The sequence below is a fragment of the Parus major genome, chromosome 1 (genome assembly GCF_001522545.3).
Source record: "Parus major isolate Abel chromosome 1, Parus_major1.1, whole genome shotgun sequence".
Classification (NCBI taxonomy): domain Eukaryota; kingdom Metazoa; phylum Chordata; class Aves; order Passeriformes; family Paridae; genus Parus; species Parus major.
This window is the reverse complement of record NC_031768.1, coordinates 4,880,174-4,941,121: the sequence shown is the minus strand read 5'-3', so window position 1 is coordinate 4,941,121 and position 60,948 is coordinate 4,880,174. Positions and strand designations below refer to the sequence as shown.

Below are 60,948 nucleotides of genomic sequence, written 5' to 3'. Positions count from 1 at the left end.
CAATTCTGCTTCTGGGTTTGTAGGTTCATAGAGCAGCTCTGCAGTCCATTTCTTGACTAAACCCTGCTCTCCCTGCTCTCTGTTTAAAATAACAGAAAAGGCAGCAATGAAATCCACTCTTCACTGAGAGGTGACTCTTGCTCTGCTCACTCCTCATTTCAGGGATTTACAGTTCAGCTGCCTCCAGGGTTTGCTTCCCTCAGTTCTACTTTCTGACAACTATCACCAAACCCAGTCAAAATTGTGCTTTTGTTTTGCACTGCCTTCTCCAGTTCTCTTCTAAAAATGGTCATGCTTTTGCTTTTCCAGTCACACAGGAATCGAAAAGCTGTTTCAAACCCAGCGTGTTTGTCTCAGTACAACATCCCACGTATAAAACGTGTGCCTACTTTGCTTGTCAATCTTCATTATTTTCTTTACAGATACAGGGAAACAATCATGAGACACTTAACAGATTTTTTTTCCCCTTGGTGGTTTTTCAGGATGCTGGCATTCCTTTGGCTGCCAAGGAAGATATTCCCTGACTCCACAGTCTCCACTGGCAGGAAGCAGCTGAGCTCCCAGTTTGTGGAGTAGACTGCATTTGCACAGTGAGATTCAATCCTATCTACATTTAGGGACATTCTTTCTTTTTAAAAACTTGGGAACAAAGTTTTACATTATCAAAGGTTTGGTGGTTTGTGTTTTGGTTTTTTTTCCTAATTAGTGTAACACAAGCTGCATGTAGCCAGAATCTATAAATTCCAGCTGCTTCCCTGGTCAGTGCAGTGGTAGGATGCTACCGAGCCAGTTAAACATGGATAAATTGAAGCTTTCATTTTCCTGTCATACCTAGAGCCAGCCTTGCCCCTTTCTCATCCTCCCATTCAGTTTTGTATCACCACCTCCACTGCTGACAGTCCTTTTTTCAATGGGAATATCACAGCTGCAGCCACTGCCAGAATCTCTTGGCAAAGGAGCTGCTCTCTGAGTCAGAGCCTAATGCCATTACAAGGTCTGCAACAGCTGCAGCAGTCAGACATCTGCAAGTCATTTGAACATTTTATGATGAATAAAAACTATCCATTACATAGACCTATACATTATATATTAACCCTAATACTTATTCAGTTACACTAACAATAACCTTTTCCCTCTGCATGCTGTAAACTTCTTTGGCTGCAGTGGTAACAGAGATACTCAGCTCCAGTCTGGTGGAGCAGTCCCTGTGTACATATTACCTAACTCTTCTACCTATTTAACTAGGAAATGATGGAAAGAAAGAAAGAAAGTGAATGCAAAGCTATAAAAACTCATACCATGCATAAGGAAACCATTTTTATATAATTACAAGAGGCTTCATACAAACGGAGAGGGTACAAAACAATGAGAAATGCAGAGGAAGAATGAGAGCATGGACTCAAAACATACAGTGAAGAGATCTGATTATGATATGCACAGATCTCAGACCCATCCAGATGTCTCCAGCCAGCAACCTGATCCTCAACACTGCATCCAAGCCATTTGAAATCTAAAAAATCAGAATACCAAAGACAGGGGAGCAAGCCTTATGGAAAAGGAGACCAGAGTTGTGAGTAGTTAAAATCCTTTAAAACAATAACGATAATAAAGAAACATAAGTGTGGTTTCATGAAGGAAATATATCCATGGCCACAAATTATGAAGTCAGCCCTCCAGGACATGACATTCCTCATGCAACCTGCTGAGTCTGCTCCACATAAAGAGGTGTAAAATTCACTCACAGGCTGGGTGACCTCAGGAACAGAGCCCCACATGTGGTTCCCTACCACTGAGTCTTCTCCATATGTACACTTTACAACGCTAGATGCAAAGTGGGAAAGACAAACTTCTCCCTGAGTTTCACCGTAAGAGTTTAAAAGAGACAAGGTGAAAGTCTGGCATGACAGAAATTACCAAAAATTCTCCAGGAGGTTCAACCAGAGCCAGAAGTTTCCTAGCAATCCATATGCATATCAATATGATTTCAGCTTTGTTCATTTGTGTTGTTTGCAAATTCTTTGGATTCTCAGAAACACACCCCTACTGCTTCCCATTCCCTTTTACTCTGCATTTCAAGTGGCAGTTTGGTGCCTATCATAATACCTGGATTGCTTTGGAAGCAAAATGTCAATTAACTTCCACTTTCACACCAAGTTGAATGTGTGGATTAATAAACTGGAGAACAGTCTAGGTTTAAGTAAGAATCAGCCATTAGAATTGCCTTACAGTTAGAAAAGTGACTTTTAGGAAATGTTTTCTTGACTTGATCTGCTTCCTCTGTGCAGTCAGAGGCCAAACTGTTTATTTTACTGGCAATCCATCTTTATTGCTTGTGTTGGCTTTAATGTTTCCATTCAGGCAATCCACACATTAAATATGAGAAAGGCCCTAATATCCTAAAATCCTAATAAGTTTACAAACCATTCATTTAAAGGGGATTCAAAGGGAGTCCAGCAAAGTTCTTTTTTTTTTTTTTTAAGGGTCAGAAAAGCATTACATGTCAAGGATGAAAACCCACTTTGCCTCTGGCAGATGGGACACTTTACTCGACTTGACCAAATCCCCGCCATCAACTTGTGGAGCACCTACCTCCCACAAAATTTTAAAGAAAGGGGAAAAGAAAGGGAAAATCCTGGCCCTTCTGATGGCAAAGATAACTTACCCAGCGTGACGTGACGCAATGATGCCTTTCTAAGTCAGCAGCCAGCCAGCTGTCTCCCTGCTGCTGCTCCTGCTTTTCCCATGCTCCGGAGGAGCGGGGCTGGAGCAGCCAGGCCACTTGCACAGCCGCTGTCAAGTCAAAGGGCAAGAGCAAAGCTTAGAATAAACACGTTGTTTTCACCCGCTCGCTTGAAGTGCTGCCAAATCTCTTAACATTAGCGCACATAAATCGGAGAGGATGGCGGAGCCTGAGGCCCGAGCAGCAGCTGGAATCTTGTAGCTGTTACCTGGAATCCTAAGGTCCGAGTAAACAGCTTCCCCATTCCTTGAGGCTACGTGGAAAATCTCAAAAAACACAGTCATAAAAGTGCAGCCAACACCAAGGAAAAGAACCCCCAATTATTTCTTTCTTCGGTTCTCTTTTTTTATAGTCATCTCAAATTTGCAGTGATGGAAGCAGAGGGGGGAGGAATGGGGGTGTCCTTTTGGAGATCTTTAAAGATGCTGGTTTTCCAAGACTGTGCAGAAGAAAGCAGCCATTGATTCTAGAGACAAATACTGAAGTTATTCAGAGGGGAGGAAGACTATGAAGATAAGCAGCTCTGGGCCCAGCAGTAAAAACCAAACAGCAGGAGCTGAGCAGCTGCACTAAGGGTAGACTGGTCGATTTTTCTCAGTCCAGTGGTAACCTTCAAGAGGCAGGAGTGGGGCAGAGCAGTGAAGTTCCTTCCCTGAACTCCAAAATTCAGTTCTTTCAGCTTTGAAATGGTTCTTCAGCAAGGACTTGAGAGAAAAAGCTCCTTCTCCACATCCAGCTGCCAAGAGAAAAGGAGTTGAAAAACACCAATTTCTTATGGCTAACAGGAGGGTGATATAAAAGATGGAGTCCATTGACTGGTGTCCAGAGACAACAACCTGGTATGAATTCCAGCACCATTCCACTTCCCAGCAGCTGGATTTCTCACCAGGGTGGATTGCTGGTTTTGGACACCTCCCCATTTTTTCCTGTCTGTTAACAGTCTCCCACTAGTAAGTATTTGGAACAGTTGTAAAGCTTTTTTTGTATCTCAACGGCCTTACCATTGCCTGAATGCAGTTTCAAAGTCTCTGGCATTTCTGCCCAGCCTATCTGAAGTGTATTTTTGTCACACTGTTAATAAGCACTGCATCTCCTGGGAGAACCTCAGCTAGCTCAGAGCTCTTAAAAGATGTGTGTCCCAAAGACAGAAGTTGTAAGGAAAAAATCTTTCCCATTTTTTACTCTTTTATTCTGAGTTGCTCACTAAATAGATGTGATGTAAAAAGAGAAAGCTGGGACCACTAACTCCTCATCTATAAAGTAAGGATGAGAACCTAAGGAATTATGCAACTTGCCAGAGGTCTCACAAATGATCCAGTCCCAACACCTGAGTCATAAGGACCATCTTGCTCTCAGTTCCTGCATTTTCCTTATGTATTCTGAGTTTCTTTCCAGCTCCCCTCACATTTCTCCCAGTCCTTAAACTATAGGATAGAGTTTGCTTTTAGGAATACTCCAGGAGAGTTTGGGAAACATCTATGCAGTTCAGAATGGCCCTGTCTGGCATGATTTTTAGTTAAATAAAAAAGGCGTGGAAGAGGCCTTTTGGAAAAGGAGCGCCTGGAAATGAGCAATGGAAGCACTGAGGAGTGGTGCTCTCAAATCCCTTTCCAAGCCTTCAGGGAAGAGGAATTCTTGCTCTCTTTTGTGAGGCATGACATGAGCATTTCTGTAGCACAAGGTGTGTCATGGCTTGCACATTCCCTCTCCCCTGCCAGAGAGATGTCATTTCTAAAATGACAGACATATTTTAGAAACCAAGTGTACCCTCATGGCCTAATGTAAAAGTAAGAGCACCTCACTATCATGGACAGATGTGAGAGAGAAACAGAAAACAAAGCAAAATCTCACCAATAACAAACAAAAAAAAAAAAACCAAACAAAAAAAAACCCACAAAAAAACCACAAAGCATAAATAATCTACATTAGCTCATTTTTTACATTACTGCTTTGGGAAGTGTCTGTCTGGGAAGGGGCATTGCCATTTGAATCACATTTGAACCACATTTCAGACTGGAGTAACAAAAACAATCCCAGTAAGAATTGTAGGTGTTGATTTTAACAGAGACACATGGTGTGGGCTCTGTGAGTGTTAGAAGTTAAAATGTATATAGTCTGTATTATGTGATGCTATGGATTTGCAGAAACATATTCCTGTCAATCTATTTGGCAGTTAAATGTTTGTTAAGAGGGCAGGAGAGACCAAAATAAATTTTGAGAGTTCACTCACTGACTCTACACACTAAGCCAAAGTTTTTGAGATATTTCATTATAAATACATGCATTTAAACTTATGTCTCTAACTGTGCATTAACACATTGTACCCCAAAACTGCTGCATATCCAAGACTTCGAGAGGTGGGTATGAATTTCCAAGTGTACTGAATTTGTATAGGCAAAAATAAAAAAAGGGGAGCTCAAAAATATTTGTAGATTGTATTAGGAGTGATCCTGAAATGAACCCTGAGGATAATATGTAAGCACTGAAACCAGAGAATCACAGAAGAAAATTACTGACAGTTCTATTAAAAAGAGCCACATGAGAGGAGAAGGATGATCTGGAAACTTGGTGGGATGTTTTGTTGAAAACCCTAAGAGTTTAATTAATGTTACTCACAGTTGAGAGGATCTCTGGTTATGGAGTCGATCACTCTGTGTTACAGAAGCAACCAGGTCTGAAGGGGACAATAAGGGGGATTCCTACCTTTAATCAACTCCTTGGAGGGTACAGAAAGGACAAAGTCAGGCTTGTCAGAAATGTGGAGTAAGGATCAGCATCAGGAAACAAAAATATTCCAATTAGACAACAGGTAAAGGGTTTTTATTCGTCCTTTAAATCCTGAGAGTGTCCAAACGCTGGAGAAGGTGACCAGAGAGCCTTCAGGATATTGAGTATACTGAGAACTCAACTGGACAAGGTCCAGGACAACCTGATCTAATTTCAGCAGCTACAGAGCAGAGGACTGCTCATCTCAGGATTTCCAACCTCAGTTTGCACAATTCTGATGTTATAATGCTCCACAGGATACTGTGAGCGTGTTTTCTGCTCATTCACTGCACATCAACCACTGACTGGACCCATCAGAAATTCAAACTGTTTGGAACACACAAGCAATGGCATCTCTTGTGGTGAGAGAAAAAAGACCTGGGGCAGGTTTTTAGGCCTTAGTGGATGTGTTCTGATTGTTGAAGACTGGGGATGTACTGTGGGAGATCTGTCAGTGCACTCAGTGAAAAGTCTCATTTCCCAATTTGAAAGAAGACTTGAAGAGATCCTTATAGATTTCAGTTCTCATTGTGACTGGAGGGCACAGGAAGCACCAGAAGGACCAAAATAGTCTTGAACTTGCAATAGCTAAAGCTGTAATACTGCAGGCTGTGTTTGCAGTACCACTTCTGGACCTTGGATTAGTGGGTTTCCAGTGGCTGTCCGGAACCTTCTGGGTTCCAAATTACTTTGAAAGATCTAAGTGTGAGAAAATTATGAAAAGCAATTTTGTTAGCAGGTTGCTGTACTTCAAAAAAAAAAAAAGACAAAAAAAAAAAAAAAAAGACAAGTTTAAAACCCATTCCCTTTGACAAGGAAAGTGGTTGCTTCATCTTTTCAATGAAGAGGTTTCCATGAGAGGAAAGAGAATTCCACTTTCCAGATTTTCTTGTACTCCCCCAGTAATGCAATTTACATTGAAAACCCCACTTCTGAAGTGTGTGCTGGGCCTGAACAGCTGGTTTTCACAGTAACTAAACTGAGAGTTAATTTCTTTCACATTTGAGGTTTTCCAGGAATTATGTGAGTATCCTGGATTATACATTCTTCCAAACAAGATCCCTGACTTATCTGACAAGTGCCTAGTGCAGCCAGACCAAGTTACTAACGTTACAGAATTTGAGCATATTGTGTCACATCCTGATGGAAATTTAAATGTTAGCATATGACTCAAGCACAGCAACACCTGATAATAGCCAAGGACAAAAACATGAAGCCTTTTTCATTGAAGTCCAGGAAAACACAACAGTGGGGAAAAAAGTCTTGATGCCTTCCTTGTATTATCTGCCCTTCCCAGAGCAGACTGGTTCACTGAGCAGGGCAAACTAAAGACATGCACCACAGGAGTTACGAGGTTATTTGACTTCCAGCTTCATTTTAGAGGTGCAGAAAGATCACCAGAAGACACCAAGGCAGGGTTACATGGATAGAAAAGGCATCCACCATTAATTTTTGCTGTGATCATGAAACAAGGGTAGCAAAATGCCCGTCCCAGAACCAGATTAGAATCGCCTTTGTTGGAAATGTAGCTGAGCAGAGGGTGGGAGTTGACTGAAAGCAAGATACATTTCTACTTCAACCCACTCCTCCTGGGCTGATTCAGCCCCTGTTTAGAACATCAGCCCTCCTGAGAAATAAAAAGGGCACGAGGTGAGCGAGTCTGACTCCCAACAGCCAACAGTGACAGCTACTGTGGGCAGGCTGAGTAAATACACATTTCACTTTTACTGTGTAGAGTCTGACAATTTGCAGCCTCCTTCTGCAATCACAGAGCAGCTCAGAGCACAGATCAGCACCACTGCAGCTCTGAGCTCTGGGGCTCAGGTTACTTCATTGAGTCTCAGGTAATAACAAATCACAGCAGAGTTTCTGGGGCCCTCCTGTGGGCCCTTCACAAAGGAAGACCCCAATTCTTTCATGTTTTTAATGTTAGCAGCAAATTTCTCTCCCTTTTACAAGTACAGAGGACATGGGGCCATTGGTGCCTCCAAGTGACTTTCTGCTCTTTATTCCTCAGCACGTGGATTTATACATTAATAGATGTCTAAATTTCACTTGGAGTCACCAACATGCTCTTTATTTTTTACAGGACAATAAAATGGCTTGCCAGGGGTTTCTGACTTAAAATTCTACACAGCAAATTGATGTAGGCCTCTTGATCCTTCTTACCACATTTTTGCTAAGTTACAGTATAAAATATCTGCTCTACTAATTGCACCCAGGGATTCACATCCAATACCCAGATAGACTCCTAAAGCTGACTCTGTTTTCCCTTTGATCTTGCCTGGTCTGTTGCTTGAGAGAATACAGACAGGTGATGGAAAAATGCTGGAGTTATTGCAAGAACTGCTTAAAGGCCAATTAACTCCAAAAAGCCCCAAAATGAACAAGAAGCCAAAATGGAACTAAACCCACAACAGCTGGCAGCCATCAAGGCGATTTTCCCAGAAGGCAGAAGACTGTTACTAATAGGATGGAAATACAAAATTTACTGAGACCAACTGTAACTGCTGATAACGTGTATTGAGAAGTGCCTCATGGCTCACATTTTCTGCAGAGCAAGACTGAGGCTGGACAGCAATTTTAACTTTTAGTGTGGGGGAAAAAAAGAAGTGGGAAATTAAACATACTCCCAACAATTAGTGCCAGGAGCTGTTTTTATCCTTATGGTATTTTCATCACATTTAAAAATATTCATTCAAGTGTTTCTATCCATAGAAATAGGTTTCTTTCTCAAAGTTTAATCAACACAGTAAAAGCCTACTAGGAACTGCCCACTGAGATTCTCTTACATTTTAAATGATTTCAATTACTGCTTGAACTGGAGCCCCCAACAGATGATTAAATAAAGTTGTATGTTCTGTTCTCTCTTTACAAGAGCAGAGGTTTTGAGATGTTTCAATCACATTACATAAACTTGCATTCCTCCACTAACACAAAACATTCACTCTTGCCACAGGAGACAAATACTTTGTGTGCTGCTCCCAGCCAATGATTTTAACTCCCAAATCCAGAGTAAACATTACCTCTTCAGAGCTGGGAACACGTTTGTGTGCAAGGAGCACAGCCCACTGCATTACAGTGACACCACCATCAAATTCAACAGGGCAAATACTCCACAGGCAGTGGAATCCCACGGGATTCTCTGACGTGGCCCTTTAAGAATGGTCAGTATCCAAAAGTTTGGAGACACTGAAAAGTCAGGACTCTTTTACGTTATCACCAAATAATATATATGGAGAGGCAGAAAATACATTTTTATTCAGTGATGATTCACTTGCAGTTCACTCATAGAAGTCAAGAAGTGAGGGACTCCAAGAGCCAGGAAGAGCTGTTCAAAAGCCCAAGTTATTATGTCTTTATTGTTTATTATCTGATTTCAATTATACAGATGAAGCAACAGTGCTAAACAGAACAATTCATCATCCTGCCTGGGTGTTGGTTTATGTGTGGTTCTTTCAGTGCCTTGGTGATGGTCTTCCAGAGGATGGCTGGGGCTGCCTGTACTTTGCGAGGATTGAGATATAATCGTGAAAGGTGAAAGTGTGATATTCATGGTGCTGCAGGTTCTTGTAGGTGGAATTATCAAACTCCTCTGGAGCAGGCTGAGCTGTGGTCTCTGTGAAAACAAACAGGAACTGGTGACTATGAGGATGCCACACCAGAGGACAATGTTTTTTAAGCATTGACTCAGCCTTCATAAACTGTCAGATCCCTCATCCAGTCAACATTTGAAAGAAAATAAAGCCATCAACTTTAACAAAAGGAGAAGTTCACTAAGTCCAGCTGGTGCCATGTCTGGCCCTAAAGCAGCACATTACTGTGCAGTGGGGAGCAGGGATCAGCACAAGGCATCTCACACAGCACAGGTTTTAAACCCAACCCACCACCTAATGCTGGGGGTGGACAGGGCAGAACATTCCATTTGTCTCTGGAAGACATATGTCTGCATTTCCTGGCTTTCTCATAGCTGCCCTGGTTTTCATTCCAGCCAGAACAGTAGGTGACATTCTTAGCAAACCAGGAGGGGCAAAGGAGCAGTACATATGATGTATCATCCTGTCAGACCACAAGATACAGCTATTAGAGCAGACTGAATTTTTGCCATGGGGAGAAGCAGTGGAATTAGCAAGATCTCCACCATTTAATTTCAAATGTGGTTATGCCAAACAGTAATCTATCAAGAGACTTTGATGTAAATTTCTTTCCTTGTAAATGAAATCTTCTAATCTTTGTATTAGCCCTCCTTCAAAAAAGAATAACCCAATAAAGTTATTTAGAAGTCCTTACTTCCTGTTAAAGCCAGCATTAATCCTTATGCTTTTAGAATATTATGCAAATCTAGGCAGTATCATTTACATAAAAGGTTCCTGTTACAGGCTGATTTTACAGCCAAGCAAATTGCCAGAAATAAAACTTTACTCCCTGTATTAACTTATTCTTGTATACCCAGGGCTTTAACAACAGAACATACAGTGCAGTGAAAAGCTTTGTCATATAAATTTATATGGGGTGGTTCAGGTTAGATTGTATTAAGCCCTTTTTGTAACAGGCCCATCTACAATAAAAACACCTGAACACTAGGATTTTCCTTTGCTTATGACAAAATAACTGCAGTGTGAAGCAATCAGATTAAGAGAAATTTCCGTAGCATTTAGCAAGGCTTGCTTATAGAACTCAAGGTACTAAGTCATGGTTTCAGCAAAGCACAACAGGAAATGCCCTGTGCCTACTGCTCAGTTCCTCCTGACACAGCTCACAGGAGATGACACTCCAGAGAGAAAAGCCAGATGCTGCTCTTTGCTGCAAAGAGCCCCAAGAACGGGCAAGGGGAGAGGCAAGAGTACGCTCAAGCTGCAAGAGCCAGTTGTTCCAAATTCAGAGACAGATGTGCAGGAAGGGAAGCAGATGGAGCTGCATTTTTCCTGCCCAAATACACTGCACTTGGCTTCTCGAAGGAAAAATTTATTCCCAAATTCACCCTCCCTACACTTCATCCTTCATCTCTGCTTTGTCTCTTAAAGAACAAGCACTTCATGGGATGTTCTTCCAAAATGAATCACAGGCCTGTTTCTGAGTTACCAGCTACAACTGTGCTCCTCACTTGGCAGTTCAAATCAGCAGTTTTTGCTGACTGCTTTACAAAGGGATGACATCACCTGAACGTCCACGTTTGCATTGAGAAAAGTTCTTTTTACATCTTTTGTGTGGCTACTGCAGAGTTTGCATACAAAAGGGCACAGGGGCAGGGCAGAAGTAGGAATTACAGGTGGTACCGTCAGCTGTGAATGTTAAACAAGGAAAAGCAGTGGCTGTTCTCAAAGAAGGAAGAGAGAACAAAATACACCTGGAGACACCAGAAAAAAATAATGTTTGAGCATCTAGAACTCCACTGTGGATGAATGGTGAGAAAAGCATCATCTGTAGATAAAAACAAAGAGCCCTTCCCAAATTTTTTGTTATTTTTAAAAGAAAGCTTATGCTGTTGACTACAAGGAACAAGCAAATCAAAATATCACTTGCCAACAGTGCTGCATTTTGTTTTTTAAACTGCAGGATTATTTAGTTGGAAAAGACATCCAAGATGGAGTCCAACCTTTGGCTGATAACCACCTTGTCAACTGACCACAGCACAGAGTGCCATTTCCAGTCATCTGAGTTGAGGAAGAAGGTAAGGAAACAGATGAAATTATGAGCCAACCCCTCAAACAGAAAGCAGGCCTTTTACTCAGCACCATCTCCTGGAAGCTGACACACAAATGCAATTATTTTGTCTCTTAACCTGGCCAGGCACTTTGGAGTCACACAAAGCTGAGGTTGGAAGACACCTCTGTAGGTCAGCTGGTCCAACCCCAAATGCTCAGGCAGGGTCAGCTACAGCAGGAGACCCAGGGCCCCGTCCAGACAGCTTCTGAGTATCTCCAAGGATGGAGACCCCACCACCTCTCTGTGCAACCTGTGCAGAGATTACAGTTTACTGACAGTAAAAAAAAAGTGTTTATTGATGTTCAGGCAAAACCCTGTGTTTCAGCTTGTACCCACTGCTTCTTGTCCCATCAGTGTGCACCACTGAAAAGCCTTACCTCTGTCTTCTTTGCACTCTTGTTACTTCCACACATTGATGATGTTCTGTCTGAACCGTCCCTTTTCTGGGCTGGACAGTCCCAGCTCTCTCAGCCTTTCCTGTCCCAGCTCTCTCAGCCTTTCCTGTCCTAGCTCTCTCAGCCTTTCCTCACAGGAGAGACACTCCAGTCCCTCCATCATTTCAGTGGCACTTTGCTGGTCTCTGTCCAGCAGCCCCACATCTCCCTTGCACTGGGGAACCCCAAACTGGACACTGCACCCCCAGTGCTCCTCACCAGGGGAGGAGCTGCAGCTGCCTCAGCCTGACCCTCCCAGGTTACCCTGGGTGGCTTTTGCTGCAAGTTGCTAGCTCATGTTCAGTTTGCTGTTCCCCTGGCCCCCAGGGCCTTTCCTGAAGGATGATACCCAAGCAACCTTACAATTAATGTTGCTTTTACTTCCAAGCAGGCAAATTCTTTAATTCAAAGTAGCAACGAGGGGTCTCAAGAATGGCAGATTTATACTGGCTAAGATGAAAGGCAGAATCTCGACAGGTCAGGACAGAGACATCTGCTGCTGAGATACACAGAATGAGATCAGCAGGGCCGTCAATTAACAGGATGGCAGGAAATAAGAAGGGTAGGTCAGATAAAGAAGCAGAGCTGAGGAGATGATTACATGATACATGATGGTCTTTCCTGAAAACACACCATTATCTCCTCCCCAGCTCTCTACAAAACTGACTCACTACTTCCACACAAGTTGCTTGCAACCTTCCAGTCTTAGAATCAACAACACCTGGTTCTGGCATTATACTATGATTTCTTGAAGTCTTCTGAAATCTGAAACACTGACAGATTGAAAAGAAAACCATCAAAATAAAACCAAAAAAAACCCAAAACAGAACCAGAAAGATGGCAGGGTTTAAGCAACAATGACATGGCACCAAATTTGACTCATGAGAATGGCAGCTAGCAGATCCTTCCAAGGAAAGAGAAGAATGAAAACAAGTGTTGTCATATAAAACCCATGATTTTGCTCACAGTGGAAACAATTTTGTTTCCATTTTATAAGTAACTGTTTTATGAAACTATAAATATAGAGAAAATGAAACTGCTTTCTTTCACAGCATAGCTGGAGACTGAGTATTACTGACAGCTTGTAACAATTAGCAATGAACAACAATTTATCTTCCAGAAAGTCACTGCCACTATGCCAGCTTCAGTACAAAGATCAGAGAAGATGTGGAAACCCTTTAAAAAAGTCAAACCCTACCCCAGCTGCATCAATACAGTTCAAACAATTTAAAGCTGTACCCTCTATTGTACCGCTTTCTCCAGCCTGGACTCCTGCTTCCTGCACGGTCTCCTCCTTTGCTGCAGTGTCCATCACCAACACTGTGCTTCCAGAAGTCTCTTCCACTTTAGCAGCAGTTACTTCTTTTGCTTCCAACTCCTGTGCCTCCTTCACCTTCTCCTTCTCTCCTCTGGATACTAGCTCTTGCTTTTTGTCTTCCTGAGTCACTGCTGAGGCTTTCAGCTGAATAGCTGCTACCTGGGTTCCAATGGACTTTTCCTCCATATGACCAGATTTATGAGTGATATCGGTCAGGTCCAGACTTCTCACCACACGTTGTTCTAACTTGTGTTCTTTTGGAGTGGCTTTTACTTTGGGGTCTCTTGCTTTGGATTTTGATGTTTCCTGGCTGACTGATGTTTCAGAAAATTTGACCTGCTTTACAGGAGACACGTTAATTTCTGGTTTGCGTGGCAGCTTCTTAATTCCATATTCTTTGAGGGATTTCTGGGACAATTTATCTTTTGCCAGCATTGATGCCTTTACTGCTATGCTCTCAGAAAAGATGGGATCTCGTCTAGGAAACTCAACTTTCGTTTTAATGGCAACTTCTGAATCATCAACATTTTCATCCTCGGAATCTGAGCTAGAATCTGACTCTGAGCTGGATGTCTGTTCCTCAGCTAACTCCTTCCTCAGGCCTCCTCCTGTTGCAGATGTGATCAGGTTTTCCTCCTCAGGGGAGGAAACAACTCCTCGCTGAGGAAACGAAACCTCAGTTTTTCTTGACATGGCCATCCTTGTATCTTCAGCAGGTTTTGCAGCTTCCTCGAGGCTGGTGCTAGATATGCTCTCACCTTTTTTTGCAGACTGCAGGAGAGAGCTAGAAGACAACATTTTACGAAATTCAACTGGTGCCTTCATGGCAAGCAGCTTGGTGCTTCCCTGTGGTGCCACTACATCTAGGAAACGGCATAAAGAGGATTATCATCATTGTATCTGACATCGCTGTTACTGATCTTAGTCACAGTTTTAACTTTTACAGATTATCTGGTACAAAAATAAACTAAAAGTAATTACAATGCTAAATACAGGCGTTGCAAAGCAGGAAGTTTTTAGACTTTTTAAATTAAAGAAACTGGGGTTCTAGTAGCATGTAACAGTTTTTGCTGCTGTGATGCCAAAATTCAAGAGATAAACCCTGATGTTCCTCACTTTGCTAGACTCCTCCAAGAGCTGGTTTTCCCTGTGCTTCAACTCTGCATCACTGGAAAAGGTTTGCTGCATCACTGGAAAAGGTTTGCAGACACTCCCCTATCCCAGGTGAGCATTAGGATGGTTTGTTAGCCAAACTCTTCAAATGTTGCTGCAGAGGCGACACTTGTCTGTGAACAAGCCAGCAAGGCACAGACACAGTAGAGAGACACAGCCACAGCTGCTTGCAAGAGTTATCCTGGGAGCAGAAGACAGGGATGACTCCCAAAAGGCAAAGCAGCATAGTAAGAGATACTTGAGGCCATCCATGAAAATATTATTTGTTCACTGCCCATGTGAGCTGCCAGCTGAGGTGTGCCCCATAGCTCAACACTACTTCCCCAAGACCTCATCTCCTCCAGTCTTCACTTCCTATTTCTGGCTTCAGACCTCTTTGTTAAAGAAGTCTTAGAAGATCTCCTGATGCTTCATGTTTACTTGTGTCTCTGCTTCTTCTCCCTAGTGAATATCTGCATTAAGCTAAACTCTCCAGACAAAGATCCAACAGTTGAAGTAGAAGGCAGCAATTTTCAGGTCCTTTCAGGGAATAAGTAATACCCCTTAGATGCTTATTATCATCCTCAAGAGGCTGAGCAACAGCAAATACTGTTGTGGTTACAGAAAACAGGAGGTCACAGAGGACTGGGAGCATATTAAGAATATTCACCATGTCTGAAATTTGCTATAGCAAAGCCTACTCTATTACAAGTTGCACCACTTCCACCCAGCAGCAAAATTCAACAGATTTCCAGCCCATTATGCAGATTTTTCTGCAGAGTTTGGAAATCCAGATCTACTTTATATGCCCATAAACAAGATACAGCTTTCCCCTCACTGGTATTTTATGGTAATACCTTGTATGATTCAAGGAGTTATTACCATTAGTTCTGAACAGAAGCAAGTCTTTAGCAATGTCTAAATAAAAACACCACAGAAGAGACAAGCACATGAAAATAAAAGTAAAGTATTTAAGAAAGAAATGAAGAGTTTTTATCATAACAAAATACAATGAAAAACAGGTATCAAATTTACAAGCAGTATTTTAAATAATTTCAAGCACATACTTCTCTCTGCCAGATGGAAGGTGCAGGATGGGAAGGAAAGGCAGGGGGAGGCAGGAGGATGGGCAGCCACCTTTGGAAGAGGTCTAACTCCCTGCACAGACTGACCCAGCCAAACAGCAGCCTGGAGAAACTAACACGTGAAGAAGCGTCACTCAGGATGGAAGAGTTCTTCAGAGAGGCATAGAAGTTGTTAAACTAACACAAGAATGGCCAAAGGGAGGACAGACAAGGGAAAGCTAAGCAAAACCTGAAGAACTATTAATGTTAAAACATCCTAAGAAACCAAGAATGAAAGGAGAATTCAACTTAACAATTAGTTACTAGAATAATACTTTAAACAGTTAAGTTTGGAAAAGTGGCAAAAGATAGACTTTATGATTAAAAGCTGAAACATCCAATACAACTGATACACTTCAATTAGGGTATTTCCAATTTTGCACCAGCTAATCTGTACCTGTATCACGTTACCAAAGGAACAACATATCCAAATCAGTCACAGAAATATCATTCCCAGATGTGTTCTTCCTGAACATCAGCATCATTCCCAGCATGTATTTAAAGCCTGTTCACACTCAGAGAGGTGACAGGCAGTAATTACAGGTCTATTTCCCATCATTGACTCTGTATGTAAACACGACCATTTTATCAAAGCAAGGAAAATTTGCACATCCTGTTCCAGCCAAAATCTGGCATCCTATACATCTTAATTAACCTGGAGTACTTGCAGGGGAAGTAGCTGGCTGGGAGAGCTGGCCTAAGAGGGCTCCTGACACAAATCAGAGCTGCAGCACAGTGAATCCAGAAACCGATACTAAAGTGCATCTCAAACACACTTAATGCAAAAAAACCCCCCAAATCATAATAAAAAGCAATTTGCTGCTCAATCAATCTATGCAGTGAAGGCTTTCTTAATGGAACAGCCAGGCTTTTATTTGCTTTGGCATTTAAGAAGGTGGCAGAAGTCAGCCTTCAACTACTCTTTCAGTGATCTTTTCAACAGCAGTCAACAAGTCTGATCACTCCTACGTATGGTTCCATGGAGTTTCTCTGTTTCAGCACCTGGATCTCTAATTTGGGACAGAAAACCTCACTGAACCTCTGAGCCCCCATTTATACAAACAAGGCATCAGTCTTTGAAATTTGTAATCCTGTTTTGACTCTGGTCAGGGATAAGAGGGGTTCAAATACTCCCCCACGCAGGATGCAGGGCAGCATCCAAACCAAGGTTCAGGCTTGCAAATCTATGGGGCAAGAAGCATTATAACCAAATTTAACACAGCAGGGCCATGACAGCTTCTTTCACTGTTGCCTGGAGATGCTATTTGGGATATTTGGATCTTGGAAGTCCTTTTCTATGTCTTTCTATTTTTTAACACTAATTACACAAACATTTCAAAGGACGAGGGTGAACATCTAAAGTTAAAAAGTATATTTTGCACTTCATTAAAAACCCTTCCAGGGATGGGCATCCACAGCTTCTGTGGGCAATCTATGCCAGGGCCTCACCACCCTCACAATGTGGAATTTTTTCCTGATATCTAATCTAACCCTACTTTCTTTCGGTTTGAAGCCATTCGCCCTCCTACAGGCTGAACAGTCTGACACTGCCTCATCCAGCCTGGCCTTGAATATTAAGGTGAAGATAAACAGGAAAGAAGTGACAAGCGCTTAAATATAAAACTATATTAATGTATATATACATATATATACATATGGCCTATAAATATATTCCACACAGCCAGACCTTTACTTTTACTTTTATTACTACGCGGTACATTTTATCAGAACCCTCGTTTACATGGCGGTGACCTTTCAGTCCTTGTTTTTCCCAGCTTATGCAGCGCCTCTTCCGAGGCGTGACCCTTCCCCAGATCTCCTCACGCATTCCTTTTATTGACACCCCCATACCCCTCACACCAAACCACCCTCTTACTCTTTGGCGGCGCCGTCCCGGTGCCCACCGGCTTCGTGCAAAGCCCCCGCGCCTCCATCTGCAAGACCTGCACGGCACAACAGGACAAGAGTTAACAGAGCGGGAGGAAATTCCGAGAGCTGAGGGGGTGTGGGGGCAGGAAATCGGCCCGAGGAGCCCCTTTACCTCGCGGGTCACCGCCCGCCCACCGCCCCTCAGCGCCACGGCCGCCGCCATCTTGCCCGGAGCCCTCACGGCGACCCCGCGGCCTCGCGGTGGGCGGGGCCGACGCTGGGTGACGTCAGCGCGGGGCGCGGTGACGCAACCGCGCACGTGGCGGCGCGGGCGCATGGCGGGCGGCGATGGCGGCGGGCGCAGCCCCGGGGCCCGGCCGGCGCTGGCGCTGCGCGGGGCGATGGCGGTGGCGAGCGGCGGGGGGCGGCTGCTGGCGGCGCGGCCCGGGCGCAGCGGGTCAGTGCGGGGCGTGCGGGGCCGGGGAGCTGCGGGGCGCGGGGAGGCCTGGCGGCTCGGAGCGGCGGAGGCCGCCCGGTGCGCCCTGAGGGGCTCGCAGGAGCCCGTGTGTGGCCCCGCTGTTAGCGCGGGGAGGTGGTGGGGCCGTGCCGGAGCCCTGGCCCTGCTGCCGTTCGTGCCTTTCCGTGCTCCTCGTCGGCGTTTTCTGTCACAGAAACATCACTTTTAAACTTTATAGTCTTGGCGGTTTTCTGTCACTGTTGTGCTCCCCCAATTGGACTATATATAGCATAAAGCATATACATATATATATATATACGCACATACATACATATATGTATATATACACATATATATACATATGTATATATATACACATGTATACATATGTATACATATATGCACATACTTATATACATACATACACATATATGTTATATTTTTATCATATATATACATATACGTTATATATATGTGTGTGTATATATATATATAAGATATGTAATAATGATCTATTTTATTCCTATAAGGAAGATGGATATAAATAGCTCCAAGGTGGGTACCAAGAGGATGGTGCCAGACTCTTTCCAACTCCTGTTGCCCAGTGACAGGGTGAGGAGCAATGGCCATAAAATAAAACACAAGAAGTTGCATCTCTCAGCACAAGGAAGAATTTCTTCATGTTGAGGATGGCAGAGCTCTGGAACAGCTGCCCAGGGAGGGTGTGGAGTCTCCCTCTCTGGAGACATTCCAAACCCCCCTGGATGTGTTCTGTGTCACTGTTCCAGGTAACCCTGCCTGGGCAGAGGGTTGGACTGGGTGATCTCCAGAGATCCTTTCCAACCTGAATGAGATTCTGTGTGGCATCTGAAGGGAGGTGTCAGAAGATGGGCTCACAGGTGCCCAGCAATTGGACAGGAGGCAGGGGGAAGAAACTGATACTTTGTGTGGAGTCTCCCTCTCTAGAGATATTGCAGACCTGTCTGGACACAATCCTGTGCCATGTGCTCTGGGATGACCATGCTGGAGCAGGGAGCTTGGACCACATGATCCACAATGGTCTCTTCCAACCTGATTCTGTGACTGGGTAAATGCTACTGGCAGATGTGCTGAGTCTGACAGAAGTTTATGCAAAATACAGGGTTTCTTCACCAGCAGGGAAGGATTTCCTTTTTGACATGTGCATACAGTCCAAAATTTAAGCCTCTGCCACATCTGTAGCACTTGGGCAGAGGTGGTTCTCGAGATGTGGGGCAGTTGTGCCCAATAACTAAAACAAGAGAATCTTACAAAAGAGTTGCCACTCTCTGTAGTTAAGTTCCTGGTTGTTCTAGTGCCAGTAATTTTAGGTTTGTTTTTCCCTTGCAGTGATGAGAGTCTCTTCGTGTACGATTGCAGCAGTGCAGAGAAGCAGCCCTTAGGAGAGAAGGGGTGAGAAAATCTGCTCTTTTTCTGGAGGGTGCATCTCTCATCCCACACATCTCTGTGTGACAGTGAAGGCAGTAAAAGAAAGGCACAGGATAACTCCTTGAGCAGGTGAAGGGTTGGTTTTGCTAACCCTGATGGATATATATGGATCTAATTTTTGTTTTGATTTCACACAGAGTTTTATTCCACTGTGCACTTTTTTCTCTTTTTTTTTCAGAGAATCAGCAATGGCAAAATCAAAATCAATAATTCTCTCTCTTGTCAGTCAAGACATTTGTGGAAAAGTCCTGCCTTCTTTGTTAGACATCTAAAACCAAAAAAACCCACAAAGCACTTACATAAGTTCTCCTCCAGATCTGTTCTCTAAGTCATGAAAATTCAAAACACACACACAAAAGTATTTTTCTTAGCTTAGAATCAGCCCCTGGACATTGTTTTACTTGCAGCTAAACAGGAAACATATTACCATTTTCTTCATAATTTATATCAAGCTGTACCAGCACAAACTTTTGTTTTCTAAACAGGTTTTGATACAAGCCTAGACCTTCTATCAGTTTCCTTTGTCTTGGGTTATTTCTTTGCATTAATGTCCATGTTGGCTCAACATTTTAAGCAGAAATAAAAGCATTTAAAGTTTTACTTTGTTCCTCACACTCCTGATGGTTTGGGAACAACCTCCTCAGAGAATTTAGTAGCTATCAGATTGTGAACTGTTGGTCCCCTTCTCTCTATTAGGCAGGATGGAAAAGTGACAGATAAAGGAAGTGATGACATCCTGGCTTTTGCCTTCTCCCCATCAGGAGATTATTTTGCCTTGACAGATGACAACAAACGCCTGATTCTGTTCCGTACAAAGCCTTCCTGGGAATGTGTTAGTGTCAGGTAAGGAAGCAGGATGGTGCATGCTGTTATGGCTGATGGATTTAGAGTCCTATTTGGGATGTTGATGTTTGTTATTACTTTGCTTCCTTTTGCTGTTTTTTTTTTGGTTTTTTTTTTTTTTTAATTCCCTCGCTCAAACTCATTTAATGCTTTTGGGAATTCAGAGTATTTGTGAAGAATTGATGTTTGGTCTTCCTGTCACCAAGAGTGGGAGTGCAGATGTTTAATATCACTGTCCAAGGAAGGATAATCTCTTTCCTTAATCCAAACCCAGTGATTTTTATCTTTAGGAACTAAAACTTAACCTGCTCTTGGTGCACTGGGGTTGGGCCTGTAAGTAATACTGAGCAGTTCAGTAAGTGCATTCTCTGTTCCTTCTGATTTTGAGGAGTTTTGGAGAGTTTGTGAACTTTCTAAAAAGTTGTGATCTTTTCAAAAAGCACATCCTCAGAGATGCTGCAGCTGCTTTTCTTCAGTACATTCCTCTTGAGGAAACAGCCTGTAGCTGTCCACCAGAGGTCCTCCAGTTCCAAGTTTTCTGCTGCTGCTTGTGACAGTTCTCTGTAGGAAAACCAGGACCGTGAAGGGCTTCCTGAGAAAGTACCTGAGCATGTGATATCTCTGCTTCTGTTGGTCTCTGACAAATGTGAGACCCTGGTTGCAAAAAAAAAAATAAATAAATTGAGTCTCTGTAGCTTGGCTCTGGTGTGTAGGATACAGGATGGAGCCTTGGGGTTAAACACTGTTGCACTGAGGAAGTGGTCACAGCATGAAGTTGTGCCAAGGAGGGTTTAGGTTGGATATTGGGAAAAGGTTTTTCATCCAGAATGGTTGAGCACTGGAGCAGCTCCCCAGGGAAGTGGTCACAGCACCAAGGCTTACACAGTTTAAGAAGTCTTTGCACAATGCTCTCAGGCAGGTGGTGGGGTTGTTGGGGTGTCCTTTACAGTGCCAGGAGTTGGATTCAGTGATCCTTGTGGGTCCCTTTCAACTCAGGATGTTCTGTGACAAAGCCAGAAATGCCCTGTTCTGTTCATTCTGTGTTCTGCACTCCCTGCTGCCTGCTTTATGTGTCTTGCCTGTAACATGCTACTGGATAATTGTTTGGTGTTTTGTTTCTGCTGAAAGTTTAACTAGGACCACAGCTAGAATTTTTGGGAATGTTTTTACCTCATATTGGGAAACTGGGAATAAATACAGGCAAAAGGCTTTCTGCATGGATAACAATGCCAAAGTTTGAACTATGTGACTTGAGTTGGTGTTTTGTGGCAAGCTGTATTAAAGTCTCACACAGTGCTGGCCTTTGTGTCAGACAAAGGGGAATTTTGAATCTTTGTGCTCAAGATCACAGGTGGTACAATGAACTTGGAGCAAGACTTTCTGGTTGGCAAACTTTTTTTTGGAACTGTGTTGCCTGTGGTCCTGTTCTTGTGATGTTCTTTTAAGTAGCCATTAAAAAGTCTGGGAATTTTTCTCTTCCTACCTGAAACATAGCATATTGTCCTGTTGCCTCCACATGGCTATTGAATTTCAGAGTAGATGAATATAAATATCCATTTTCTATGATCCTTGGTGCCCACAGTCCTGTGCTAACACAAAGGATATGTTTTCTGGTATCTGTGGTCCTTATATTTATCTGAGCAGTTGTAAGAAAACTGTTACCTGCTACACTTGCAACTGGAACTATCATGATGATCGATGATGAGGGAAACTCAGAGTTCAGGTTCAGAGCTTTGTCTGGACAAGGAATGTGGAGCCTGTGCCTCTCTGACTTGGCATATGAGGAGAAAATATTTCCAAGTCTCTCCATGAAGGGTTTCCCTTTACAGTACAGAGTGGCAACTGGAGGAGAAGTTCCTACACAGTTTTTAAAAGTGTTGCTGGAAAGGATTCCAATAGGACAAATTTTGCAATAGGACAAATCCTGCCATGTCTTTTCTATGTGTTTAACTCATGTTTTTATGATGTAGAGTGCAAGGAAGTTTACCAGCCTTCATTAGAGTCCTGGCATGCTGCCTGGGTGAGGTGCTCAGTTGAGAAAATACCAAAGCAAAATGCAGTCATGCAGCTTTTAATGGTCTCCTTTTCCTCCCCCCACCCCAGGTGTTTGCTATTACATAATTCACTCATTTACTAGACTCAAAAGTGCTATTTCAGCCCCATAATGTTACTCTCATCACTGCCATTTCAGTAATGTTGCATCTGAGAACTTTTTGCCCAGACTTTTGGTCTGTTTAACTTCCAGACTTGCTGAAGCTTCCATCCAGAGCTGTTCAAGCTGTACCTTTTGTCTTTCAGGTTTGTTAACAGGAGATGCACATCCCTGGTTATCACAGCTGCAGAGGAGAAGATTTTTGTTGCAGATAAGTCTGGAGATGTCTATTCTTACTCAATAACAGAACCTCAAGCAGATGGAAAACTTGAGCTGGGACATGTCTCTCTGCTATTGGATGTGGTAAGTGCCTCTGTGTATTTACAAACCTGCATTCCTGCTTGTGCTCGGGTTTCTCATTGTTGCTCTTGTCTCAGATTTGTAGTTTGCTACTTTTTTTTATTATTACTTATTTTATTTTATTTTTTTTGGTAATACATAAATGAAATGTGGTCCAGACTTCTTCCTACTGAGTTAGTGTTGGCAGAGTTTGGTAAGGGAAACAAGCTTATGAGTGTTGAAAAAGTCTTCATGTTACAGTCACAGAAGTCTTGGTGACAGAGTGTCTGTGGGAGTTCATCCACTCTGCCATGAGAGCTGAGCTCTTCATTGTGCTAAGTTTTTTTTTTAAGATGCAAAGGGTCTTCCAGCTCTACTGTTGGGGCTGAGTGGCTTTCACTGGATCTGGAAGTCAGTGTTACTTTCCCAAAGACTTACTCTTCCATTGTTGGTGGAAAAGAGAGGTCTGTACCTGCCTTTTGGGATAAGGATATACTCTTTTTCATAGTTAAGAAGAATTTCAAGCCTTGAACTGCTGGATACTAAAACTCCCTTTCCCAACAGGCCCTGAGCCCTGATGACCGGTATATCCTAACTGCAGACAGAGATGAGAAGATCAGAGTCAGCTTGACAAAGGCTCCCTACAGTATTGTATCCTACTGCATGGGACACAGAGAGTGAGTGCCTTGTGTGCCAGAGCCATTGTGTGCAGCCATTCCCTGCTCAGCCACCCTCATCCACTCTGTGGGTGAAATCTTCTCCTCAAATCACACTAAACAACAGCTTGGTCTGTGATAGGATCATGGAATGGCCTGGGTGGGTGGAAAGAAACCTTTAAAAGTCATCTGGTCCAACCCCCCCTGCCATGAGCAGGGACATCTTCAACAAGATCAGGTTGCTCAGAGCCCTGTCCAAACTGGCCTTGAATGTTTCCAGGGATTGGGCTCTACCACCTCTCTGGACAACCTGTGTTTCACCAACCTCATTGTGAAAAAAAATTCTTCCTTAATATCTAGTCTAAGTCTACCATGAGTTTAAAGTCATTATCCCTCCTCCTGTTGCAAGGTCCTTCTAAAAAAATCTGTCCCCATCTCTTTTGTAAGACCCCTTTAGGAACTGGAAGGCTGCAGTAAGGTCTGCCCAGAACCTTCCCTTCTCCAAGCTGAACCCCCAGTTCTCTCAGCCTTTCCTCACAGCAGAGGTGCTCCTGCCCTCCTCTTGTTTTTATGGCCTTCTCTGGACCTGCTCCAACAGATCCATGTGCTTCTTGTACCCAGGACTGCAAAGCTGGACACAGCCTCCTCTGGGGCCTCACCAGAGCAGAGTAGAGGAGCAGAATCATCTCCTTCCACATGCTGGTCACAGGAAGCTCCAGAAATCGTTGGCTCAGGATGGAGCCTATTTTATTCTTAGGTAGGGAAGTCTTAGGAACTGTCTTTTGAGGTTTGAACATGTGCTAGTTAAATTAATGGCATTTCAGTGCAGAACTCAGACTTGTAGGTTCTGTGGTAATACAGAAAACCTGGCTGTGTCAGCAGGATGGATAAAGCGTGCCTGCCTGGACACCAGAGTGCAGAGGGATGGAGACTGCACTGTGACATACATCCAGGGCAGGGAGCCTACCAGGAAGATGGAGAGTGTCAGGGTGTGACATTGGTGGCTGGGTTCTTTTTCCCAGGACCCAGACTGACGAGAGAGACTTGTTTTCTCATATTCTGGCTCAGTTGTTTATTCTTTCTTATCTATATTATATATTTGCAGAGTACAAGTAGCTATATACACTGGGGAAGCAAGGTGCAAAATGGAGAGTGAAGAACCTCTCCAAGGTCTTTTATGTGTCTATTTTTGCAATAATCAAATGGCAAGTAAATTATTTCTTTTAGTAACCTGACACCTGTGTGCTGCAATGTGAAATTCTTTATCCAAGCACTCTTTATTACACAAAAACCCTTAGAAGAGGAAGATGAAGAAGGACAGGAAGAGGAAAGCAACAACACCCCAAATCCTCTATTTTTTATCTCACATATTAACACAACTAAAACTCCAAACTTGTAACCTTTTCACCCAGTGATTTAATACAGTTCTATCTATCTCACACTCACATTCTCAGTTTCTCTGCTTAGTTCTAGAAGCTTTCTCCATAGCTTTAGGTTAAACTCAGTGTTCTCTTGGGTTTCAGAGCCTGTCAGCACAGATAAAGGAATATTTCCTGTGGCACTGACCTCAACAGAGAGAGTCTATAAGAGCTTGGAGTCACAGGACAAAAGGGAATGGCTTTGAACTTACAGAAAGCTTAGATTAACTATTAGGAAAAAAATTCTTGACTGTAAGGGTGGTGAGACACTGGCACAGGTTGCCCAGGGAAGTTGTGGATCCCCATTCCTGAAATGTTCAAGGTATTCATTAATGGTTGCAGAGTGAAAAGCAGTTTAAATTAATTGAAATATATTCAAAAATTCAATGTTTAAATTAGACATTAATAAAAAAGGGTTACATAAAGCAATAATTGTCTCGTTTCACATTCTTAAGATTTTCTTCTCTCTGTGGGGCTTATGGTGATTCTTGCTGGATCTGCTGTGCCTGCTTTGACTTTGGAGTTTGTCTTTGAAGTTTGTGACCAAATCTTTTCCTTTTATTTTTTTACTCTATGGCTTCAAAGCTGTGCCTGTTTTCAAAGGCAATACTGTCTCATTCAGGTCAAGTTCTGCTCAGGTCACTGTATTTGAGATTGGTGAGCTCTGAGATAATAATGATCCCCAGATGCTCAGGTCCTCACTGCTCACCAAAGACAAAGCAGGATCACCGACTTCTGGAAAACAACTTCTGGCTGAATGTAGGCACTGGTGAACTGCCACATTAAAATTCTGTAAAGATTGTTTTTAAATGATCTCCCAGCTGTGGCTGGAGAGATGTGGCACTCTGGAGGCTGAGCCATCACTGCTGTGGTTTAAAGGATCTGTTGATTCATGTTTTTAATGTGCTTCATGAACTGAGAAATGGGAATGTGCTACCTGAGTAAATCTGTCTCCATTGGCATTTTTTCATCTAAATGACAATGTTCTCAGCTGGGAGGAAGTCAGTAGAATTCCCTCAGTGCAAATGGGGAAATGAAGTTCTTTATTAAGTAGAGAGTCAGTAGTTTGTGTAGTGCTTATATTTACTAAGTACTGGTGACATTTTTTTCCTCCTAATTATCTTGATGTGGAAAATCTGTTTGTTATTGTAAGGTTCTCTTTAAAACTGCTGTTTTCTCTTACTGTGTATGTTTAAAGACCAGGATGTCAATCTAACTCTGACTGCTTTTCCTTTAGGTTTGTAAGCAAAATACTTGTAATACCCAACTGTCCTGACCTGCTGTTGTCAGCTTCTGGGGTATGTATTGCAATTACTTCCAAAAAGTGTTGGTTTTTGTATGTTTGGGGTTTTTTTATTATTATTTATACCAATTCAAATTCCTTGGGATACTTGGAATAATCTCTCATGTTTTACAGCATGGCCTCCCTCCTCCTCCTCTTGGTTCTGTTCTGTGTTCAGCCATTCTGTTGCTGGATCACATAAAAACCTTTTACTGTGCTTATAGTAAAAGGCATCTTTGGGATGGTGAAGTTACCATTAGCTTTTGCTCTGGAGCACAGACACTGTCTGCTTGGATGAGAACTGTAGAAATGAATGTTCTCTCCCTTCCCTCCCCAGCCCTTTTTCTGAACTGATGGCATCCTGCTGCCATGCCACACCTGTACAGAGATGGAGTTGACTTAAAAGAAAGGAAGCAGTATTCTTTGTTCCCCAAACTGCCAAAACTGCACAGGAAATAAATGATGTTTCCTGTGAAGATCACAGTAACTCTTGGCATTGCTGTTCTTGCTTCCCTAAGGTTCTTGTCCCTCTAATTATTGAAGCAGCTCTAATGCTAGTGTTGCATGTGGCTGTATTTCACTCTTGGCAAATGCTCCTGGCTTTGTTTTCCCAGAGAGGTGTTTAGCCTCTCTTCAGGAGGTTGCTAAATCAAATGAGAATTTGGTTGATAACAAGAGCGTGGGGCAGAGAAGGGCAGCCTGAAAGAATTGCCATTAAAATGCTGAGCACATGTATGATTGTGCTGTTGGAGACAGGCTTAAAATGCCCTCCTCCAGCTACCCAATTTCCACTTCAAAAGGAGAAATAAAATTAGCATGATTGAATAATTTAGAATGCAGGGGGAAATTATGTTAATTAAAATGCTTTATCTGCAATTTGAGGTCTTAACTAAGTGATTATTTAGCAGCTTCTGTGGGGAGCTCTTCAGGGAAACGGGGTTTAGCTGAAGGCCAGGAGTGGCCTCTCTTTGCCTGAGTGCTGGTAGTGATGGACTTGTGTCCACTTCCATCTGTCCAGGACTCCACTCTGAGACTTTGGGAGTATAAAAGTGGAGAAGAAGTGCACTGCTGTCAGCTGAGTACCATCTGTGGGCCTCAGGCAACCAAACCAGAGCAGGTATGTCCATATGTGCCAGGGCTTTTGCCGTGCTCCTGATCCTTGGGACAGCCAAACGTGGTGGTTGCATTTTGTTGGAAGTGTTTCCCTTCTGTCACTGGGTTTAGAACTTGAAAAAACTGTTACAATAGTCTGGGATTTTGGGAAGACAGTCCCTGAAGTCCATTCCTGTGTTTTGTGTGAATTTCTAAAATGTGCTAAGCAGTGACCAAAAGAAGCTGCTCCTAATTCTTCCCACATTTAAGTTCTGGACAGTGGACAAAGCCTTCCCTTGAAATTTCTTTTCCAAAACCACTGCTGTTGTAGTCTCCTAGGCAGAAAACATCCTGTGACAATGAGAAGATCTAAACATTCACCCTTTTTTTAAAAATGCTTAGAATTTTAAGTGTTAAAGTTGCAATTTTCCTGAGGAAAAATAAGCTTTGTAATATTTTTAACCAGTGACCTGCTGTAGTGCCCTGTGGAGTCAAAATGCTGGGCTTGTTATTTTAGGTTCTCTTGCAGCTGGACAGTGCCCAAAATTTAAATGTATGAGTCCTACATGAAAACTGAACACCCCAGGAGCTCTCCTGAGCTTCCAACCTGTACACCAGTGGTCTCACACACACAAGTTTGGGGTGCTGCTGTGATTTGAAATGCTCACCTGATGTAAGCAGTCATTCTGGTAGTGCTTGAAATCTAGTTTTGTTTTTTTCTTGTCATCTAATGTGGCATAAGACCAATTAGCAGTGAAACAGCACTGTCCTTGTCCCTGCTGCATGCATGGAATTAAACCACCTACTCATCTGCTGGGTTATTTGAGTTCACCTCACCACCCATCCTGCTGCTTGTGATTTTTCATGTGAATCTCCAAAACACTTCTTTCCCTGCAGACCACAGCTGCCTCCCAGTTCTCAGGTGACTGGGAAGCCAGGCATGGCTCTTGAGGCAAATCCAGTGTGGAATCCATATCCAGGCAGAAATTGAATTGAAAATGCCTTCCTTCCCTTCTTTGTGTTGTGGTTTTGGTAGTGGAAGTGTGCTGTGCTTCACCTCCCCCCAGCTGGGGAGCCACTTTCATCACAGCTTTCCCATTTAGATAGTGGAAATCTTGGTTTGGGACAGAGTTCCTGTTAGCAGGAATTCAGGGTGATATCCATGTGGACAATCTAACCTGCTCCTTGGACCTGGGAGTCTTCTTGGAAACACTTCTGAGCCACACACTTCTCACACACATGCACGAGGTCTCTGCCCCATTTCAGCTTGATGCCAGTGCTTGAAATCTTTGAAAAAGCTGTTCTTGGGGTTTTTGACAAGTGAAAAAGGTACAAGATGGTGAGACAAGCCCATCTAAGTGGTATCCACTGATACTTTGGGTGCAGCAGAATTTGAACTTTTGTTTTAGAGGGAATAATAGGTTTATTTTAAAACAGTTTGCCTTCTAGATTTATAGATTGTTTGTAGTTTAGTAATACTTGCTAATAGTAATAAAATCCCTTCCACAAGATACTGTTCATGCTGATGTAGCCTCAGGAGAAATTGGAGATGCCCTTTGCTTGAGGAGTCTCCATTTAACTTCTTTACCTCAGTGTGAGTAAGCAAAGACAGAAAGGGAAAGCCCACAAACTGTGGTTTAATAAATAGAACACAGCAATTAAGTAATAAACCTTATTCCTTCAGTGCTTTGCAGTTTTTCCATCCACTGCCACGTGTGGTGGTGTTGGAAGCCACATGGTGGCTTGAGTCTATGAAATCCTGGATACTGCTCACTCTCACAGGTGTTCTGCAGTGAAAAGGAGGCTCGTGTTCTGCTGGCATCATAGTGCTGGAAATGCCAGAGGTGACATCTGCTGACAGTGTTTAGTCATGCTGTGCATCCAGGTGTGTCACAGATCATCTCCACAGCCTTGAGGGACATTTGTGGTCTCAAGGACACATCTTCTGAATCCGCACTTTGCAGCCTGTAACAAACACAGTGTCTACAAAAGACTCTGCAGCCAGGGATCAGATGGGGATATAAGTGCTTTTTCTGTTTTGTTTTGTTTGTATTGTTATATTTCATCTTTACCATTGATAGCCAGTGTGAATGCACTGGAGCTTTAAACACAGCTTGAAGCTCAATGAGGATGGAATCATCAGTAATGGTGGGTCATGTGAGCACAAAAATGTGGGCTTATTTGGCTTGGCAGATGATGAATATGTGTCTGTTTGGGGAATGTAGGAGTGTTTTCAGCAGTGTAGCATTGGTTTCAGCTGATGGCTTACAGATCCTCAGTTCATTTTCCCACTAGAATGGGAGTAATTCTTTTAATTCCATAGTGCTATATAAATATTTTCTTGCTTCAGAGCTTTCACCTCATCTTATCCTCCTGACAGCAGAAGCTTGTTTAAAGTCCAGAACATAAATTGCACAACTCTACCCCAATGCACCAATATATTAATTTTTTATAGGGTCACCTCTTCTCACAGATGACATCAAAAGTTAATTTTAAGGTGTTGGCAGGCTGATAACAGTGTCATATAAACACTGACTTGAGTTCAGAGAGTATCAAGTGAACATCTGTTTATCACAGAATGTTCTGTAGCCCTTCCTTAACTGATTTCATAGCCTTGCCCTTGACCATGATACTGCTGTGGGTCTTGCATTCATTTTGCTGATTTTTTTTATCTTACCCACACATGGGAAGAACTTGGAAAGAAGATGCATTTTCCTGTCTCTTTCCAGCTGTGAATAAAACTTGGTTTAAATCAAAACAGCCTCCTCCTCCCTCCTCCAGTGGGGTTGGGAGAGAGCTGCTGCCTAATTCAAGTTCACAGAACCCTTTGTCTCTCTAACAAAGCACTTGGCTGTGTAGGTGGGCACTTCCCTGCATGTTTGTCAGGCAACAGGCAGAGAGGCAGAGCTTTGTTATTAGAAATAAATAGCACAAGTTTCAGCTTTATATCTATATATATACATATCTATATGTCTATGTCTTGGCTTGTTCCTTTAAGTGTCTGAAGAACCCACTCATGGCTTGCAGTAAATAGGAGCTGTCAGTTCTACTCCAAACCTGTGGTGAAAGTGGCTCCATCCTGCAGAAACAGCATTTAGCCACATTAGCTACAGAGAACCTTAATGGTTCAGCCCACTCATCCTACCTGGTACTTGGAACAATATTTTATGTCTGTGTGAAACAGGGGTCCTGGGTCCCAGTGCTAAATATGGACTAATAATTTCATATTTCTGCAGAGTAGCAGGAGATCAGTCCCATCTGTTCTCAGGAGCTCTGGACCATATCAGTCCTTTTGATAATGTTTTTTATTAAGTGCTTCTCTTCTGTCCAAACAGGTGGTTGAGATGAGTGAAAAGTGTGTGCATGCTGTTCTTGCTTCCTCCTATGAAATCATATCAACACCATTTTTCTCATGTGCTAGAGAAAAAAAAAATGAGAAATTTCTAACTCTGTTATACCATGAATTAATTTTCTTTCCCACAGTTGTTTTATCTTTCAGTGGTTGCATCATGTGCTGTTGACAAAACAGCTTCTGGTGTTAAACTTGCTGACTTGAATTTTTGGAAGCTGTACAGCTTGTTTTGCTTTCCTACATGGATTGCAAAACTGTGAAACAAGCACCCTGACAATGCCTATACATCAGCTGGTAGCTTCAAGGGTAAAATCCTGTGCTAACTCCCAAATTTACCCTAACTTAGTGAACCAGAGGTTCTGTCCAGTCACCAGTGTCGTGTTAAGGAAAGAGGTGGAGGTTAAAAGGAAGAATACTTGAGGATCCATCAGAATTCTGCCAGCAGAGTGTCAAAAAGATGTATTTTCCCTTCCCTAAAGGAAATAACTCTCTGCTTCTCTGCTTGGAAGGTTTTAGTCATCAGCAGTGTTGGTGTTGTTGCTGCTTATAAAATACACTTGAGAACCAGCCTTTTGCTGTTGCAGTTTTGGCATTCACGTTATATAATAGATACTTTTGCAAAAGCACCCCAGGACATCATTTTGCAGTTTTTCTGCTCCTCCCAAGTCCTCCCCAGTCCAGGAGTCTCAAATAATTTGTTTTATATTTCAAGTAGAATGCTTTGTGCAGCAAAAGTGCTGCTTCTCTCCCAGATAAAACTGTCTAACTTCTAAATTGGGAGTTTGATGTGGGGTTTTTTGTTGGTTTTGTTGTTTTTATTTAATGAGGAAAATGGCCTCAGGCAGGCCTTCCTTGTTGTTCAGAACACATTTTCTGTGGAGCAGGATGGCTTCACCCAGACTCGGGTTGAAACACAGGCAGCACAGCAGGGATATTAGGGATATTAGCTATGCATCACTATCTTCGTTTTTTAACAAACACAACAGCAACTAATAGCTTGTGTTTATAATATCTGAACTGCTGGAGTGATATTCTGCCTGAGCAAGTTTAATGTCAATGTTTTTCCCATTAGCATTGCAGAAGAGAATGTCTGAAGGTGGTGCATTTTCCTTCATCTCTTGGTTTGTCTGCTATGAGTAGTTCACTCAAACCTTTACAATTGATCTCTGGACAGTGTGGAAGGCAGAAGTGTGGAAAACTTCATAAAACAGCAAACACTGGTACAAAAATATCCTTGACTGCAGTTAGAGGGTAATTTAAGTTGCTTAACTTGCCGTAAATTAAGACATCTGCTAAATTTTAAAGGCTCATAGTGAAATGGAATGTGAATTTTCTGCCCATAAATGGTCCTAATTTACAAGGATATTTTTTTTTCTATTCCTGATAGAAATACACTGTGTCAAGAATAACCTACTGCTGTCAAGGTAGTTATGTTGCCATCCTGTGTGACAGGTAAGAATAGATGGAATAATGCCTAAAGTCATCACAGCTGCTGCAAAGGCACGAGCAGCTTTCCCTGCTGGCTGTCCTGGCTTTCCCTGAGCCTGGAGTTCTTGGTACCCCAGGAATATGTCCAGGAATGCCTGTGGCCTCCCAGGAAGCCTCTGTGTCCTGCACTTGCTCTGAGTGCAGAGGGGAGTGCAAGGGTTACCTGGCTTAGTTAATTTTTGTAGAGTTTGTGATGTCTTTCCCTCAGTGGAGGAAACATGAGGCTGGGATCTACAAGAGCTGGGGATGTTTCATTTTGGCTGGTGCTCAGCTGTGTATTCCTTCAAGTGCAGCCCTGTAGGCCAGTGTGCCACAAAGCAACACTCCTCATAAAAGTCCTTAGCAATCCTTATGAAATTCCCTTTACTACCCTTTCTTTTAGAGGAGGCAGCACTGACTGCTTTTTCTTTCACATAACACTTGTAAAGCTGTTTGACACTTGGGGTATTTACAGCTTCTGACTCAGATCATGTAAGCAAACAGCATTTGAAGTGCTCATTCTAACCACTTGGCTTTGGCTCTGTTTGGAATAATAGTGGGTGTCTGTAGTTTGCTGTACAAGTGATGACTGTAGGTGGATTTGGTAATAGTGGTAATTAAGTTTTTCCTCTCAAAAGTATTCCCACAGTCTACATCTTTCAGCTTGATGCCACTGCCCAGCAGCTGGTTTACAAACAGCAAATCTCTCTGAAACACAAAGGCTGGGACATTGCATTTGAGGAAACGGGAGACCTGTGGATTTTGCAGGAAGACAAGGAAGCTCCTCTTCTTTTGTGCAGATCATGTGATGGACAGTGGAAGGTACATTTTTAAAGCTGAAAATCCTGAGTGTTTGGTGATGTCTTGAGGCCACAACAGAAGTGGAGTTTGCTGTTCCAAGAAAGCTAAAAAGGCACCTTTCTCTCTGTTTTGAGATGGAGTAAAAGCCATAGATACACATCTCATTCTTCTTCTCACCTGTGAATGATGCAAAGGAGCTTTTTATGAACACCAATGTGTCTGTTCTCAGCTAAAGCTGCCATCTGGCACAGCAGGATCAGATGCTTGTCAGCACTCAGTACTTTAAACCATTGCCTGAGCTTTCTGTGGGCTACACTTGATTAGAAAAGAAACAAAACCACAAACCAACAAAATCCCTTTGGGTTTGCTCAGGAATGCTTTCCACACAGCTTTCCTTGTGCCTGCCTCTGAGGGATCCTTTGCAGGACAAGGCATTCTGGGAGCAGTAAGGGAATTACTTTATTTTCAGTGAGAACAGGGAATCAAATTTGGGGTATGTGCTATCAAGTTCTCTTTTATTGCCTATTAAACAACTGGAAACTCATTTGTTATCCTTGTAAGTCCCCAGCTAATTATGGTCTGGTTGTGAAGTGGTTTTAAATGAAACTTCAGAGTGTGTTCTTTGACCCTAACGTGTTCCCTGGGATATTTCTTTTCCTTACAGATTAGTAAGTGGGAATCAATTTCTTTGTTCAGATGGCAAAGCTTTCCTGGCAGAACTTGAGATTCCAGGCCAGGTTTCAGTAACAGTCCTAGAAAAAAGGAGCCTGGAAGAGATCATGGAGGTTTTACACTTGATCTGTTTCACTACACTCTTCTGAGAGCTGTTGCATTTTTCAGCATGCTGTGAAACATGACATTGTCTATTAATCCCAAAATAACATGCAGCCTTCCTTCTTTTCCCAGGCTGTAACTGATGACAAAGGATTACAGAAGATGTCAAAATACATCCAAGACAACTGGACAGTGTTTGAAGGTGAGAAACTTGGCCAAAAGGTACAGTGATTGCAGTTTTTACAGCTGAAGCATAAGATTTAGAACAAGATTTGAGTTCAGTTCACTGGCTGTTGGAAATCACTCAATCTTTTCTCAGTTTCATCACTCTGTCTGGTGTGGAAGTCAGTGCAGATAATGAAGTGTGTTCAGGTCACTGTTATCACAGAACCATATAGGTATTTAGAGCTGAATTGCAGCCTTAGAGCTTTTCCACCGACACCTTATCACAGGGATGCATCCAGACAGCCTCTGGCAGAGCTGCTGGAGTCTGTCTGACTGCTGTGGTATCAAATACTGGTGTTTGTTGTCTTGTCTCCTGCTGGTTGTGTGAGACTTTATCACAGGTACAGTGGAGACAATCAGGATGGAGCAGATCTGCTGTAAAGATGGGCTGTTGGGTCCACCTTGGCAGGGCAGATGTGGAGCCTGTTGTGACTGGAAGGTGTGACCCTGGATAGGACAACAGATGACATTGCTTAGTGTCAGGGCTGGCTCATTTTGTTCTTGCTTCCTGTCCCACTCCCAGTCTCTGTCAGAAAAATAATGCCTGCTTTCCTCATTCAGAAGCACCCTATGTTTCCAGGATTTTTTTTTTATTATAAAAAATACCCAGCTGGAATTATAGCAGTGGTTGTGGCTGCAAGGTATAGAAAGGGCTGTGGCAATTATGTGTTGAAACTTCATTCACAGGAATTTCTACCCTGTACTTTGGTGGGAGACTGGAATCTTCCTTAAAAAACATGTTACAGTTCCCATCAGTCTTACAGTCTGTTCATGGTGGCCATATAGAAAGATGGAAGAGCTGCAGAAATGCTCAGTCTGCTGTAAGGTCTCCTAATATCTGGTACTGGATGGTTTAACATGTAGATGTCATTAAGTTGGTCATTAAATTGTAATTAAGGTGTTGCAGTCTTGGCAAGTCAGGTGCTCCTTTGGAAGAGAGATGTTTGCATGGAGATGTTGCAGACTTGATAGTTAGAGCCAGGCAGATAATTAGGAGGATGAGGTCTGAGAGAAAATGAGCACAGAGAAGGAAAGAGAGCAGGCAGGGGGGAGAGGTTCTGGGCATAATTAGCCCGTGGAACAAACAAGTGTGAAATGCAGTCACCAGCTCATCTGCAGCTGGGAAAGGAGCACAGCTCACATGACAGGGTTCATTATCGTTAATTAGTAAGGGGAAGCTCACTTGATGAGCACTTATTCCAGTGCATAATTAGTGCTTCAAAGATAGTTACATCTTCTGAAACAAGTGATCATTACATTGTTTGAATCCAGTCCTAATCCCTGCATATTGTCCTTTTATAAACTTTTCTCACCTGTCTGAGGTTTCTGTAGGATTTAAGATGCAGTGGTCAATCTGGAAGTATCACACTGTCCTAGGGTGGTTTGGGTTGAAAGGAACCTTAAAGACAGGGACACCTTCCATTAGTCCAGGTTGGTCAGGGCCTCATCCAGCCTGGCCTTGGACACTTCCAGGGATGGGGCATCCACAGCTTCTCTGGGAAACCTGTTCAAAGTGCCTCACCACCCTCACTGGGGAGAATTTCTTTCCTAATATTGAATTGAAACCCACTCTCAGTTTGAAGCCATTCCCCCTTGCACACATTAACCAGTTGGACATTGTGCTCTAACAGATCCCAGAACAGGATTTAGTGCAGACTGATCAAGTGGAGAGCAGGCTATTCAAGCTGGCAGCATGCAGTTTCTCCCAGGACTAAAGGCCAGTAAAGACTGTCTAAGTGCAACACCCCTGAAAGTGAAAGCTTGTGCTTTTCTGAGTACCACAAAGGGAAACTTGCTTTGTTTGTCTGCCAAGAAACAGGGTGTATGTGGGTTTCTGTGGAGTAGCACACTTAGCTTCACGACCAAACCTTAGCAGTTACTGGATTTCTCTTCCATTTTTCCTTTAAAGATTGTGAATTTTGGTAAGTGGAAAAGAGGTGAGAACTGGTGATAACTGGCTTTGTCAAGTGCCATTCCAACAATTTTTTAGAAATAAGGACCGAGGCAGCTGTTCTCATTCTGTGTTCTCTACAGAAACAAGATGATTAGGGATTTTTGGGTAGCAGTCAGTTCCTTGCTAAATTTATCTAAACCTACAGTCTTGGGAATGCTGTGAGGAATATTACCTTGAATTCACAGAAGGTGTAACAAAACCATTGGAACAAATGTTTAGGAATCTATGTGCTATAGAACCCAACTATTAAAAGTCTACTCCTTTGTCCTTCTTTTAAGTTAATACTGAAGGAGAAAAGCCAGCTAAGCACAGTTAGGTGGCAACTCCCTTTGTAGTGCTTGGGTCTTGGGACAACTTCAGTGGTTCAAAAACAGAAGTCCTGAAGTTTGCAAGTGTCCAGTGTGTGAGCTGTGTCCTCTCTTTGCTTCACTGTGAGGTGCTTGACTCTGTATGATTTTTTTTAGTCTAAAAATGGAGTGTGTGCCTGGCTGGTGAGTGCTGAACAGGTGCTTGCCAACACAAATCAGGCTTACACAGTGTAAATGTTGATATTTAATCACAGAGTGGTTTGGGTTGGAAGGGACATTAAAGATTATCTCATACCATCCCCATGCCATGGGCAAGGACACCTTCCACTACCCCAGGTTGCTTCAAGCCCCATCCAGCCTGGCCTAGGACACTTCCAGGGATCCAGGGACAGCCACAGCTTCTCTGGGCACCCTGTGCCAGGGCCTCAGCACCCTCACAGTCAAGAATTTCTCTCCAATATTTCATCTAAATCTGCCCACCTTCAGCTGAAAGCCATCCCCTCTTGTCCTGTCACTACATGCCTTTGTGAAAACCCTTCTCCAGCTCTCCTGAAGACCCTTGAGCTATTTGGAAGGCTGATCCAGTGGATAGGACCACAGTAAATGAATTGGAATGCCACTATCTAAAATTACAGCCCAGGAAGTAATCAATGAGATTGCTGAGGGAATTAATACCTGTGTTCTTGCTTTATTTTTTTACAGGTTTTGTTGGTGCAGGGAGCTACTACAGCCACCTCTACAAGGCCTCCTTTGAGAACATGGACGAGTACCTGCAGAGGAAGGAGGAGAGGTTACAGAAGCAGAAGAAGAAAAGGCAGGATCTGCAGCTTGATTCCAGTGAACAGACAAAAAAAAAGATGAAGACTGAAGAGGCATCACTATGACTGCTTTGAGCTTGTCCTCTTTGCCTTGAGGAAAGGAAGTGATCCAAGTGTGGACTGGTGTGGACTGGTTTTACATAAAAAGTGAATTATGCAAAAGGACTGGTTTAAAATTTTATTCAGATTTTCAGGCAGGCTGATATGACAGTATCCTGTTTGCAGCAAATAATGCATTTACAACATGCCTGAACTTTCTAGCAGAATACAGTGTTTGTGGCTCAGTCCTGGGAATCTCTGATGCATGTTATATGAATATTGGAGATGGCATTTTCCTTGAAACAGGATTTTCTTTTTGCCTACTGTGTTCAGGCTTCTTTTCAGGTGGAAACATGCTGATTAAAGTGGATGCAACTTTGTTTTTAATACTTTTGGTTTGGTTTATTTTGGGGCTTTTTTTTGTAAACTTTTTTAAAAGGTCTGTTAGTTAATGTAACTAACTTAGTGTACCTGGGTATGGGAAAGGGAGTGTAGAAAAAATTCCTGCTGGGTATGAGAGGTTTTAGCTGAGACTTTGCCTTCTCTGTTTTTATCCTTTAACTTTGGTTCATATGGTTGGGATTTTGCCTAGCTTTTAATCCATTACTTCTTACTTGTGGAATATCTCCATAGGAAGAAGTGCAAAAGTTAATTTTGTATGCTGCAAAGTAAAAGTAAAACGTGTCAGTCAACGTTGTGGTATTGGAAGCTCCTTCCATTGCAATATGATCCTACTGGTGTCTGTGAAAATCATTCCAGAGGCCTGGGAGCAAAATTTGGAGTGCATCCTGCTTTTTTTTCATGGAGAATTTTCCATACTTTAATTATCCAAGAGATACATCTTCTTGAGAAGTTATCAGTAAGAGCCTTATGGGGCCACTTGTTGATTCATCACAGGGCAGAAGTGTTCATCTGCCAGGTGGTATCATGTTCATGTGAAATATAATGTCCTTCACAAAACCAGGTGCGGAAATCTGTGCAGTCCATTAAAAGTACTCAGAATTAACCTGTGCACTGTGAGTGGTTCTTTCTCGAGTGTCTGGACACGGAGAATTTTTGCATTCAAAATGCAGATGTGTGGCCCACTGCTTGGTTTGGTGACAGATTCTCTCCTCCTTTTCTCCCATGGAAGATGCTGAATGTCAATAATAGGGCTCAGCAACAGGCAGATTTCTTGGTAGCTCATCTGAATCCCATGCTGATGGGAAGCTGGGATGAAAAACTGTAATTTCAGTCTTCTGAAGGAAGGTGTGGGGTGAAAACCTTCTGTGCTGTACCTGGAACAGCCAGTGCAGTGGTACAGCACTGGTGATGAATGTTTTCTTGGTTCTTGAGAAAGGATGACAAGCTGCCATCTGACTTGCTTTTGGGTAGGAGTGGTGGCTTGGACACTGAAGCACCTGTGGTGTGATGGTGGTTTTTAAAACTTTGTAGTTCTTTTGTTCATTGAATTGAAGAGAAACTCTAGGGAAAGCACTTGGGGAAGCACTTGAGGAAGTTCAGCCTCAGAGTGCAGCTTTTATTTAGGAGTAGAGTTGTTTGCTGGTGTGCAGATTCTGTAATACACCACCAGAAACAGGCTTGTATTCCCACTGTGAACCAGACAGGACAGGAGCAAAAGGTTCTGACTGGATATTTTGCTAGCTGTGAAAAATAAAGGACCCCATGATGAAGCTTGCAGAGACCATGCAAACTCCAACATTTTGGAACAAATTTGATCTGCAGGAGCCTGTATTGGGTCACTTCCAATCCATTTTCTCACTGGAGGAAGATCTGAGGAGGACACAGGTAACTGCTTTAAGTGGTTGGTTGCAGACCCTGTATATCAATATTATTAAACTTCTAAAGGATCAGAGGCTGTCATGACAATTCCTATTCCTGAGGGATGTTTTTCCTCAGCACAGGGTAGACCTTGACAGTGATCTCCACTGGCTGCAGGCACTCCTGTGATCCTCACCCTGCTCTGCTCTACTGGAAGAAACCCAAATTTTCTTCCAACACTTGAACTCATGACAGATTGAGGTGTGTGGGAGTGACATGAGATGTGATATCTGGCAGATGGCTCAGGCCTTTTTGTTCTTCATGCAAGTTCTTCTTTCCTATTCCATTTCATCTTTCCTTTTTCTGCACAGAGCAGTTCCTGAGCTTCAGTTCTGAGTCCACGTGTGCCTGTGCATTGCTTTGAAGGGCTCTGTGCAAAGTGATCAGAGAAAGGAAACTTTGCTGGAAGGTCTAAATCCTTTAGATGTTTTCCAGCCTGCCTTGTCTAACTGCAAAACACACACAAATCATGAAAAGGGAGTGGATACCACTGCTGCACAGAGGGAGACAACACTCCTCTCCCTGGTATTTGAACTATTTATTTCTAGTGGCTGAGCCTGATGTCACTTGCTTGTGTTTATCTTCTGAACTTGAACCAAGGCCTGTCTGTGTGCCTGGCAGAAGGGGGTGGGTCAGTGAGGGTGTAGTTTTATAGCAGGACTGCAAACCCTCAAACCATTCCAAGAATATTTCTAGGCCACATAAGTTTACCCCATGCTGCACTGGAGCTTCTTGTGGTGATTGTGCAACTCCCCTGCTTCCCTCCAGAGCACTGACAACCCCAGGAGCTTTTAAAAATGTAGGTAGGGAAAAGAGGTGTTTCTTTTCTTCAGTATTTCAAACCAAAACATATCCTTCCTACTCCCATTGCTGGGATTTCACCAAAACCCCTTTCAGCAGCACAGAGTTGAACAGGGTGACCTTTTATCTGTCATAGCAGGAAGGAACCCTAATCAAATGCAGCCCAGAAATATGCTTTGGAATGGTCCTTACATTTTTAAGAAAACTTTGAAAACAAGCTTGTTCTGTAAACAAATATGTCTGTAAACAAAGATGTTCCTTTACTTAAAAAGCAAAACCCCAATACAAAGTAGTTGCTTTATCTCCAGGCTAATAAAAGGTTGCTGCCAATTTCAGTGCACTCCAAAATCTGCTTCAGCTTTCTTTGCTGAGCTATTTTGTGTGGAGTGCTTTGATGTGAGGAGGAAATGCCCTGTGGGTTTAACTCTTACTGGCTGTCCCTGCTGCCATCAGTCCTGGTGTGATAGCAGACCAGGGTGTGTGGTGAGGGAAAGCAAAATGTGATTTGTCACTAGTTGTTGGTGCAGAGGCTGGAAAGAGAATTAAATGTTGATTTTAAATGCATTTGCACAGGTTATCCCCCACTACTGCACACTAATATTTCCAGTATTCTATTTCCCCCCTCTTCTTTTCTATTAATAGAGGTGATGGATGTGTTTGCACAGGTAGATGTGCCCATGGGCATGACCTGAACATCCAGAGGAGTGGCTGCCCCTCATTTCCTAACCAGCACTTACAGCCTTGACTTTGAACAGCTTTTGGAAAATAGAGTCAGTGCCCATTGGAAATGGGAGTTGGGTGCTGTTGGTTGCTTAATTCAGCATTGAATTCAAACAGCTCTTTATAGCTGGGTGGAGCTATTAACTCCAGAAAATCAACATGAAGCAAATAGAGCAAATTGAACTCGGCCATGGAGCCTCCCCTGCTTCTGTCAACAGCAGGGCTCCAGCTCTCCATGGAAAAACTTGGTGCAGTTACCCACCTGTCTGAGATTTATCAGATTTACACCTGCAGGCAAGATGTAATGCTTCTGCATGTTGCTCATAGGGATAATAAGAATTTAATAGTCTTATTTGGCATGGAAATTCAGATTTTGGACTGTCAGACCTACAGATATTTATGTCTATATCTATATAAAAATTATATCTAGATATGTAGATATATATCCAGATGGAAATATATTTTTATACATATATAAATATGTATAAAAATATAGATGGATAAATTATATATGTGGATATATGTAGAAAAACATTTGGATACATATGGATATATGTATGAAATATATATATATATGTAAGAAACCCCCCACCAAACAAAAAAAAAAACCCAACTATTCATGGGCCCAAACTTCTTTCTAGCACAAAATAAGGAGATCCTCAGCATGTGTTGTATCTTGCTGTTATATCACCCTTTGGCTGAAGCTTCATTTGTACATGGGAAAGGAATTATACTGCACCTGGCCCTCAGTTCCTCAGCCTCTGTGGGAGAAAGAGACAGCCTCAATCCTGTGAAACATCCAGGGAGCAGCACAGGTTGGCACTTTGAGTTTTCCATGCCTTGTGTTAAAGAAAATACAATATAAACAAGTGGCTGTGCTGCTAATCCTTTCTGAAGTGACTGTTGGAGGGAGGCAGTTATGAAACACAATATTCAACGTGAAAACACAATTAAAGCATCCATTTTTGGCATTCCATCTGTGCAGGTTTTCAGGCTTGCAGCTTGATTCACTGCCTTTACAGCTGTGCTGCAACCCACCAGCGTTTTGTGCTTTTAAATAAGAGCTGTGTTACTGTATTTTCTCATCAGCTTGTTGTCAAGATGGAAGCATCCCATATAAATTCTGGTTAGTTTTTTGCAGTGCTGGATGCCTTGGTTGCCACCATTGACATTTCCCCTTTATCACTCCAATATTTCACAGAGCAGTGCATCCTTTGCTTTCTAACATTTCAAAGCTCAAAAAAAGCAGAATGTGACACACCAGCTATATCAAATTAAAAGCAACGTTACTCTGATTTTTTTTCCTGTTTCCTGGCATGTGGAAGAATTCATATTATTATCTACATGCATTTAATTTTACCTGAAGTAATAACTCATCATTGCCTCTAAAGCCAACAGTGTTCAGCAAATAAACCAGCAATTTGAAAGTGAAAGCTTCTTATCATCATGAAAATCATGATTGTAGTAATTAGTCACCGTCTCTAAGATTTGCATGTACTGCATTTCTGGAATACTGTACTGGGAAATTCTGTTTTGTAAACAAAGCAGAATTGTTCTGTGGCAGGCAACTTCTAGTCAGAGAAATACAAATCAACTGGTACTTCTCAGCAGCCCTGAAATCTATGAGAGTTTCTGTAGGGAGAAGAGCAGCTTTTACCTGCTTGTTTTAATACAAGAGGCACAGGGACTTTAGTCATTATAAAACTGAATTTTAAGCCTTTTCCCTGTCTTGCCACCATCTTCATTAAAAGCCAAAAAAAGCTCTCCAAAACCCCAAAATGACCAAAAAAACCCCCATGGAAAATTAGAAAAAAAGACCCCAGTGATCCCCCTGCCCGGTGTAAAGCCACCTAAATAAGATTGCAATTTTTTTGGTCAAGAGTAGTCATACCAAATCAGGCTCTATCTCTCCTCTCCATGGTGCAGCCAGGAGGAAATTCAACCAGTCCTTGTTTTGTTTTAGCACTGGTACAATCTGCAATAAAAAGAAAAAAATAAAGAGAGGAAAATCCTCCTGTTTCACCTTTACAGCTGCAGGGACCCCAGAACACTCACAGCACTCAGTCAGGTGTGGCAGCTCCCTTTGGATGTGTCAGGCACCAGCAGGGAAAAGCTGCTGCTGCATTTTCATTTCCTGGAAACAAGAATTGTATTATAATTGTAACCAACTAAGTAAATGTATTTCTTTATATAAAAATAGAAATAAATTTCATTTATAAATTTTATTTATAAATAAATTTAAATTGTAAATAAATCCAGGAAGGCACTGGAAATGAGTTGACTAAATCAAAAAGAAAAAGAGGTTCTTTTCACCTTGTCAGCTTTTTGTTGAGCTTGCTGGGAAGCCCAGCAGCATTGTGGAGGCAGCAAAAGGGAAATCCACGTATGAATTAATCACAGCTGCTGTGGTTCTGTGGAGGTTCCCAGGACATTTCTCGCCCTTTGGCCTCAGATGTGGCTTTAGTGGCACCCCAGAGGCAGTGCCAGGCTGTGCCAGCCTGCCCTGGCTGTGTTCTCCCACAGCAGCTGAGGGATGGGGTTTGTGCTGCCCCTCTTTTTGGGGAGGCATGGCAAGAGCTGCTCTCTTCTCTGGCTGGCTGTGGAAAGGAGGCTCCAGTGCTGGCTGAGGGATGTGTGAGCTGTCAGAATCCTACACCCAGCTCTCCCCTCTGGTTTGATGTGTCTTCTCTGCCCAGTCCCCCTCTGCATCCCACCCATGCTCCGACACCGTGCCTGGAGCTCCTGCCTCAGCCTGGCTTCTGTCACCTTGTGTCACCTCGTGTCACCCCAAGGGTGCCACTGGCACAACCACACCAAACCTTGATGAGAGAAGCTGCTCTCCTGACAGGGCTCCCCAGGAGCTACAGCTGCCTCCTCTTTCCCACACTCATCCTTCATCACTCCCTGAGAGATGCCCCCTCCTCTTTCCACAGGCACAGGCAGCTCCACGTGCCCCGTGTGCATGGGCAGAGGGAAGAAATTCCTCCCTGTGAGCGTGCTGAGGTGCTGGAACAGGTTTCCCAGACAAGTTAGGGATGCTGAACCCTGGAAGTGTTCATGGACAGGGCTTGGAGCAAACCTGGTCTAGTGGACGGTGTTCCTGCTTGTGGCAGGGGGTTGGGAAGAGATGGGCTTTAAATTTCCTTCTAAGCCAAACCATTGGGATTCTTTGTTTGATATAGATCACATTAAAGTGATTAAGAAGAGATGAAGAGCCTGTAACAGCAGGTCAGGGGCAGTGAGCCTGGCACTGACAAACCCACGGACACAGGAGAGCTGGGGGTGCTGGCAGTGCCTGGGGACAGCGCTGAAGGAAGCGTGGCTGTGTCTCTAGCTCACTGTGGCCAAATTTTACAGGGCTTTTTAAAAGGGTATGTAGTGGCAGGGCAATGGATAATGGGCTGAAAGTTAAAGAGGGAAGGGTTAGATTAGGTTTTAGGAAGAAATTCTTTATTGTGAGGTGCTCTGAGGTGGAGAGGCCCTGGTGCAGGGTGCCCAGAGAAGCTGTGGCTGTCCCATCCCTGGAGGTGTCCAAGGCCAGGCTGGATGGGGGTCTGAGCAACCTGGGGTAGTGGAAAATGTCTATAAAATGGAATTTATCAAATGAATTTTAAGATCCTTTCCAGCTCACACTGTTCTGTGATTCTGTAATGTTTTCCTGTCCCTGGGCAGGAGGCAGGGGGACAGCTGGTGTCACTGAGGCTGGGAGCTGATCCCACCCTGGCCAGCTCTAAGCCACAGAGGACATTCACAGGAGCAGATGCCAGAGAAGCCAACCTGGCCTCAGGCTTTGCTGGCAGAGCTGGGGGAATGCCCGGTTCACACCCAAACCACTCTGGTGTTCAGCACCTGCACAGCCACTGCCCACACCCACCACACTCTGGGTGGGACAGAGAAAGCTCCTGTCCACCTGCAGCACATCACACACACCCAGCCCTGTCTGCTCTGGCTGAGTCAGGTCCTCCAAAGCCTCCAGACAAAGGGAATTTAGCCCCAGTGAGCAATGACTGCCCACTTTTAGCCTTGGTAGGAGGAAAGCCAGCTGCTCATGGAGAACACGGCTGCACCTGCTCTGTGCTGGGCACTACTTTAACCAGCCCTTAACAGCCCAGCAGGGGGTGAGGATGATGATGGCATCCTGCCCTCTTCCCCAGGCAGCATTGGGCACTGGTTCCCAGAGAAATCACTTGTGGTGAGTCAAATCCACCCCTGTGTAAAGGAAAAGCCTTTCCTGGGATGGCAGAGGCTGCCTGGTCTTGCCCAGCACTCTCTGCTTTGTGCCCATGAGTTCAGTGGACTCTCTGCACTCAGCTGGGCTGAGCATGGTGTTCCCTGCTGAGGAACTCATCCACTTACAATAAAATGACTAATTCATGAGGAAATCATATCTAAATTACACTGGTTTACATTCAGCAGAGGAGCTGAACTTGCAGGGGAACACAGAGATCTAGGGCAGGAAGAGAAAGTCTTCCTGGAACTGAGGTTTCAGGCAAGCTCCTCTGGGAAGTGGGCAGATCCCCTCTGTAGAGTTTCCAAGCAGGATTCTGTCTGTAGGGGAGCTGCATCAGTCCCTGCACACCCTGCCATGGGTAGGAGTTGTGCAATCAGAGAACCATTCCTGAACTACAGCAGGAGAAACTGTGGCCATCTCTGCCCCTGCCACAAGCCAAGCAAAAAACTCCAGCCAAAGAAAAACCCCAAAAATCTGCAAATGGCTTTTCACTGGCAACTTCTTTCTGGAGGAACGTAATTAGTGTTTTACTGGTTGGGTTCTGCATGCCTGTGATTTTCCTGACTTCTCTCTCAGATGATCTTGGTCACCAGAGATGGCACCAGCACTGTGCTCACACAGAGGTTCAGAGCAGCACCTGCATGAGGATTGAGGTGTGAGGAGGAGTTTGCTGTCCCTGCAGAACGTTCAGCACCAGCACTACCATCATCTGCTGACTTATCCTAGGGCACGCAGTGCATCACTGGAATTAATTATTCCCCATTTTGGATTTTGTGGTCAGCTCCTTGAGGCAGAAACTGTGCTCCACTCAACACCTGCAGGCTGCCCAGCAGTTTGGGGCTACCATGGTATGAACCCTTCTTCCAGAGAAGGTAACATGCAGGATTAGAAGTGGAAAGAAAATTAATGGCATCTGCTCTAACTTCTCCTAGGAAAAGGAGACACCCATTCCTATCTTATCCTGACAGATCTCTGTCTCCTGGTGGAATGTGGCTGTCCCTGGAGAAAGATGGATGAGTTTTAAACTGAGAAGCTCCCTGTGCAATGTGATAGTTTTATGTACCCATGTGGATAAGCACTGTGGAAGTGTTACTAGAGCCAGACTGAAGAAGCAGTGTTTAGATTTCAAAGATTTAGTCTAAAATTTGAGGTCAAATTTGCAACTTGAGCCAAACCCATTTGGGATGACTCTCATCAGAGACCCTCTCTAGGATCTGTGATTATTGAAATACTGCCAACTGGTAAATCTCAGCTTGATATGGAGGAAGAAAATGCTGGAAAAACTTCATGGTAAACTCAGAGTTGAGAGGGTAAGCTCTGGCTTCATTTCTGCTGTTGTGGTTTTAGGGGCTTTTTTGTCTTTCTGGTGGCTGTGCCTGTGGGACCACTCAGGGCTGGGTGGCTGATGTACATTTCTTATGGTTTCATATTCCTGGCAGAGGTGTTTGAAATGATCAGTAGCTTTTGATAGTTGCAAAATTTACTGCCAGCACCATGTAATCACTGAGAAAAGTGGCTATTATCCTCTCCACCCCGCTAACACCTTGAAGATAAAAGAAATAATCTAAAAATTTTGTGTAATTTTCTTCTTTGATCCTCCCTTGGCAATTCTTTAGAACAGTGGTTGTGCAGCTGGGAGTGGGGAGACTGATGTGGGTGTCCTGTGGAGGATTTCAATGTGTTTTGTGAAGGGATAATGAAACAGCCCTCAAAGATGGGGAGTCCTTTCAAATGATGAGTTCCCTTCACCTGTGTAAAGACAGACATCATTGATATTCTTCTGGGACTTTGTGAACAGCATGTACCAGCATGGAAAGAAATGTCAGGCTCTTATACATGTCCTTGCTATTATGCTGCTTTTCCTGACATGAGAATACATTTAGATGGGCTAAAAAGAAGCTCTTAATGGACTGGAGTAGCTAATACTATAATGCTGAAAAAATGAGATAGCTGAGGAGATAAAAGGTTTCAGCTGGAGCTGATGCCAGCTGATGAAGCTGTTCTTGGGCAGAAGGAGGTATAATCATGCCTGCTGTAAACACTGCAGCCATCACGTGGCAGGAATACACCTGTCAGAGGCCTCTTTCACCCATGAATCTCCAACTGGAATTTTGTCTAATGAGCCTGGTCTGCAAATTTGTGTGCAAATGGAGCTGCCAAGCCTACTTTGTTAAAGGTGAGAGACACACTGGCAGCATGGAGACATTTAACTGGTGTCCAGGTGACCTTATTCTGGTACTTGGCAGCAGTGCCTGGCACTTTGCTCCTGGCTAAAGCCAGCCCAGCCCTCAGTTTTATTCTTTACACACAGGTCCAGGTGAGGGGTGTCAGTGTCCTGTGTCCCTCTGGAGGGAGGGAGGGAGGGAGGAAGGAAGGAAGGAAGGAAGGACCTGTCCGGCAAACAGGCTTTGATTTTGACCCCATTGTATGGAGTAATAAAATCCATCCATGAAGCACAGCCCAGGACCCAGCTCTTTTTTGAAATAATGTCCCAGGGGTTGTTAGCCACTTTTACAGTCTGCAAACACCATTCTCACTCTGCAAACTCTGAGTTCCTCCTGAAAGTCACGCCATGGAACCCCTCTCCATGTACAGTGTGTCTTTCAGAGTGATTATTGTCACCCTAGTTAAATGTTAACAGCTGGGATGAGAAAAGACCTTTGTCCTAGAGATAAATTCAGAGGTGTTACAAGGTTGTTGCACTGGAAATAAGGGACTTCATCTCAGCATTGAAAGTAGTAAACACTCTCAGTTAGCCTGCATAGTTCATGTTTGAAAGAAAGAACAGTACCATACTAATTGGTACAAGCTTTTAATACCAATCAGCTTGTAACCTTTTCAATTTAATTTTAGATATTTTCATGCAAAAGATGCCTGGATCTGTAGAACACCTACATGAAGCCACGTGAATGTCTATAATTCAGTGCAGTTCAAAGCTGTGGGAGCTGCTGAGCATTCACAATTTTCTCCTCAGTAGAAACAGTTAGATAAGTACATAAATAAAAATGTAGGCTTAGAAATGTGGGGTTTTTTCTGCCTTTTGCATGCAGTTGGATGAAGCTGGATGGCCTGTCCTAGCTCAGTGTTTTATGAAGGTGTAGCCATCAGGCAGCACCTGATGCTTCTGCATGGGTGGAAAAGGCAGCCTGAAGCACAGGTCAAGGAGTCAATCACCATGCAGGGTGGAGAAACGACAGAATTTGTAGAATTTTATCCTACAGCTGGTAGGATAAAATGAAAGTCTGTAAATAAAGGGGAGATTCCTGTACTTTTTGTCCACTGCAAGGATCTCTTTGGCTCTGGATGATGCCCAGCAACCCTGAAATGGGTGCTGTGTCCTCTGCAAACAAAGGAGCTGGGAAGAGTCACTGCCCTGGAGATCTGCCCCTGGCAGCACAAACAGCAGGCAAGAGGAGAAGGAGGATTAAAGTCATGAGTGAGGGGGAGAAAAAAATTACAGCCTGGAAGAAATGAAATCATCCTTTATGACACACACGCCGCCCTGGTGAACTTTTAGGAGCTTTTAGGTGTTTTACACCTGTGACCCCATAACCTTTGGGGGCATATTTCTTCAGCTCTTCCCCACAATAAGAAATCACCTCCCTGCAGCCAGTCCTGCAGGCACCAGTGAGTCCAGTTTCCCTGGGCAGCACTGGGGAGTGGTGGGAGTGGAGGAGCCGCTGGGGAAGCACCAAATTCCCAGTGTGAGCATGGTTTGGTGGGTGCTAAACCTGCTGCCTGCACAGCTCCCTGTGCCCTACCCCTGCCTTGGCTGCCCACCACACTCCACAGAGCCCAAGGGCAGCAGGGATCCCAGCCACAACCATGAGTTTCCATGGCTGTTCCAAAGCCTGGCAAGGAAAAGTGGTGGAAAACACTTCTAACAGGCATTTTAGGGGGTTGTTTTTTAATATAACTCTGCCTGAAATGAATAAATTGTTTTTGGAAGGGAAGTAATAGCTCAAACACATAAGCACTGCTCTGAATGCTCATTTCATTTAGCTTGCTTGGTAAAGAAAATGAAATTTCGAGCTTTCAAGTTTGTTCTGGCTTTTGGGGTTTTTGGTGGGGAATTTGCTCATCAAAAGGGAAACCTTTCCACCTTCCTAAAGGGGTGGTTAGTGCCCCCAGCCTGTTGGTGCTTAAGGTGTGTTTTGTCAATACCCTGAATAACAAGCTGTAATTTTGGCCAGCCCTGAAGTAGTAGCATCAGCACTGAGGGACAAATTGGCTTCCAGGGCTTGCCCAGGGCAGCTGCAAACTGGACATTCCAGAAGGCATGGCTTGAGCACAAAAATTTGAGGAGGATTTATGTTTTTGTGTTGATTTTCTCATGCCATTTTCCAGCCTGGAGTTTTTCCCAGCTGTCCTGAACCCAGAACACCGTTAGTGGGCTGAGAACAAGGTTGGGATTTTTTAAAAATATATATATATATATAATATTTTATATATAATATTTCATATATAATATAAAGTATATCATATATTATATATACTATGTATAATATAATATATAGTATATATAATATTATATTATATATTATATATTACATAATATCTATTATATTATATATTATATATTATATATATAATTATACTATATTATATATAGTATAATACAAATTATAATAATTATATAGTATATATAATTATAACAATTATAATAGATAACATTATATATAATATTTTAATATTATATATATATATATAATTATATTCTATATATTATATTTATATAATGACAGAGCTGCTCCAAATCCCCATCAGTTTGGAGTTTTAGGGCAGAGGATCTGCTGGATCTGCCAGCCAGGCTGTAACTGTGCTTCTACACAGTTTGGAAAACAGAGATTTTTCCTCAGAGACTTTATAGCAAACGTTGGCTGTGACAACACCGGTTTGCACTTTCCAAACCCTCCTGGTTCTAAGTTTGTCTTGCAACAGAGCCAAGAGTGGTGTTACAAAAATGTCTACAGATAACTGCTTTATGTGTGTGCTTGTGCCTGAGTACACCTGTGATTTCTGATTATGTGCCAAAATAGCCAGAAAGCTTTTTTGTGTGTGTATGAGTTTGAGTTCTCACTAACCAAGAGCCAGATTTGCTGCACCACAATGTCTGACCTGCTGGTTTCAGCTCCTTCATGTATGAGAACATGCAATAAGTGGGTTTGGCCAGAAGTTTTTATTTTCTGATAATGGGAACCTCTGGTTTTTCCATCCAAAAAACCACAAGGTGCTTTACAAAGGTGTCTCCCTGTTTGAAAGGAGAGGGAAGCCCTGGCTTGCTGATCTGCTCTAGAAGGGCAGATCTAGATTTTTTTATTAAAACTTTCTGGGTTTTATTGTGCTATCACAGCATTCACACACACAACTCCAATGCCCTGTTTTTTCAGAGTCCAAACAACATCTCTGCCCAGGCATGGCCCTGGAGAGCTGAGAGAAAGGAGAGATCACCTGCTGCTCAGCCATCTCGCCTAGAAAAGGAGCATCCAATCTCTTTAATTTTAAACACACTTCAGAAAGTTCTTGCTGTATTTTTCTGGTACTAAAAAATCCTGTTGGCAAGGATGCTGTGTGGAAGAGGGTGCTGCATACAGAAGGGTGGCTCAGGAGGCTCCAGAGCAACCTCTTGGGCAGTAATGCTTTTGAGCTGGGAGTCAGAGCAGCAGCTGCATGGCCCTGCATGAGGCTCCTTTATTATAAACTCTTCCTGTGGGCTGGTGGTTGAGTGTTTCCCATCCCTGACAGGCATGTTCCTTTGTTTTAGAGCCACAGGTAAGTCAAGGGGATGGGAAACAGGCAAATACAGGGAGATTTTGCATTAGTGGGGTAGATGATTTGCCCACTCTGCTCTCTCACAGAAATTTTTACAGTATGACAGGGGAACAAAAGCAGTGCATGTGCTCTTAATCCCACAGAGCAGGCATGAAGGCGAGACTTGCTCTTCAGGTGTTTTTAGAGAGAAGTTTGCAGCAAAAACCTGCTGTTTAAAATGGGAAAATCGAACACTGCATGACAGTGCTTCTCCTGGCAGGCTCAAACTCCCACGTGGAGTAGATGCTGTTATTGCTGCCCAGAGGCAGCTCTGAGATGAACAATTCCATGTACAGACACTCCTGTGGCATTACAGGACTCCTCTATTAACAGACATTAAACTTCCCTTGTAAATTGGCTGCTGTGGGAGTACTCACATTTTAAAAAAGCTGTTTCTCTCCTAAGACATGCAGCCCCAGTTTGATCTGATTATCAAACCATGCTAAAAAGCAGAGTAATGGGCTGTGGGATCTCACAGCTTTAAAAAAATAAAGAAGTAAAATCCCAGGGCTCATCATTAGTTTCCCAGGCTAAATGGTGTGGAATTGTTATAATCCATTTCCTGCTCAGCTTTGATCACAAGTCCAGGGTAGCAGTGCAAGGCTGGGATGCACCTGGCTCTGTCATGATGCTGAAAGCTGGAACATACAGAGTTCATGTAGAGGTCTCTGTAAGACACCTCCTGTAAACTGAAACAACACTGAGACACAATACCCACTCTTATTCACTGGAATAGGGGGAGAAAAGATTAAATCACACTCGAGACATCTGTCTCCCTGCCTCAAAAAACTTCATTCTCATGCTAAGTCTGGTTTTAAAATGTCACCTTGAAAATGTGTGACATTTTAATGGGCTGATTGCCAAGATTCTCAAATCCTTTAATTAGCATATGAATCATAATGTTAAATATTGTGGGAAAAGCATAAGAGACTAGAATTATGAGAGAATGCCTTGCATATCCCTTGGTTAAACATATCTTGGGAGGACTGTCACATAGAAATTTAATATTACAAAGACAAGTGAGATTTAAAAAATACTGTGGTATTCCCATTTATACCATTAGCTGGTTGTGATTACATGTTTGTTTTTTTAAATTTCACAGCTGCCTGTGAAAGCAGCCTGGGTGTTGTCTGTTCTTCCAATAACCCTCACAGCACATTTTACAGCATCACTGCAGTCAATGCTTCAGCCCTGAGGATGGGTTGCATTCCCTTTTCCCACATTTCTGACACAGCTTCAAAAAAATTCAGAAGGGTTCATCAATGCCATTTGTTCATCACTCTCCAGTAAACAGTTTTTTGGTTGCTCCTAAAAATGGTGGGGGCCAAAACAAACCATCAGTTCCCAAAAATCCTTTCAGTTTCCAGAGAAAGCCAAAGGGCCTGCACTGTGCAAGAAGCTCCTTCGTGCCACGGTCCATGGCTAGGCTGGTGGGAGTTAAGCACATGGATAAATACTTGCTGGATTAGGGTTTGTGGTTAGAGAAAACCCTTCCAGCTGAAACAAAACTTCCTGTAAGGATCTAACTCTTCAGGAGTTCTAGTGGGAGGAGGGTGCAGTCGAGTTTGTACAGCAGGTTTTCTCATCTAGTGTGAGCAGCTCAGTGCAGGAGCTGGCAAGGCCTAAGCGATTGTTCACGGCTCCTGCACAGCTCATCTGCTCTGGGAGCTGATTTGTGACGGAAATCCGCTTGAATGGAGATGGGAAATTCGATTTACTTGTGCAAAAGTAGTGAAGAACGCCACAGCGGAACAATCCGGGTCACAACGTCCTTTGGATTGTAAGATTTAGGAAAGGAAAAGGGCACAAACCACATAATTCAGGTTCAAGCGTCAGAAGTTTGAGGTTAATCAAAACTATGGGGTAGTTCATCCATTCATGAAGATGTCTGTGTGAGCTGGAGCTGACCTTGTGCTTGGATCTTTCCATTTCCCTTGGGATCTGCCCAAATCCAGGGATCAGAGCCCTTTCCAGTCGGCAGCAGAAAGCCCAAAACCACATACACAAAGCTGTTTAAAGGAGGAGGCAGGAGCAGACAGAACCAGCTGTCTGTCCTGGCTCTCTGGAAACTTCCAGGGAGGAACAGAGTAGAGGGATGGAAGTTTTGAGGTAATCTGGATCTCCCTGAGAGACTGGAGAGTAACTGAAGTGAGAGTTTTGTGCAAATGAAAGAGACCCAACACAGGAAATGGCACTGGGGGAGAAAAGAGAGTTAAACTCAGGATTAACAGGCAGAAACAACAGGACAAACCCCAGTTTCCAGAGCAGGAGGCAGGATTTGCTGTTCAGGGTTGGAGATAGAGAGCTGCCAGAGAGGCTGAGCTGCCCAAGGTGTTTCCTGGTCCCCTCCTGCTCATCTCTCTGACAAAGCAGCTGCAGCTTTGGGGAGCCAAGGGGAACCTGAGCAACATCCATGCCTGTGACTTCCAGCGTGGGAGATGCCAGCATGCCAGGATGCATGGGATCCCTGGTCCCTGCAGCCACGCCATGGCAGGGCCTGGAACCCTCAGGGAGGACAACTTTTCCCAGCTGGGAGAAGCCAGGTGAGCAGCACTGCTGTGGCTTGATTCTCGTGGGGGGTTTATTCCAGCCTTCCCTTTGTGCACAGGAATCAATCCCAGCACTGTCTGCTCACGCAGGCAGAGCCTGGCTCCCAACCATCACAAAACCATCAATGGAATTGGAGATCTTCATGGTGTACCACAGGAATAATTCTAAGGCTTCTCCTTCAAGGAAAACCATCCCTCCCCTCTCCTGTAGAACCTTGTATTCATTATTGATCATTAGGAACATGGACAGTTCTCATGTGAACACACACAGAAAATGAAATAATAACACCCATTTCTGTAGAAGAATATATTATTTAGAAGATCAGTTTAAAAGTAAAAAAAAAAAAACAAAAACAAAAAAACCATCTGTACATCTTTGAAAGTGTCTCTTGCTGGGTTTTTTGCATCAACAAGGATAAAAATATGTTTGCACCATGGCTTTTTCAGCTTTGTGCTCCCTTCTTTGCTCATGCTGAAGGATCCCATGGTGTCCAGCTGTACCAGGCCACAAAACAACCCTGCAACCCCACTAAGGTTTCTTCTGATTTCTTCTAGTGTAGAAAAAAAAAAAAAAAAAAGTTGCATCCACTATGCTGGGCTTCTGAATGTACTGTGAACACTATAAAATTCAGAGAATAATGAGGAGAAATGTGTCATTAGGGCCTACCAGGCAAACAAAAATGTCTGCCAGGACCCCTGTCAGTGTATAAGCATCTGGTGAGCTATGCTGTGATTAGCATACTGCTGTACACATGTAGAGAGTATCTGGACTAAAACAGCTCCTGGTGCCAGGGTATTGTTTCCCAGAAAAGGCTCCTTAGCTAAACTCTGATTTGTCTCTACAGACTGTGGGCAGCGGGGTCACCAAAAGCAGATCCGCTGAAGGTCGGAGCCGTGCTGCAGTGTCCGCAGGGAGAATCCTGCTGGGAGGCTGTTGTGGGAATGCTGGAGCCCGGGGAATCCTGCCAGGAGGCTGTGGTGAGAATTCAGGAGTCTGGGAAATCCTTCCAGGAGGCTGTGGAGGGAATGCCAGAGTCTGGGGAGCCCGCGGTGTCTGACGGCAGCAGCGCCTGTGTGAGGAGGCTGCAGGCTGTGGATCCATCCCTGCCACCTCTCCCTCTATGGTCCCACTTGAATTTTGACGTAGCCACCACCTCTGCTTGGCTAATACAGCAGTTCTCAAACCAGAGCAGCCTCAAGGCTTGTGGTTCATTTGTTCAAAAGCTGTTTCATCTCACTTTTCGGAACTGCCGGTCGTCAAACCTTCACTTTTCTGTTTCTGCAGCTGGAATGAAGAGCAGAGCAGGATTAATTCCCCCTGACTCACACTCACAGCGCTGCTTTCCAGGGCTGCTGTGAGTCCCACGCTCAGCTCTCCACAAGGCATGTGCAACATTTCCTGGGAAATAATAGGCAGCAGCTTGGAATATCACAGGCATTGTTTCATCCAAACAGCTCTGGATGAATGTCCTGGGTAAACAGAGCTCAGTCTTTCTCATCAGCTATTGTACGAGGCTCTCAGATTATTAATTAAGCTCTCTTGTTTCAGGATATTTCTGAACTAAAGCAGCTCCTATTTTTTAAGACCTCTTGTGCCAATACACAATAATTAAAGCTCCATCAGTTTGTATGAAAATGCTGCTTTGACAGCTTCTGTAAACCAGAAGTAAAATCTCAGCTCAACTTGAAAGATGAGTAAAGACTCAGAAAGTCTGGCAGTCATATTTGAGTTATTTTGCCCTCGTTTGAGAAGTGCTCCTGTCTAAATGGAAAAAAGCATAAAAGACTTTGTTCTCTTTTAAAATTTAGTGCCCTCAGAGCCAGTACTCTTTGATCAACAAGCCTCAGTACTTGAGCTGCTGAGGGGTTTTTCCTCCAAAGCACTTGTGAGGAGATGGGAGCTACAGCAAAGCTACTGTTCCACTCGTGGATGATCAAGCGAAGGAACTTTCATTACCCACATTTCAAACAATATCAGCACAACTGGTGCTCCAGGGCACTTCCCAACTTATTTTAATGTTGGAGTGGCTGATAGTAGCCTGCCTACATGATGCATTTTTTCACATCAGAAAACTCCCTGCTCTGTGATGCCATCTGAGCAGGTTTTGTCATGGATCTTGGCAGGGAAAAGAGGCACTGGAAGAGGTGTGCAAGAAAAGGAGGGCAGGACCATCATCACAGGCTGCAGGGAGCTGGACCAGCACTCTGACTGCTGCCCTGGGCACTGGTCTCTGCCCTGCCAGGCTCCCGAGGCAAAGCAGACATGCTGAGAGACAGCAAATGCTGTTACCTGGAATTCCCACCTCCCCTGAGCCTTACAAAATGAGAGATGCTCTGTACAGGGCTTCTCTGGTCATGTGTTTAACCCTCCTGGGTGCTTTGCATGACAGAGTGATTCCTCATAAAATTCCAAGCACATCCTTGATGACACACATGTGGCTGGAAGTTCCTTCCCAGAAAATGCACTGGTGCTACAGAGCCTTGAACTGCCCAACCCCAGAACATTTTGCTGCAGTGTAACCCAGGCAAATTCCTTCTCAAGGGAGGCCAGATCCCTCCAGGGAGAGGTGTTTGCCAATGTGCTCCCTTCAGGGGGTGATCCCTGGGGTCTGTGCCTCTCAAGCAGCTCCTTTCCCGTGTCCACACTTGTGTGGCTCCTGGTGGCCTCTGCAAGGACATGTTTTTACTGTCTGTGGCACACACCTCTCTCCAGCCTGGTGTAATGAATGTGTTTCTCAGGATAATGATTATGCCACGAGCATTCCCACTGTTTCAGAATTAAACTGCTGTTAATTAAAATGTTTGGCTTATTCAATTATAATATTTGCTGTATCAAGGAGATAATTGGAGTTTTACCTCTTTCATAGCGTCATCTATCTGTTTTAACCCCTCGTAGTGGTCCCTGGATTCCCACAGAGGCTGGAGCATCACCTCCTCCACTTCTGGAAATAGCTAGGTGGAAACAAGAGAAAGAATATCAGCATTTCCTTTTGCATTCCTTCACTTGCTGCATTATTTAACTGTACACGCTGAAAACGGGGTAGTGGGCAGGGTGTGGAAGGTACATCCCCATTTCCTGGGATAACGAAACACCTGGTGGGGCAAGCACTGAAGCTCTGCTCTCCCCTTCTTTGGTTTCTGGCCCTGGGTGACTTTACCTTGGTCACTGTTTCAAACATGGGGATGAGGACGAACTTGAGGAATCCGATCTGTGCCGTCGGTTTGGTCACTTTGTCGCGGTCCATGAACGGCGCCACTGGGAGCCCCTCGGATTTTTCCCGGTCACTCTGGAACAAACCCAGAGAAAACAAATACTAATCCTGCCTAGGAGGCTGTGAGGAGAGTGATTTAGCAGATCAGTAGCCCTCAGATACAGACCACAGAGGTGCTTGAAGATAGCACAGAATAGTGATGTGCTTCCCTCAGGCCAATGTCTCTGCTTTGTGGAGAGCAACAGCTGAATAAAGAGAATTCTGTTCAGTTGTTTCTGCTCAGCACCAGCTTCAAAGTGTTCACCTCCAGGCTTATAGGGTGGCTGACTCTCTTTGCAAACCCACTGGACTTGTGAAGTAAAATATATCAGAGCATTCAGAAAACTGGTAATGGCTCTTGCTGCTCTCAAAGAGAAGGAATAGTTTTGTGATTTCCTCATCGTTCTCCTGAGATTGATTATTTTCAGGTATTCAACCAGAAATTGTGTCTTCTTCTTTACTAATGATTAAAAGAAAAAATCAGTTGCATCTACTTGCTTACTGAGCAGGTCCTTTTGCTGGCATCCTTCTCTGACTTTCTGTAATAGAAGCTTTCCAGGGATCAGAGAATAGTTTGGGTTGGAAAGGACCTTAAAGATCACCCAGTTCCAACCCCTGCCATGGGCAGGAAAACTTCCACTAAACCAGGTAGTTCAGAGCTAGAACTGGACTGGGCTGACAGACAGTGAAGCACATGAAGGATTTGGAAATAGCAGAAAACTGTGAAGTTGTGCAATTGCGTCTCTCCCTCACTCTTACCTGCATAAAATACTCCTCCAGTAAGCAATCTACCCAGGGCTCTGCTACTTCCATTGGGCGGACTTCGTTGGAGATGTCACAGCATTTTATCAGTACCATCTTCAGCTGAAAGAGGATTACACTTTAATGCTGCAGTCCTAAAGCCAGCCCTCTTCCCCCTTTCCACAACCCCTGTCCTTCCAAAGAACTGGGAGGCAAGGTTTTCAACAAGAAAGGACAACTTCAGGATTAAACCAGAGGTCTTAAACAATCTGGATCCTCTTCCCCTCTCTCAGTTGCTCTGTGCAAATCACTTATCCCCTTTCTGCCTTTCCCCCCTCTGCAGCACTGGGATGTGTCACAGTGGGACGTGGACTTTGCTGCTGCATGAACAGATTCAGTCACAAGTGACCATTAAGTTTTTTCTGGAACACTCAGAGGCAGCTGGGAAAATATTTCCCTGGAAATCAAAATCAACATCACTGGGAAATAGAGGAGACAAGAGAGTTAACCCTTATGGATTTTTTTTGCCTCACAGTAGAGGATGATAAGAATTTGTGGCCTAATAGAAAAATTTTTATTTTCCTGATGGGACCTCAGGATTTCTAAAGCTAGAATTTAATATATTATGCTCTATTAAATATAGAGCACTTCCACATTTTAATTATTTTTTGGTGGGGAAATATATAGGAATATAGGAAGGATACTTTTTTGAAAATATATACTAAATCTTGGTTTTTAAACAAACAAATGTTAATCGACAAGATTTCACTCCATGAACAGAAAAATAACAATCCACAAAACCTCCTTACACAGGTCATGTGTTCTTCATTTGTGTAATCAAAGTTTTCCATTTTTTCCTTGAAAGAGTCCAGTATTTCTGCATGTCTCGCCATGTCTGTAGCCAGGATTAACGTAATTATCCCCTAGCAAAGAAAACATGTTCACATATTAACTTGACATTCCTAACAAAGTCTGCTGCTGCTGAGCCAAGTAGGGTCTGTCTTGCACACAAAATGCCTCAGATGCACTGAATTGCTCATGCTGGAAGGGGAAGTTCCTGACTTGGAGCTGCCAAGGAAACGGGAAGAGGGTTATAGAGAGTTTGTGGTACATGAGGATCATGGTTTTATGTGATATTCCTGAGGTTTTTCCTTTTTGATTGACTAATTGTAGAAAAGCAAACTGTACAACAGGATGTTGAAAGCCACACTCTGGCTGCCAAGATCCACCTTCATCTCCTTGGAAGGCGCTGTGGGTTTTGCTGCTGACTCTTAGTGGCCCTGAGACAAAAACCATGATGTGAATGCCAGCAGTGCCCATCCTCTTTGGATTAAGGGCTTTGCTCTGTATCCTCCTTCTGTGCAGTTTATGATGGGAAAACGTGGTTAATTTAAAGCTGTGGGTTTTCATACAGAACAGTCCAGTTTGGGCCTGTGCCAGTTTCCCACAGACTGGCAGAATCAGGAACTCCAAGCAGCCCTTTTACTGCTTCTTCACTTGGTGTGTAAGGAAGGTGTTAAGTGCAAGTTAAGAGTGAGTTTTGGCCCTTAGAGCCCTAATGGGAAATGTAACATTGTTCATTGCCTCAGAGATAACTGTGAGGACTCCCAGTGCACCAGGGCCTCTTCCAACAGTACAAGTGCTCTGCTGTTACAGATCTTTTCCCCTTTTGAAGCCCCTCTTAAAATTTAATACAGTGTTCCCTTAAAGAATAAACTTCTGCCGTGAGAGCTTAATCCTTCCCCAGTCAGAGCTAATTGGCTCCTCCAGCAATATGAATATCTACCCCCAGAATGTCATAGGCTTGAATAGTCAGGATGTACTCATTATTCCTCAGCAACACATTCCAGGGAGTGCTGCTGTGGAAATTTTCCAAGAATCCCTCTCGGATCCTTCCAGCACGAGGGGCTTTTTGAGCCGTGTCCTCCAGGGAGGATGAATCACTCTCACCCTGGAGCAGGACAGCCTGTGCGTGTTCACGGCCTCAGGAACGGCGTGAGCAGGAGCAGCACTCCTACCTGTCTTATCTGTTTGAACTGGTCCTGGTCCACGTTGGAGAAAATGTTGAATTCAGGCTGGGAGATGATCTGGAAGGCCACGGCGCAGTGGTGGTTCTCCAGCGGGGAGATGTCGTTGTAGCGCACGGCCAGCTCCGTCCGCGCGTTGATCTGGTAGCTGAGGGCAGGGAGAGCCGTGAGGATAAAACTCCTGCAGACACCCACCAGCTGCTCCAAACCACGCTGCTTCCTCTTGCTTACATTCTTTTCAGTGTTTATTCAATTAGCTGCAGCTTTGGGTTTTTTTTGGTGGTTGGTATTAAATCAGATTTTTAGAGAAAATAGATATTACTTTAGTGTAATCTCAGGCGCTGATTGCCCTCAGTGGATGAACATTTACCCAAACGGGTTTTCTTCCTTTAAATTTTACCACATTTCTAGTTTAAAATGACACAGAACAAAACCAGAAGGAACTGTTTGGGTTTAATTCAACCCCCACTAATGGCAAATGCAGAGATTCTCACTGATCCCAGTCAGAACTGGGTTCTGCCCTCATTTAATGAATGGTTACAAATAAAAGAGATTCTCTCTCTTTCGCAGGCACACGAAAGTGTCTGTGGGCCAACAGCAATAATTTCCTCACATGAAAATAAACAGAGTAAAGTACACTTTAGGATTTATAATTATGAAATAAAGTGTAAGGTAAATCCTCCTTTGCATTTTACTGTAATTATTCCATTATAATAATTTATAGCTCTGTTACCAGCTGTAAAGTATTTCACCTTTTTTCACAGGAGCTGGGGGGCAAAAGTGTTCAAATAAAAATCTGAAAAAAAACTATTTTCCTTACAGAACCAAGGACAGATGGCAAACCCTGACCCAGACCTGAGCTCTGCTTTGGCCCACTAAGTGACCAGCAGGACCTTGGGAAAAGGTCAGGCTGTGAGAAGGAAAACCTGATCTGCCAAAAAATGCCAAGCAGTGTTACCTTCCCAATAGATTTTAAGGGAAGAGAAAGCAAGAGAACAGACTCACGTATTGTTATAGCCTGGATGGTCCAAGTCATGGCACACTGCTGCAGTCATGAGAATCAAAATGTCAATTTGGGAAAATTTCTCCTGTAAAATAGAAAACATGAATTTAGTATTATGATTTCTACTTCCCCTACCCCTGTAAATTAAAAGAAATAAAGAAACCAGACATATTTACTTTTTAGAGAAATGCAAATCTGAGCAAAATGAAGCATTTTTCCTTAGATGAATTTACTTCAGTCATGAAAGAGAAATCTGCCTTCCCTTCCAGTAAAAATGACTCAGATTTGCCTTTGTTGCATTAAATAACAGCAGCTCAGAGAAGGCAATTTCCTTGAAATTTGCTATTACAGCAGAGACCATATAAAAGCACTGAGACACTAGTACAGTCTCTTACAAGTCATTTGAGTACCCTGATTAGTTAAAGGGAGGGCTGGAAGATGGCTCTGTTGCCATTGCATTCTGCATTGACTAAAGTTGGGAAAAGAGCAAGAAATATTAAATGTTGTGTTCCCACAGCTTTTGAATAGCATGGACTTACATTAAAGCAAATTTTTCTTCATACTGCTACTAGCAAGAAAACAGACTTAGGCCAGTAACTGATATGTGTAACTATGGAGAAAAATGTTTTTTTTTTCTTTTTTTAAGTGAAAAAAGCCCAGTTTTTAAAAGAAATTAAATTAATATATGAGTGCAGGTTACCCAGACAGTAAAATTAAATTGATGCCTATGGTTCTGGACAAAATAAAAGTCAAATATATATCCTGCATACAATACATGCCAGGCCACAGCACAAGCACAGGTAAAAGCACACCTTTGCAGAAAACCTCTTGTGGGAACATTTTGTGTCCCAAACGAAGAACATACCCATAGACCATAATTTGGTAGGGGTTTGGCTGTCATTCCTGAATGTTTCACTCCATCACAGTAGGAACTGTGGACATCCAGGAGGTGAAGTTACCTCCCCACAGCCTCAGAAAGCTGTGCAGGTGCTTGGGCTCAGGGCTGGACAGCCAGGGGTGGAAATGAACACCTCTCCTCATGTGCCCAGGGACTGAGCAAAGGCCACCACTTGCCAGCAGGCTGGTGGCCCATTTTGCTGGAGAAGTGGCTGGGGTTTCAGGCTGGAAATGGAGTGGTGGCCTGGAGGGGGGTTTGTACCTGGAGGTTGCAGAGTGAGATCATGCTGTACATCATCTGGGTCACGCAGAAGCAGTGCCGGAAATTGTGGAAGGGGTTGTTTCTGTAATTGTCGTGAATACACAGCTGCAGAGAGAGGGAGTGAAGCTGTCAGAGGCAGCAGAGCTGTTTACCAAGCACTGTGTGTCCTTAAAGGAATTCTCTGGGGCCCAGGATTATTCTCTGCAAGGACAGAGTGACAGCACAGGGCCTCTGACACTTTCTGCCTTCCTGGGTGAGATTTGTGTGTTCCAAGAATTCACCAGCAGGTGAAGCTCACAGAAAATCCTCTCTCATACCAGCCAGCAATGGGCAAACATCCC

General features: G+C 43.5%; 3 protein-coding genes and 1 long non-coding RNA gene across 11 annotated transcripts in view; 2 read left to right on the top strand and 2 right to left on the bottom strand.

Moving 5' to 3' along the window:
• Positions 1-8,748: 8,748 nt before the first annotated feature.
• NDUFV3 (NADH:ubiquinone oxidoreductase subunit V3) lies at positions 8,749-17,396 on the bottom strand. 4 transcript variants are annotated; one of them, XR_004495716.1, is made up of 5 exons: positions 17,282-17,396; positions 17,117-17,183; positions 12,886-13,827; positions 11,289-11,462; positions 9,016-9,125 (listed from the first exon to the last, which is right to left on the bottom strand). XR_004495716.1 is itself a non-coding variant. In XM_015643102.3 (4 exons), the coding sequence occupies exons 1-4, from the start codon at positions 17,330-17,332 to the stop codon at positions 8,965-8,967; spliced, it is 1,221 nt and encodes a 406-aa protein (XP_015498588.1). In that variant the 5' UTR covers positions 17,333-17,396; the 3' UTR covers positions 8,749-8,964. The 4 variants fall into 4 exon arrangements, 2 of the variants coding, with proteins under 2 accessions (XP_015498588.1, XP_015498597.1); XR_004495721.1 differs by having other exon boundaries at positions 12,898-13,827; XM_015643102.3 differs by lacking the exon at positions 11,289-11,462 and having other exon boundaries at positions 8,749-9,125.
• A 46-nt stretch (positions 17,397-17,442) lies between these two features.
• Positions 17,443-37,499, top strand: WDR4 (WD repeat domain 4). Of its 3 annotated transcripts, none has more exons than XM_015644142.1 (11): positions 17,443-17,566; positions 18,935-18,997; positions 19,730-19,876; positions 22,175-22,331; positions 22,872-22,984; positions 25,619-25,679; positions 26,682-26,780; positions 31,495-31,559; positions 32,213-32,396; positions 33,282-33,351; positions 36,339-37,499. In XM_015644142.1, exons 1-11 carry the CDS (start codon positions 17,445-17,447, stop codon positions 36,518-36,520), a joined length of 1,263 nt encoding a protein of 420 aa, XP_015499628.1. In that variant the 5' UTR covers positions 17,443-17,444; the 3' UTR covers positions 36,521-37,499. The 3 variants fall into 3 exon arrangements, with proteins under 3 accessions (XP_015499628.1, XP_015499619.1, XP_033367481.1); XM_015644133.1 differs by lacking the exon at positions 17,443-17,566 and adding an exon at positions 18,598-18,653; XM_033511590.1 differs by lacking the exon at positions 17,443-17,566 and adding an exon at positions 18,598-18,653 and having other exon boundaries at positions 33,282-33,371.
• Positions 18,998-19,631, top strand: LOC117243790. Its single transcript, XR_004495702.1, has 2 exons — positions 18,998-19,102; positions 19,212-19,631. It is a non-coding gene; the product is annotated as an uncharacterized LOC117243790 (long non-coding RNA).
• A 15,207-nt stretch (positions 37,500-52,706) lies between the features above and the next one.
• PDE9A (phosphodiesterase 9A) overlaps positions 52,707-60,948 on the bottom strand; it is a 50,127-nt gene continuing 41,885 nt past the window's right edge. For all 3 annotated transcript variants that reach the window (XM_015647177.3, XM_015647185.3, XM_015647194.3), the window contains 8 exons: positions 60,608-60,712; positions 59,451-59,533; positions 58,437-58,593; positions 57,228-57,341; positions 56,437-56,541; positions 55,585-55,713; positions 55,283-55,378; positions 52,707-53,711 (listed from right to left, as the gene is read on the bottom strand). In XM_015647177.3, coding sequence (XP_015502663.1) covers positions 53,661-53,711; positions 55,283-55,378; positions 55,585-55,713; positions 56,437-56,541; positions 57,228-57,341; positions 58,437-58,593; positions 59,451-59,533; positions 60,608-60,712 — 840 coding nt within the window. In that variant the 3' untranslated portion in view covers positions 52,707-53,660. The remainder of the gene's footprint in view (positions 53,712-55,282; positions 55,379-55,584; positions 55,714-56,436; positions 56,542-57,227; positions 57,342-58,436; positions 58,594-59,450; positions 59,534-60,607; positions 60,713-60,948) is intronic.

Coding starts and splice junctions, on each gene's coding strand:
- WDR4 (XM_015644142.1), top strand. CDS start 17,445: ATGGCGGGCGGCGATGGCGGCGGGCGCAGCCCCGGGGCCCGGCCGGCG. Junction 25,680..26,681: donor TGCTGTTGTCAGCTTCTGGG/GTATGTATTGCA, acceptor CCATCTGTCCAG/GACTCCACTCTGAGACTTTG. Junction 31,560..32,212: donor GTTGCCATCCTGTGTGACAG/GTAAGAATAGAT, acceptor TCCTCTCAAAAG/TATTCCCACAGTCTACATCT.
- NDUFV3 (XM_015643102.3), bottom strand. CDS start 17,332: ATGGCGGCGGCCGTGGCGCTGAGGGGCGGTGGGCGGGCGGTGACCCGC. Junction 17,184..17,281: donor GGCGGGCGGTGACCCGCGAG/GTAAAGGGGCTC, acceptor TGTGCCGTGCAG/GTCTTGCAGATGGAGGCGCG. Junction 9,126..12,885: donor AGAAAGCGGTACAATAGAGG/GTACAGCTTTAA, acceptor TTGTTTTCACAG/AGACCACAGCTCAGCCTGCT.